Raw genomic sequence first — 72,089 nt, 5'->3', positions numbered from 1 at the left:
AAACTGAAGTCCTCGGCTGGAATGACTGAGCTTGTGGTATATTTCATGTATTTCTGACCTTAGCTCTGGCAATATAGCCTCTCGGTAACTTACTGAATATACCATTAATTGCCTTCAATCTTCGAGTTGAACTGAACCATGCTTCGGTCACTCGTCTGGTCTGTGCTACTTCTATATTAGCTACCAGTTTGTTTGGCTCTCTTGGCTTCCTTAAGAGGTTTCCCACCTCCAGCTCAGTCACTTCCTATACCGGGCTGATGAGTGCTAATCAGCACGAAACTGCAGTCCTCGGCGGGAATGACTAAGCTGGCGGTGTATTTCGTATAAATCATATGTTTAAAACTTACTTTATATTAAAGTATTAGTCTTTATGTTATACATTAGACATAATATTATGCAATTCTTTATATTATGTAATTCTTTATATTATGCATTATGTCTTAAATTATTATGTTATGCCACTTTAACTAAACATACGCAATATGCAAATATAACTATTTCTTATAGTTCTTACTTTAATTATTCATATCAGATAGTAATACGTGCAAAGCAAAAAAACTAGAGAAGTTGATTTGATCGCTTGGCAACGATTTTGCCCCACTTTTCCCTATCATTTCTTCTTTCATGTTTGATTAGCAAAATTCCGATAAAGCTATTAGAAACTTAGGCAGTGAACTCAAATTACTAACTATAGGATAATTTTCAACTTATTTGGGTCTAAAATTTTGTATACTTAATGCATCTACAAAATCCTCTTTTCAGTAATCATTTTGTCGTACATATTAGAATAAGAGATTTCGTCATTTGCGGGGGAAAAAACTTTATTTGGTGACATTAAAGATATTAACAGCTTAATTTTACACGCTTCATTGTTACAAAGTATAAATCTTACTTTAATGATACTGCATTAAAAGCTGCAATGCAGTTTCAAAATTTATACTTAAAAAAAAATAAATCTTGTCTCTTAACACTTCATGCTTTTAGTTTACATAAGCAACGAAATGTAATGTAATTAACTTAAAATGTATCACTCTCTCTTTCCTAATTAGAAAGTTTAATTGAGATTTAAGCATAGATTTTCCTTTTAATTCATTTTACTGTCTTAAGTTACTTATTAGCATGTGGCAGCTAGTAAAAACATTCGATTGATTTGTCTCCAGACATGTGCTTATGCATAAGAGTAGTTTAACAGTCTCATTAACTTGAAATCCAATTGCTTATTTTTATCGCTCGTTAAAGCGGAAATAATTTGGGTTAAATTATCCGATTTTTGCTTTTTACGATCCGTTGAATTTCTTAAGCAATGAAAAGAAATATCTAACTATATTATAAAAATGTAATGACGATGTCGTAAGAGCCAATGAAAATGTTGAAACGTTATGGCGTCAAAAAATTGGGCTGAATTCCATAATCGAAGATTAAAATTTCAAGCAAAGGCTGAAATAGACCAAATGCTATAGTTTGCAATAAATTAAAATAAAACTGGAGTTCCACTGTCAATAAAAAATATGTGGAACAATATTCTTTTGCATTTCATTAACATATAGATATATGAAGTTAGAGTAGGCACCAAATGGTGGGGAGGCATTTAACACGTGAGATTTTGTGCCTTTCCCCAAATTTTGGTTAATCGCATATCTTTATTCTGCCAATATCAAAAATTCAGAAAAAAGTTATTGTCCCGAATGTTTTGTTACTATGCGCATACTATTGAAATCGCTTGCGAGAAACGATAATGATAGTGAGCATGCGCCGCAACGATCAGGGTACGACAGCTTCCCAGTACTAAATAGAAGTAATACGAACCAAAATATCTAAAGTTGTTGTGTTTTTTCACTGGGAGTTTGATTCTTTAAAAAAGTACTACAAAAGACAGAAGTTTTAGAAATGTTAAGAGCTGTGTAAGAAAGTTTTTGCTAAACTGATACAGTATTTTTTCTGATACTGTAAATTTTGGAACATCAAAGAAAACGTACAGAAAAATAATGAATGTATGATGACTTAGCTTTGATTTATATGATCCATTTTTATTTGTTTTTTTAAACAAGAGAGATTTTATTCAAATAAAATACGATTTTCGTAATTTTATTATATTATTTAATTTTCAAGTTGATATTTCGTGTGTTTTATTTTAACACTTTTTTACACAGCATTTTTCTATAACATTTTCAAAAATATTTACACTTAACAGCTTTCTTAAAAGGAAGAAATGATATTTTCGGTGCATAGTTAATTGAAACAGGGGGTTTTGCAGTCAATTGTGGTTGCTCAATGTAAAAAGAAGTTTTGTTTGAAGGAAATGCTCATGTTTTCGACATGAATTTTAACGGTGAGGGTTTTTTTTTTTTTTTTTTTTTTTGAGCAATTACGATTGCTCAAAAAAAATTATTGTTCTCACTTGACTGTTTTGAATTCCTAAGATTTTATCCCCCCCCCCCCTCTTCCCTCTGCAGCACCACCGTTGACCGGCCGCCTCACGATGTTGCTCCTCTAGCGAAAACCGTCTCCAGGTTGCGTCGCTTACTTGCCTACACTTACACATACACCTACACACACACACATACGCTTACACATACACCTACACACAAACACATTCACACACGCATACATACAGACACACAAAAACATACACACTTACACATACACACAAATACCCACACATACACAACCCCCACACACATATACAAACACACATACACACAACTACCCACAGACACAAACATGCTACACACACACAACATACCCCCCACACACACAAACAAACATACCCCCCCCCCACACACACGTAAACACACACGCCTACATACACACACACACACACACACACACACACACACACATTCGTGATTGCGAAAAACATAATTTGAATTCAAGATGTCAAAGTTCAAATTAGTATTATTTTTTTAATAGTTGTGTGACAGATTTGTAATTTCATAATAATGTAATAAGTAGAAAGGGACCTCTAATAAATAATTTAATTTTCCAGAATGTGTTATTCAAAAATTATCCAAAAATGGCGGTTGTGACATTTGCCCAAAATAAGCCTGCTGTTAGGGAGAAAATATTCAGGAATTACACTTAGTTTACGTGCATTTTAATGTGAATGTGTAAGGAGCAACACGACAGTGTAGCTCTCCAATGTCTTTTAGTGTTCATAAACTGTGAATTATTAAATTATTATGGAACTAGTTCTTGCCCGCGGCTTCGCTCACGTTGATGTATTTTTTTTTTTTCACTTGATTCAAGTTAATGGTCATTACAGGCAGAGGTCAAATAGTTACCAAAACATTGTTTGTCTCTAGTTTCGCCAACATTTCAAATTGCCTGCCCCCTTAAATGTATCAAAAGGTATGATTAAAACTGAAAATTAGGGGGAAAGGGAGTAAATGAAATGTTGGCAAAACTGAAAAGAAACCCAAAAATCACAAAAAATAAATCACGAAAACGTTCAGGAGTTGTAAGGAAGTCAGTTTGGGTAATTCCCAAAAAATCCAATTCGAGTGAGGTCAACTATTCTTAAATAATGTGAAACAGTTCCCTTATAATCCCGATCTCCATCAAATACATAATCGACAGCGCTACACCGGCAATCTAAATTATTGTATAATGGGTAACTTCTTACCGTCAAAATCGTCCCAAAATAGGGTCAACAATGATGCTACCCGAAATGTTTCCAATAAACAGTAAAAATTTGGCAATTGTTTGAAATTGTGTGCAAAGACAAAGCAATGGAAGTTTTTGCGCTGTTTATGAATTTGCGAATTAGTTGGCGAATTATTTTACTTGTTAACAAATTTAAAAAAAGAAATGTCAAAGAAATGGCGATATTTGGTTACATGGTGAAAACCGAGAAACAGTATTGCGTAGTCTTAAGCTTCAAAAACAGCGACAGTTGAAAAAAAATGCCAAATGCCTTAGCTATTGAAATGATTCCACAAAAAAAGTTTGGCTAAATTCCAGCTGATCGATTCAATACCCAGTCAATACAAATAAATAAAAAAAAACATTAATTGCCTCAAAGTTGCATTAAAATGGAAAAAAATCAGCCAAATCCATGTATTATTTGTCAATCTTGTGCAAAAATCTTACTTCAAGATTTCACTTGAGAAAAGCTTTGAACAGTCACGAAAAGCAAAGATAGTCAACAATACAACAATAGTCGTTATCGACAGGGAGTTGAGATGATACACTAAATATTGTATTGAGTTAAGGAAAGCCTTCGAACATGGAACTAAAAAGCTCATAACTCGTTTTTTATTCTACTTAGAAATTTCGAACAGGTGCCATCTTCAGCAGAAAAATCAGAGCTTTCGATGGACATATAATGTTAATATGTGCAAGTATTTTTTCACCCCCATATTAGAGAATTTATACGAAAATTGTGTTTTATTGCCCCCTAAGGGGGTTTTGCCCCCCATAATGGGACGAAAACTACCCTATGTGTTATTCTGATGCATAAGCTATATTATTGTAAAGTTTCATCAAAATCCATTCAGTAGTTTTTGCGTGAAAGAGTAACAAACATCCATACATCCATACAGACAAACTTTCACATATATATAATAGTAGTAAGATATCAGAAAACGCCAAATCTGTTGAGCTATTGGTGTTAAAATCTAATTAAAAATAGCTCCTATCAATATATGTTTTATTATATATATATATTTCTTTTATATGTTTTATATGTTTCTTTTATTTTAATTTTAACTTTTTTTGGATATAGCAGTTACGCACTGTCTGCCCGCAGAAGACGTGGTATCCGGCAAGCGGCCAAGTTAGGACGATTCCATTTGAATGAATCTGGCGAAGGGAGAAGGGGAATAAGCGATGCTATTTTGATGTACACGTGTTATAATGTCACTAGGGCTTTATTACCTTATTGCATTCTCTAAGTTGAAAATTTATGGAAATAAAATAAGTTTCTATGGAAACAACAAAAGAGGGAAAAAAATGGTTTTTACTTGGACCGGAAACGTAAAAGCAAAATAAAAAGCTCAAAACCACGTTGTGAAAAAAATAAATCAATTAATTTTTGTGAGAGAATATAGATAGAATATAGTTTAGATTTAAAAAAAAATATTGCCTTGAACGAATTGTCGTTTTTACTAAACTAAATTTAAATAGTTTAGAAGTAAAACAGCACATTTTTCAAGTACAAGCTACCACTCCTTTAAACTAATAGATACGTCCATTTCCTCCTGTGAACCCAATAATTTTCCTTTCGGTCTCCATCGCTGGTCAGAAAACATACCGATTAAACTGCGTTACCTTCGGTAGAACGAATGGCACTAAAAACTGAAAGTACCAGTTCCCAACAGGGTTACATATTAATGTATACTGCGCAATTCGTGTCATAAAAAACTTATCCAAATGTTTGAGCTAATCTGAGGTGAACATTTTAATTTGATATGATTCAAATTGATATGATTTAGTTATGATATAATTTAGATTGTTTTTGAAATTATACATCTAACTTAGTTTCGGTTTAGTTTTCCATTTCAAAATTTAATTTGTATGGTCTAAGGCTCCTATATAAGGGGAGCTGACTTATCCGACATTTTGGTTCCAAAATTGTCGGGGAAAAAAATAAACATCTGTACAAAAGCCTCATTGCAGAAAACTGGTGTCAAAGCTTTAAGTATGTTGCCCGATTGATGTTTGATTATTTTATTCTGTAGATGAAGACAATTTAATTAATACAAATTAAAAACAAATAAGGTGTGAAAATGAGGTTTATTACCGTAAACATTTCTCGATACATTTTTGCTGAATTTGAGAACGAAGTTATCTTTCTAAATTTACCTTAAGGCACATTTTACTCAACTTATCATCAATTAATTTACGACTTAGCAACTAGCGAACATTATAACGTATTTATAAATACTAGAAACGAGGTTGGATCCAATTCTGCCTTGGAACCAAAATGTCGGATAAGTCAGCCTGTCTTTTTCAAGGAGCTCTAGTATGGTCGTTGTACTCTAAGTCACGTTTTTTTCCCCATTGTTTATTAAATACTTTTATTGTACATAATATTTCTTCACCACCAGTTCTGATACATGAATATTTTACACTAACACAAACTGAAATTGTTGCAAAAGCTCTGTAAACAATCTTCCACATCCAAGGCAATTTAATTTTTCACATTACCTGTGAAAATGACCTCATTATTTTGTTAGTGGAAACCAGATCGTTAGCCCCCACAGATTTCATCCGAATTACCAGTTAATAACCCTGAATCCACGAGCTTTAATTATCTCTACAGTGTTTTCAGTTTCCGATAACTAGACGGCTTGACATTCTGGGTAAACTCTCTGCAGCTTGAAAATAAACTTGCGCTATATTTCTGCCATGTGAAAAGTTTGTTTTGTGCACGGTGCCGTTGACCTCGGTCTGGGAAGGAAAATTTCGGATGAGTTTTCTACCATAAGGGTTTATTGCCTTTTCTTAAGAAATGAATTGCGATAATTTATCGTTTTCGTTTGACTTTGTTTATGTATTCATTATTATTATTTTATTTTTTGCTTATTTTTAGAGTTTGAGTTAACTTTTGTGATTATTAAGAGAAATAGCAAATCAAACAAGTAATATGAAAAAAAAATCAATTCCTACAACTAAAGTTTATTAAATTAATTTATGAATTAATATTCGAAAAAAGTTTTTTAAGATCAAGTTTCATCCACTGCAAATTTTCAAAAATGTATTTAAATTTGAGTGATTAAATAAAAAGAAGTTTATTAACGATTGAAAATTTACAAGAAATATAAATATATGTAGGGAGAGTGTGAACTAATAGTTGTAACACTCTATAGTTCCGTTACACAACCTAAGGCCCCTATATATACGAGCCGACGCATCAGCTTAAGATTAGCCATTTTGGATCGGAGCGCATGTTTGAGTGGTTCTCTTTCTGGCGAGTTATCGCGTACGTGATTGTTCCCTCTGAGCAATTATTAGCGACAATAAAATAAGTTTCTATGGAAACAACAAAAGAAGAAAAAAAATGGTTTTTACTTGGACCGGAAACGTAAAAGCAAAATAAAAAGCTCAAAACCACGTTGTGAAAAAAATAAATCAATTAATTTTTATGAGAGAATATAGATAGAATATAGTTTAGATTTAAAAAAAAATATTGCCTTGAACGAATTGTCATTTTTACTAAACTAAATTTAAATAATTTAGAAGTAAAACAGCACATTTTTCAAGCTACCACTCCTTTAAATTAATAGATACGTCCATTTCCTCCTGTGAACCCAATAATTTTCCTTTCGGTCTCCATCGCTGGTCAGATAACATACCGATTAAACTGCGTTACCTTCGGTGAATAGTTTATGAAATAAAATGTTATTTTCGGCAAATTTGTCGAAATCCAAAATTTGCTCTGGTAACCCTAACAGTGCAACAATGAAAAATCCGATCCAAAATGGCTAAACTTAAGCTGATGCGTCGGCCTATCTATATAGCGGCTCTAACGCAACTTATTTGTGAAACGGAAATTACGTAGGTTTTTTTTTTCCATTGTTGCCAACAATAATGCAAAATAATTTTTATTATAGAGTTAAAATACTTCCGTTTTTTAACTGTTGCCAATAACAATAAAAAAATAATAGTTATTCAGTTTGTTTTGTCAAGGCTTCACTTGATTCGCGTTTTATCAAACTCAGTCATTACTCAAAAGATCAAAGGCGTCGACTTGCCCGTAAGAGAGCGCTGTAGTATAACCAGAAAATCATTTGTTTACATTAGTTAACATATTATTTCTGCTGTAAAAAGTGATGCTTTTTCAATCTTTAACGTAAAATTTCATTGATACGGTTAACTGATGTGTAGTACAGGGTGAAATGCTGCCAGAACGGCGTATCACATCTGTTTTTCAGGGAAAATAAAATCCTTTTTCAGGTAAAGCTGGTCTCAATTCAGGATTCAACTATTTCTCATTGACGTTCACTTCTGGCAAAATGTACGAATTCATCCTTGAAGCACATCATGTCTTATTAAATAAATGAATAAATACTATTTGCACTTTTAGGGATTACGCATGGCCTGATTAACGCACCGTCCAACTAGTTTTATTTGGAGAATTATTTTATTTTGTTTTGATTAAAAATCCTAGAAAAGACAAAACAACATATTGTTTCGACAAATAAATAAATAATAAAATTAGATCATAAAAAAGCATTTAAAGTTTTATTACATATGGTTTTATTCCACATATATTTATTAAAAGTTAAAATAATCCTCCCAGTAAATGAATCGAGTCACTAAACGACATTAAAAGTTTTAGTAAAATGTAAAAAAAAAAAATCTACTAAACAAACTATGTTTGACAACAATAAAAGCCTTATTTTATTGAAACCAAAAAACCAAACAAGGGGACAACAAATAAAATGAAGAACAATCGCCAAGATTTAAAATTCATCGTGACTTTCGTGACGCACATATATGTAATCTTTTGGCGTCACAAAATTTGACAACTTGGCAGCATTATTTTTCATGCGATTTAATATTCACATTAAAATCGTGGGGGAATTATCTCGGCGCCGAACAAGCGAAATTGGCGAAAACTTTTTCTATTGCCAAAATAGCTGTCGTCAATGTTTGTTCCTCTAACAGTTTGATGAAACTTTTATTGTTTTTTTTTTATTAATTGATACATTTATTTGGCGAATTATTTTACACTTTAATTTAGATTTGGCGGATTATTTAGCTCTTAAACAGCTTAATTTAATTTTACAACAAATTTTATTTTTCATTTTAGTGTCACTTTTTATGTTACTAAGTGGCTTTTTTTTATTTATTTTTTAGCAAATAATTTAAACGTTTGTGGAGCCTTTCATGTTTTTTAGTAGCTTATACAGCGAAATTTTTCCCCATTAAATTTCCTCGTAATGTGTAAGCATTTGAATACCGTTTACATTTTTAACAGAATTATTATTTTTTTTTTTTTTTTTTTTTTTTGTGTGTGTGTGTGTGTGTGTTTTAATCCTTATATATTATTTCTGTAGCCGGTTTTTGGTTTCTACGCCAGATTTTCCTCAATTCTTGATCAATTTCTCTGATTTACACCTTATTTTAAAGCTTATCGTGCTGGCTACTGACGAAAAATAGACCCACGGTCTAAAAATTGTTTTTTTTTTCCTACCAAAAAACCCGTTTTAAAGACCCAGAATGAGGTTTTCGGTTAATCTTATAACTTTAACTTGCACTATGACCGACACAGCTGAATAGCTTGATCGGCAGAGCATTCTCCTGGTAACCAGGAGAATGAGTGTTCGGGCCCACGTCCGGACAATCTGCATCAAAAAATTAGAGAAATATGGCGCATTACAGGAACGCTTAATTAAGTGAATAACAATTATGAGGGAATAGAATAAATGAGAAGGAAACGCTTCTTGCTGTTATTAAAACTTGATGTAACATTGTGTTAAATTACTTCTGAATTGTAAGTTTTTTTTTTTTTTTTTTTCAAAAAAACTTTGGCTCTGGTAAGAAAATTAAAGCATAATGTAAGCGAAAATATAAGTATCAGGTTTAAGATTTCAGACTACAATAGAACTTTTTTTTTTTTTTTTGTTTAGAAAAAAATAATAAATCGTATATTGAAATATATATATTCTTCGAATGAGTTTTTGACTCTTTGTACAAATAGAAAAATTACTACCTCAATTTAAAGGATAAAATATATACTTTTTCTTCTTTTTGCAAAAAAAAAAGCTTAAAAGACCTTAGTTCAAATTATTTTGTATTTTAACCGTGCTGTTAAATGATGAACACGTACTGCCATCTAAGTTATAACGGTTCAAGCAGGCTGCGGTAACAAATTGTAAATATTTTCAAAAATAAAAACATTTCTCTTTAATATCTTATCTTATATATTATTCCCCTCTCATTTTAAAACTTGTTAGGCTGTCTAATGACGAAAAATAGACTTACGGTCGAAAAATCAAGTTTTCGGAAACGCCTCTTGGCTGTTTCAAAACCTTGATGCAGCTTGAAGTTCTTTGCAGATTTTTTTTTTAAAGCAAAGTTTTAATACAATTTTCCAATTTTTTACGTCGCTTTTGGCAAAAAAAATATAAAAAATAAATAAATAAATAAAATAATAATAACAATAGCCTGCGTGTGTGTGTGTGTTTATATTTTAATAAAGCTTGAAAGCACTGAACTTAGTTGTTAGGTTAAATTGATAAGTTTTTTTCGGTAGAGCGTTCGGCTATAAACAATTTGAACTTTGAGCAAGCTTGGGCAATCCGACATAATATCAAATTTACATTAATATTACGCATTATATATACTCATAACATACACACGTAATAAAATAAATGCAGTGGGAATGCTACGTGGTGTTTTGACTCCTTTATGCAACCTACAGTTATCATTCGGATAAGTTGACTGTTAATCGAAGGTGATCTTCCTTTTTTTTAAGCTTTAACTACATCCAGACCACTCAGCATAATGTAAACATAAAAAAAATATTAGATTTACCTCAAGGAAATCCTTTTTCTGCAGAAAAACATTTTCATTGTATGCTGAAATGTACATGTTTCTAATAGCAGTGTTCGACCTTTTGTACAAATGAAAAAATACTACGCCAAATTAAAACTACGAGTTTCACCCAGTAAACATTTCTTTTTTTTATTCGCGCGAATACGATATAAAACATTAAAATTATTATCAACTTCATTAGTAAGAAATCATTTTCTACTCCTCTGCTTTCTGCTGAAATAAAAAATAAAAAAAAAAAAAACCTTTCGTCTACGTTCGAAAAATTACACTTAAAAAACGGACTCAGTTCAACTGGTTTTGGTTTTGAATTTTAAGTGTTCGATTAAAAGAGAAACATGTGCGGGCATTTAAGCCGTAACGGTTAAAGCAACCTTCTATGTGAAATAGTTCAATATTCAAAGATAAAGGCACTTATTTTCAATCTAATTTATTACTTCTCTAGAGTGTTTTTTTTTTTTAATCGCTACGTGAGATCTTCCTCATTCTTTAATCAAACGCATGATCTTATTTTTTTCGGAAAAAAGCTTTTTTGCGGTTTTTTACTACGCATTCCTTCAATGAATAGCTTTTGAAAAAGAGGGCGCAGTTGCTAGGTTTGTTGGGGTGTCGGACTGCTAATCAGAATGGTGCCAATTCGAATCCGTGCCAATAAATATCTCTTTAATGTTCCTTTTTTTCCCGTCAGATGCTCACATGGGTAGGACTGTATTTGCCACAACCTGTTTTTTCACATGCACAATTATTGCTTTTTCACGAGTCACTACTCAGCAACGCTTTTAATGATATTTATGTTTGCATTGAAAATACGTACAACCAAAAGGTGAGCGATGATCAAATTATTATAACGTTGTATTTAACGAGGTTTTGTTGCTGATGTCTTTAAATTACATGCCTTCTCTTCTGTGCTTACTTTTTTCGGTTCTTCTTCATAATGTTCTTCCTTTGAAATTTTTAAAGAGCGAAATGCCTTATGAAACGATTCGAAGCACAGTGCGGAGTTGTCCGCACTTGGCGACTAGTTGTTATCATTATTTTATTTATTTTTAAACAAGCAAAAGTTTTGTTTCAAAAAAAATTTGGAGGGAATTTTTATAATTATTTTTCTAAGTGCTGGAAAGTAGGTTTATAAAAATCTTTATATGAAAAGCTGCCATCTTTTCATTTTTTGAAATTTATATTGGCATGTTTTTCCTGGTGAATTCATTATTGTTTCAATGTGCTTTTAAATGATTCAAATTCTTGTTCTTTAACATTCAACGTACTTCTTAATGATATAAATTGTAATGCATATTGATCAATACTAACGATCAGTTTCATGGCTAAAATTTTATTTGATATGTTTTCTTCGTATTTTTCTTTCAAATAATTGTATCTCAAAGCATTTTTTGAGCTTTCTATTAGTTCTTATTGTGAAAAACATAAAGATATTAAACTGAGTTAATCACCATTTTCGGAATATGGCTTTGAAAAAGTAACTAATTTTGAGTTCAACTTTAAAGTAAGAAAAAAATACTAAAAGATTTTTGAATGTTTCCATAAATATATTTATGAACTAGCAGAAATACCCGGCGTTGCCTGGGTCGGTAATAATTATGAGAAACAATCGCTACTTTCATTTGTTTTCTGTTGTAACTGATAAATATATTTATCAAGTGCTTGATGAAACATATGTAATTAATTCTTGTATAGTAAAACTAAAAAAAAAACTTTTCGTTGATACAATTTATTGAGCATAGTTCATATGAGGCAGTGAGAAGCAAAGGGATGTAAGTAGACATTTTCAAGTTTTGAGTAAAATGCAAAAATTAAAGATTACGTCCTAAGTACTTAAAGAAAAGCATCATTTTTTTTTTCTAAATCATGCTATACAGCAGCACCTACCAGGGCTCCTAGTATCCTATCTCTTACCCCAAGACAGTGGAGGGGTTCACCTACCATTTGTATTGATTATCTCCAAATTTTTAATTTTGCCACTTGCATCCCTTTGCTTATCAATACCTTAGATATTTAATAGATAGTATGGTTTCGTGCATATGATGTAATGCTTGATTTTATAACGTTACGCATAATTCAATTCAGAACCAAATTTTGAATGTTTTTTTCTATTAATTGAAAGCAGAAATTAAGTCAACACCCCCCTCCCCCCCCCCCCAAAAAAAAAAAAAAAACAGTATACCCAAAACATTTTCACATACGTTTTCAAACAACAAGCTTCTCTTAAAGCTCGTTTGAAATTGCTATTTAATGTATAAAATGCAACAAATAAGAAATGATCAGTATTCAATGTCACTAGCTCCTTTTTATATTTATTGAAGGTTTGGAGTTACAAAACTCAAATAATTTTGAAAATGCTTCATTGCAAAAAATTGGAATAGTTTATCACGAAATTTTTTTCATTAACAGAATTTCACATTGCTTTAATTAGTACTATATAAACATCTTCCTCGGCTTATATTCATGTGATTTCGTTTTAAAACTTAATATTTCCTGAAAAGAAAGTTTCGTATTTTTTCACTTTTTACCTAAAATATCTTTTCAAACACTTTTCAATGGGAAGAAAAAAAAAAACTGCTTTTAAATTAACTCGAACACTTTTGAACTGAATTTTGTTGAATATTCACTTTAAAAATAAACTTATCTGATGTTTATATAGTTAAAAGTTGCCACAATATCCAACAGATGTCGCTGGAGTCTGAGCGTGTTTTTTGTTTGATTAATTGATTTAATACTACATTTTTTGTTGAAATGACTGAGATTGATAAGACGCGTATCAAGTGAAGCCATGGTATTGTTAATAAATTTAATAAATTAATTTCAAGACTGAACTTAAACAAGCAATTGTGGATCTTGGGCATTTTGAACTTTTCAAATACTGCAGGTTTTCAATTATTCCCTGGATTCAAGTTTAGTCATAAGTTTAAAGTATAATCCACAAATCCACAATGATTAAGTTCAGCCTTGAAATGAGCTTGTTAACTTTAATAAACAAAATTGACTTTATAATAACTAATATTTTTCATTATTTTTGGAAAAAATTAAAAAGCGGATTTCAAGTACTGCAGTTCAGTTTTCTTGTTGTTTAAAATCTATTTTCTTTGTTAAAATGTGCAAATTTGTTGTGAATATGCCTGAGTCAAGAGCAGAAAGAACAACAGCGCGGCGAGAGAAGTACGTGCGAGTGAGGACACAGTTCAGAATGTAAAAAAAAAAGGTTTCGCCGCTATCGTGTCTCTTCACGACACACATTTTTTTCTTCTTTTTCTTTTTCTTTTGACGCAGACGTTCATTTGAATCAAATATGTCACCTAGGAAATTGCGTTCCCCGAATTCCTTTCTCCAAATCAACAACTACTTGGTGTTGGATTTCATTTTTTGTCCGTAATTTCAGGCTTTTATGAACCAAAACTCCATTTAATACATCAAATCGAGAACAATTGCGCCCTTGAAACGCACATCATCTGTCATGTTACTACAGCTTATTTAATTCATGAATTTCATGAGTGCTAGGTTGCAAGACATATTACTCGAACACTGAAAATAATAATCACTCATACTGAAGGTTAAAGAAAGAATACACGGAACAAGCCACATTCAATCGAATAACGCTGCTTATTCAAAATGGTTGCAGGTAGAAACTGAGTAAACGAAGCGATAAAAGAATGTTTAGCTATCGTTTGTCATTTTATCCTTTTAGGAACAATACCGAAGGAAGTAACTTTTATTACTGTAAGTTTTTGAATGAATATACATCCGTAAGTAAATACAAAAGTCCATGAATGATATTTGGAACATTATATACGCCAATTTTCCTAAATCATTCTCTCAGTCTCTTACTTAGTTTCCCGACTGGTTTAACAAATTTTAATCAAAATGTTAGAAACTTTAGCAGTAATATTCATAGTTTTCATCAGCACTCAAGCTAGAATGATTAGTCATAGTGAAAGTGAACTACAGCATTGTTACAAATTTTCTTCGAAATTTGCAGAAACTCATGTGTGCGGTAAGTCAAAATTTTTCAATCTTTTTCATATAATTGCAAATGATTAAAACGTTGGCATTTTCCCTGCATTCCCTTTGTTCTGAAACTCTTAGGGAAAATACGTCACGCTTCGTTTCGTAGCATTACTTATTACTTCTTTTTACAAAAAAGGAAGTATTGTATTTGCAAAAAAATTTTCACTCAAAAATCGATCTTAATTTCCATTTTGCTCAACCCCGAATGAATATTGAGGTTTTTTTTTTTTTTTTTTTTTTTTTTTTTTTTTTTTTTTTTTTCCCCGACTCGACCACACGCGGATAAGTGCCTAAGAACGTATAGAACGCGAAATAACCATTTTGACGATTTCCGAGTTAGTTACAACGAGTTTTCTCGTGACATCTGTATGTACGTAAGTATGTATGTGCGTACGTGGGTTTGTATGTCGCATAACTCAAGAACGGAATGTCCTAAAAAGTTGAAATTTGGTACGTGGACTCCTAGTGTGGTCTAGTTGTGCACCTCCTCTTTTGGTTGCATTCGGGTGTTTCTAAAGGGGTCTTTTGTCCCTTTTGGGGGGGAAATCATTGTTAATTTCGATGTAAACTCAGGTGATGTTATAATTTGGCGATATATCGAAAACCTTTTGGTCGCCAAGTCTTGTCGCCAACTTGACGACAACTTTGGCGATTTTTTTTTTTTTTAATCTGTTTCAAATTGGCCACTGTTGGTGATATTTAGAGAGTAAACTATTGAATCACATTAAAACTGTCAATAATGAGAAAATGACATTAAATTGGAGTAAAAGGAAGTCATGTGATGCACACATCAGCTCGTTTTTTATTGATTTTATTTATTTCTTTTGAACTTATAATAACGTTAGTCGTTTTTATCTCGCTCAATTTGGGATGTAAACAGCTGAACGAAAAAATATATATATGTTGTTGATAAATATTTTAAAGAAAATTTTGTATGAAGAATAATTACTTGGAAAAGAAAATTGTTAACCATGAATTGAACGGTGGAAATACTTAAAAACTAGAACAGAGGTACGTTAATAACCATTTTTTGTTGCTTCAGAAATATCAATATTGATTAAAACTACCTAACTTTTTTTTTTTTTGGTCAGCAAAGAAAACAAATTCACTTTATAAACTGTTATCATGGAACTCCCAAGACAGATAGTTACCGTTTAACGTAGCTTTATTCTAACAGCCCTCTAGGTCTAAGCTATTTGTTAGAAAAAGCTGCGGTATACTTTTTCAAGAAAACTTATTTCGCCTAGCTTAAAGTACCTAAAAATTTATTATCGATAAAGTATGAAATAACTTTTTACTACCTTTTTGTTTAGTCAGTTAAAAAGAACTCTTTCCAGAACTTTTGCTTGAATTATTATTATCGATCAAAGTGATATAAATTTACAGAGAAGCTTTTGGCAAAAGGTGTTAATTAATTGGTTGGTCAGCCAATATAGTGTCTAAATTTTTATAAAAGATGTCATAATAGATTTTTTTTCCAGGGTTGAAAACATTTTCCTATTTTTTGTATTTTTATTACAATAAAAATTACCAAATTGGGACCTTATTATCGTTTTGAATCTTGTTTTTGGATTTTAGTATGAAGCCTTAGGGTTGCATACAGCACGGGAAAACTGACTTTCCCATCATATTGATCTTTCAAAAAAAATGCTTTGTTTAAACCTTACTATTCCCTCAAAATTTATTTCGTGGAAATGACACACCAGTCATTAGCCTAAATTCAAATTTTTATTTTAAAATACATATTTACCATACTTTTATTTCTTTCCAGCTCTTTTTTTTTAACAGTAAAGTAGATGAAAATACTCATCAAAAATGCACTTTGATCTAGCATTCAAGACGTTTTAAAGGATTTTTTAAAAAATCGTTAAACATTTTAAACACAACTTCATGGGCAACGTCCCCCCCCCCTGTGTTTTCAGCACTAAATAAATGATGGTAATGTAAATCAATGTCAAATCTTGTAGTTGAAATAATTTGTAAGATTCTCAATTTCTTTTCACTCATGCACTATTTTTTTCTTTAACTTAAAAATTTGGATGGCAGAATTTAGTTTCGATTGTGCGGGTTTTTTTAAAGCCATTTTGGTTTAAATGAAAAAAAAGAATGCTTTTTTCGAAAATTTCCTACTACATTTGAAATTTGAGGGAATCGCTAGTTTAAATCTGCGGCTCCAAACAAATGCTAACGAATCTTGTGTCTTATCAATTTTCGTAACGGCCAAAGCGCAAGGTACTGCGGCAAAGGCGCATGTTACATTGTATGTTATTGACTCGGGTGAAATGTTGAAGTTAGAGACAAACAGATAAAATTTCAAAAATGCATTATGTTCTGGGAAATATGCATTTTTTCCTTCTTCTTCCTCTTCTTCTGACTCTTGGGAAAAAGTCACAAAAAAATGCCATTTTCAAGAGTGAGGAATTTATATAGGGTGTCCTGAAATGGAATGACTGTTTTCAAAAATTCATAACAGGAAAACGGTTTATCATAAAATAAAAGTTCTCGTAGAAAACTTTTCTCCGCGTTTTAAATTTTAGTTCAAAAACATTTCAGTAGATGGCGCAGCAGATAGTAAGCACATACGTCAAAGAATTTAAATTCACTTTTTTTTCCAATGTTTACATGAGATTGCGGCCAACGATAGACAGTTTGAAAATTTTGAAACTAATTTTGTTCATAAAAAACTTTTTTCACGAAAATTGTGTATTTTTCTCTTTTTCTGATTTCCGGGATCACTACCTGCAGCGTCATCTGTTGGAAAAACATTTAACTAAACTTTGCAATTCCGGGGGGGTGGGGGTTACGGCTCCGCTGCATGATTTTTCAGAAAGAATTTTTGTTTTACGATTAAGCGTTTTCTTGTTATGAATTTTTCAAAACAGTTCTTATCTGTTTCAGAACACCCTGTATGTTAAAAAATGAAAAATGATTTAGTGTAAAAATACGAGCATTTTTAAGGGTGGATTCAGAGTACTTTCTAACTATTTTAAACATTTTTATTTAATTCAGTTTGTCACTTATTTATATGTATGTACATAGGCGGAAATAAGGTAAGGTCGTGGGGATCATGAATCACCTCCCCCACCCCCTAAACCATCAATAATATCATAATTTATTAATTGAATACAAAATGAAAGGATGTAAATAAAACATGCTAGTATATTACTACATATTATGTTCAAATGCTTAATGAATGAAATGTAAGCATTTCACGTAATCTTTTTAATTTATTAATTGTTTCGTCGACACCATGCTAAACTAACAAATGTTAAAAATTGGCACTTTTCAGGAGAGTCAAAACAATATTTTTTTTTCAACTTTCGCGTTTAGTTATTTTCAATGTTTTAATTTTTTATTGACAACTATAAAAGTAAAACTATTGTTTGAAGTAGTTATCACCAGTACGTAGCCCTTTTTGAGTACTACGACAAACCATCAAATTTGAAAAACGCGATTTGCAATTTTTTTACATTCGTTAGTTCAGCTTGGTGCCGACGATTTGTTTAAGTAAATATTTGAATTAATATTTCTTTTTTTTTTTTTTTTTTTTGTCTCTGAAATTAATTATTAAAGTTTATGCCATGTTAAACGCCTAACTCCTGGTCGATTTGGTACTTTTTATTGACATCTAAACAGTTCCAGATTTTTTTTTTTTTTCACCCAAAGCTTTATCTTTTTCGGCATGACACCCCCCCCCCCAAATTCTAATCTGTATCTCTGTGTATGTAAAGATTCTATAATCATTGTTCTTGAATTGTTTATTGAGATTTCATCACATTTTACTTATCCATTTTTTTTTTTTCAGAACAAAGGGATCTAGCAGTTGAATGCATGCAAATTGAAACGCCAATTGTAAGTTGAGGTTAAATTTTTCCTGCAGTTATAGAAACGTGTGTGAATGGTATTTACTACAAATTTGACGGATAATTGCAGTAACTAGCCAAAAAATAGATAAATACATTTGTAATTTAACCTGCCCCTCCTGTAATTTAACCTGCCACAAAACACTTTTTTTTTTCAAATGAATTATTTTTCTGGAAAATCATATAAGTAAAATTTCTATGTAAGTGCCACTTAATTTTTTTGTTGCATTCAATACTGAGGGGATGAAGGTTTTCTTATCAATATATATGATATACTAGCAAAAATACCCGGCGTTGCCTTGGTCAGTAATAATTATGAGAAAAAATCGTTACTTGCTTTTGTTTTCTGGTTTAAGTGAAAGAATTTAAAACACATCTTTTTGACGTGATTAAAAACCGAGTTTCTTCCTTACCCATAAAAGTAAAATAGCAATAAGTATAAAGAACAAAATAGTATTGATATAGAAACGAAAGCACTATATTTAAGCATATACAAATTTCCAAAACATGAAATTATTCTTCTCATGTTTAAACAGATTTATTTGTTGATACTTTTTTTTTTAACATGGAGTAAAACCTTCTCTATATTGCTATTGAAGTTGCTCGTAATCCGCTTATACTTGCTTTAGTTATTTTGGGAAATTTCAATCATTGTGGGCTCTTGGTGCGATTTTACCGAATTTGCGGAAATCGTTTTGGGACACCTTCGATGATGCTTCCTCCTTCTTTCCTTACTTTGTAAAACGATATGATATTAATTTTCGTTACAAAGATATTATCGTCAGGTGCTGAGATACTTTTGGTCACCATAAAATGGCGCTAAAGAGTTTCATCCGAAATGTTTCCAAAATAAGTAGTAAAATTTGGCGATTGTTTGAAATTGTGCAAAAAGGAAAATTAATGGAAGTTTTTGTGCTGTTTATGGATTTGCCTAATTTAGTTGCTAGATTATTTATCACAGTAAAAAAAAAGTTTTTTTAAAGCTTCTTTGATTGGCGATATTTTGTTTACATGGTGAAAGCTGAGAAACATTATGACGTAGTCTTCGGCTTCAAAAACAGCGACGTTGAAAAAAACTGCCAAATGCATCAGCTACGGAAATCTTTCTGCAAAAATCTGGCGATCTGCTGGTTGATTGGATAATGAGTAAGTGTCAAATTAGCATAAATAATAAAAACCATTAATTACATTAAAGTTCCGTTTAAATGGAAAATGATCAGCCAAATCATATATTATTTGCCAATCTTGTGTAAAAATCTTACTTCAAGATTTGACTTGAGAAAAGCCTTGAACAGTCACGAAAAGCAAAGATAGTCAACAATAAAATTGTCGCTATCGACAGGGAGTTGAGATGATACACTAAATACTGTATTGAGTTTAGGAAAGCCTTCGAAGATGGAACTAAAAAGCTCATAACTCGTTTTTTATTCTACTTAGAAATTTCGAATAGTTGCCATCTTCAGCAGAAAAATCAGAGCTTTCGATGGACATATAATGTAAATATGTGCAAGTATTTTTTCATCCCTATATTAGAGAATTTATACGAAAATTGTATTTTATTGTTCCCCTAAGGGGGTTTTGCCCCCCATAACGGGACGAAAACTACCCTATGTGTTATTCTGATGCATAAGCTATATTATTGTAAAGTTTCATCAAAATCCGTTCAGTAGTTTTTGCGTGAAAGAGTAACAAACATCCATACATCCATACATCCATACAGACAAACTTTCGCATATAGTTACAAGTAGTAGTAAGATGTTGCGCTGTGAGTATACTATAAATTTATGCAATTAACCATGTGAGCGGTGACTAAATAAAATTATTCACTCTGAAGAATAACCATCCTCGACCAGCTTTGCTTTGTTCTTGGAAATTAATTACATGTGTCCTGATACTTTGGATTTCTTTTTTTTCTTAAAGGGGTCAAAATAACACATTCCCACGCATCTAGGTATAATCCTATAGTTCGTGTTTAGAAAAATACAATATCTTTTTTAAACCTTTATATTATTACACAGTACGATGATTTAGGAAAAGTTAAGGAAGGATTAAGGTTTTTACGAAAATACCAAGGAGCAGTTAGCAAAACAAGTGTGCTTGGTGTCTAAATGACCCCTCCCGTAATTCTAGTGCTAAAGTATTGCTAGATAGATGTCGCTGAAAATCTAAAATATTTTACCGTTTCAGTTTGGGATCGTCCACAAATCATGTCACGTTTGGAGGGCGAGGGGGCCGTGAAACTGAAAGTTTGTTATTAGAGGGAGGAGGTAACACGGAGTGTGAAACCTCACATTTGTTTTTTATAAAAATATGCTAATGAAACTCAGGTACGGCTATGACCAAGGAGGAGAGAAGATAGTGAAGAGATACTTTGAGACAAAGAGGGGGAGAGGGGTCAAATTTGTTGAAAAAAAAGTGTAAAGCTATTAATGGACAGCCAGCCTTATTCCCCGCTATTTCACCTTACCCCGTATTCCCTTACTTGTTCGCTATGAAATTGGTAATTGTAAGTGTGCGTAATTTCAAGAAACAAGTAAGGTACACAGAAAACTTAGCTTTCCCTTACCTCCATCATACTAAGTCATTCGTCTTTCATTATCTTCCGTCCTTATTAGTCTTCCATTTAAGTCATTATTTAAAAGTATCACATTCTATAGTTTTTTTGAGCAATCACGATTGCTTATTGTTCTCACTTGACTGTTTTGAATTCCTATGATTTTATTATCCCCCCGCCTTCCTCTGCAGCACCACCGTCGGCCGGCCTCACGATACTGCTCCTCTAGCGAAAATCTTCTCCACATTGCGTCCATATCCAACATGCATACATACACACACACACACACACACACACACACACACACACACACACATACGCACATACCCACACGCACATACCCACACACACATACCCACACACTCATGCCTGCACACAGACACAAACACACACGCCTACATACACACATACCCACCCACACACACACACACATGCCTGAACACACGCAAAAAAACACGTGATTGCGAAAAACATAATTTGAATTCAAGGTGTCAAAACTCAATTTTTTTTTCTTTTTTTTGAGCAATTACGATTGTTTATTGCTTTCATTTGACCGTCCTTGATGTCCGGTTCCTTTTTCAGAATGGACCAGTGGCCTCTGCAGCACCGCCGTCCACCGGAGGACGGAGCTGCTCCTCTGGTCCTAGCCTCCACTAGCAGCACTGTCCACCGGAATCCCCTCCTCCTAGGCGGTGGTGTCCATGTCCTGCATACACACACGCCTGCATACACACACGTCTACACACAAACAAGTCCTTACACACATACACACACGTAAACGCCCAGGAGGAGGGACAGACTTGGGAGCACATGAGCCGTTTCTAGAAAGAACAGCGTCCAATGAGTAGGGTCCTGTCGCAATTCATGACTCATGATTGCGAAAAACATAATTCGAATTCAAAGTGTCAGAATTCAAATTATATATAACTTTAATTATTTTCTACATGAGACTGTTAGCAAATTATTTTGCTTCACGAGTTTATAACGCTACATATTTCTTCCCTTTTAGTTCATTTTAACGATTAGCTGTGAAGGCTGCCTGACTAATGAAAATGTATCCTCTCTAGAAGATTTCTTTAAAAATCAATAAACTCTCCAGTGACGTAGAATGTTTTAGGTTGTGTAAAATAATCCAACCATCCCTTTTAAGGATATTGACGAGTAGCATAAATACAAATCTTAAAACTTCCTTCGTAATACAATCAAATTGCTTTTAAAGAACATCTAAGCACACTAACTGAAATTTTAAACAAATACGAATATATAGTTAACTTATCAAGTTTTTGACTTCTACCGATTTTCAACGATGAAGCTTTAAAAAGCTTTTGCTTTTAACTTTATTGGAATACTTTCGCATTGCTTTGAGGTTCTAATTTCCAAACTACTTCAAAAATAGATAATAGTCTAGTTCAGAGAAAATAGGAATTCAATAAAAAAAATTGGTCTTGATCATATCGAGCGGGGGAAAAAAAAGAAAAGAAAGAAACTGAAATACAATTAAGGGGACTAAATTAAAAGAAATTCTCTACTGACTTTCGAGTTAAGTGCTCATCTTTCTTCAGTCAAGTTGTTGGCACTCTCGATCATTAATACTTGTTACCATAGGATACTCTTGACTGTTTTCTTTTAAGGGGGTCCGGGACACAAAAATCCTCAAATTTTGCAAATTTTTTTTATAATTTGAAAAATTGCTCCGTTTTTTTCTGCTTAAGAGGACGTTTGAATCTTGTTTCTACCTTAAATAGAACGAAAGTTATAGTTATTTTTGTTGCATGCATCTAACGAATGTGTACATAACTTTAAAACTTTAAGCGCGTTTTTCTCCATGATGCAATTTTTCCCGATTTCCTGCATTCAAACTCTTATAAGTCAGGAACCGATAGAGATAAAGTAATGAAACTTGGAGCATATCTTTTTCAAGCAATTTACTTTAATTTTTATTCGGCGAATTTGAAAGAAACGTTTACTGCAAAAATTATGATTTTTTTAAAAAAAAGTATCTTCGAATTTTTCGAAATTTTTCTTCAAATATTTTTTATTTTTTATTGAATCAATATTTTTAAAATCGCCGAATAAAAATTAAAGCTTAGATATTTGTGCATACTTTTTTGAAAAAAAATTGAAAATTGACCAACAATATTTTGAGTTATAGCAATTTAAAGCAACCCCATTTTTTTGAAAAAAACTAATTAAATTTAAATAAGAAAATAATTTTTTTTCATATTTATGTTATGATTTTGCTTATTAAATAAATGATGAATCAGTTCAAAAAATTTCAAAACTCTAAAGTACATAATAAAAATTTTTTCAAAATGTGTCCCGGACCCCCTTAAACTAATCCATTTTTGAAGAACAGTAGGAATGGTATTTGTTTTATCGAACTGTCCTGTTGAAGTTTTTAAAAAAGACTGTGGCTATTCACGACGTTTATATAGTTTTGCACTAATAAAGGAAATTCATTTTTAGAAAAATTTCTCCAGATTTAAACATAATGCTTGCTTTCATTGTTTACGCATCTGCCGATGACATCACAAATGACGAAATGCCATTCACTGTTGCCATTAACCGAGCAAAATATTTAATTCGCATTTTTACTCACGTGTATTGGCTACGAAATGGTTGATAGCAAGCGTAGAGAGCAGTACTGAATTCGCTTCTTGACTATCATAACGTGGAAACGCGGTAAAAAGATGCGTCGAAGTGCATCATTTGTGACGTCATAAAGATCGCGCCTTTTCTGAAAAATCGGTGATTTAAAAAAATTAATAAAAAAATAACTCTTGGGAAAATAAAAGTATTTTCTGGGTCCATGTTTTTTTTTATGAATTTTAGGGACTAAAAGTAGTACTTTTGACTGAAGGAAACAACCCCATTCTATCTTGCACTATGTGTTAGACCCGTGTTGGACGTGAGTTCATAAACGGGTCTTACGTGACCAAGTACACGAACTCGAAATGTATACACAAAATAAGAAATTTAAAAAAAAAATAGCCTTCACACACATACACGCACGCCTACGAGCGTACACACTGGTCTACACACACACAAAACTGTACACACGTACCCGTCCAGGAGAAGGGGCAGGCTTGGGGGTACAGAAGCCGTTTCTAGAAACAATAACTCCAATGGCTAGGTTCCTGTCGCTACTCGTGATTGCGAAACGCATAATATGAATTCAAGATTTCAGAATTCAAATTAATTTCTTTTTATACCTTATTTGCTCAATTATTCTGAACTATGTTATTTGTTTTATGTACGTAACAGGGCCAATTTTTTCTTTATTCCGTTTCGTTAGCATAAATTGTTAATTCTCATACTTTTCTTTTGGTCTACATACATTTATGTTACATTCAGAATTACGTAGAAAGTAGTTAAATACTCTTCGGTGTTATTTTGCTGTTCGAACGTGAGAATCAAAGGCACCATCCCTACTAAGTGTCATGAAGTACTTGGAGAAGTTTTAGCGCCAAATTTGGTGCCAAAAAAGATTCAAACTTGGCGATACCTCTTACATTTCTCGCCAATCCCACAAGTGCTAAGTTAAACGGTGCAAAGCTGGTAAAATCAACGTAGAGATGAAATTTCAAAAACTACGGTCTTTTGAGTAAACATTGTTGGACTACACTCCAAATTTAGCAAGATTGCAGCAAATTAAGCACATGAAACAGAAAACAAGAACTATTTGCAAAATTTGTAGCACTATTTTCTCATTATATTTATACTTCAATTACAGGTAACAGATTCTCTCTATGATTGTTATAAGCAGCTGAACATAGATCCATTTGACTTAAAGAAAGGCTTAGATGATATTTGCTCCTCTGAAGAATTAATAAAAGAAGTAAGTAAAAAAAATTGAAACAGTAAAACTAGACTAATGTTCCGCGTGTCAGCACTGTGAAAAAAAAATCCGAAACCTCACTGATTATTTCCGTGGAACGTTTCGGGATTTAGCAGGTTTTCACCAATTTCCTACGAAAATGAAGTATATTTGTCAAAAGTTTTCCTGAATTACTACAAGTTGCACGAAGCAGACTGCACGAAGCACTGTTGTAAAAAAGATTTTCAGCTACCAGTTTGAAGATTAACTGAGCATATTTATTAAGTGTACCGACTATCGATCGATGTTCGTCCATATTTTCATAACTCACGATAAGAGCGAATAAGTCTCTGGATTCCGCCACTTTTAAGAATTGCATGCAAATGAGATGCTTAGTACTTGCTAGCAACTCTGCCCTAAAGTAGGCCCTGTAGCAATAATGCATTCGGAGCTTTCTTGGTAAATCAGGAAAACATCAAGCTATTACTTTATACAAGGTGTTCCAAAAATGACTGATACATTTGAAAAGTCGATAAAAACTAAATGGGCAGCGACAGAAATATACTGTTTGTTGCATTATGATTGGAACAACAGTAAATTTTCAGACTGACAAACTTTCAATATTATTTACAATACTTCTCAACAGATGGCACTGCAGGTATTTAGAGGAGGCTGCAGGTGTGTCTACCTGAAAAATTACTGTTTTTCCAAGCATATTGAAAAGAAACAGTGTATTTCTGTCGCTGCCCGTTTAGTTTTTATTGATTTTTCAAATATACCGGTCATTTTGGCGATCTTACAGACTTTATTTCTTTTATACCTTTTAAAATACTTGCAGCGCCAACTGTTGAGGAACATTGAAACTAATTGTGAAAGTTTGTCTGTCTGTACATTTACTATTGTCCCAAGCATAATGCAATAAACAGTATATTTCTATCGCTGCCCGTTTAGCTTAGTTTTTTCAAATGTATCAGTCATTTTTGGAACACCCTGTATCTTCTTAAGTGTTCTCCGGAGGTTCCAGAAGCATTACCGGCCTTAAGAGGCCATTCATTAATTAAGGGCGATTTGAGCAATATTTAACCCCCCCCCCCCCCTCTATCTTACGTGAGATTCCATTTCGTTTTTCAAAATAATAAAAAAATGGAAAATATTACGTAAGAATGGGCCTGTGCCCCCCCCCCTAACAAGAGTATGTAGAGATTTTTCCACCCCCTCTTCCCCTCGGAACCCGTACGTAATTAATGAATGACCCCTAACGGGAGAGATATCTGTAATATTTAGAGAACTGCACTAATGATTTCAGGGAGGATGCTTGCTTTTAGCGGAAAATATTCCAGTTTTTTGCGAGATATGTTACTGACAGAAATTGGGCACATTAGTTGAACATTATTCTCCAGGATCATTTCTGAATTTTTTTACTATGTATACTAGGGTGGTCCTTATTTTTGAAGTTGCAGATATTTTACGCGACGCCCCCTCAACTTGTTCCATTATGCAAATAAATGATCCCTGCAAAATTTTAAATCAATCCATGAATATTAACACGTGCCCCTAGGGCCCCCTTTTTAGAGTTTCGAAGAAAAAATTGCGGATTTTCTCATTTTTATGTAAATATAATTCTAACGTTTTATATTTAAAGTAATTTTGAACCTCAATAGGTGCTGCTACTTCCAGACCAACCATTCTCTCACTTCATTCTGTAAAATTTAATATGTTACAGACGGTACATGTACACCAATGGCCTTGGGTCAAGCATACCACTCTTCTACGCTTGTTCGAACCAAGCAGCAGGGGAACGTTCCTTCCCACCAAGATGGACACAAGGGATTCTATAGGCCATTAATGAATGATTTTTGACAGCAACAAATTGCCTCCTCCAGGCTTCGGGGGTGTTGATTTACAAAATTCCCTGTGTATGTAATAGGTGAGCAAATAGAGTCGCAAGGTTTCAATGCTATAAATATAAGTAATTGCAATTATATTTTAATTCGCTGTTCTTTAGTTATAAACATACCTAATGCTTATACAATTTTTAATTTTTAAAATATAAATTTCGAAAAATCCTCGATTACACCTAACATAAAAATATACTGTATTTTCCATAGCTAAAATATAAATTTTTAAAAAATATTTAGATCAGAACAATGTAGAAATCAATACTTTAAATTAATTTTCTTCTACTTCAGTACATAGTCCTTTATTATCATAAAATTCTTACGATTCACAAAATTTAGAAACCGAAATGAATATCTATCCTAAACTGTTGAACTTTTCTGCTCGCCTTTCATCATCGTTAGACAAATGCCATATTAGGGATAAAGATGTTGTTCGTATATTTACAGCCTATATAGATGCAGTAAATTTGAATCCAAATGACCTAGTGATCAATGGTACATTCCTTAAGAGAGCAAGAGAAAACCTTCGAGTGGTAAAATTAAATTTCATGAATTTAAATTTAGATTTTGTAGTTATTCACTGGGATACAAAGGTACATCCAGATGTAACTGGAAAAAGAACGCCGACAGGATTACCGTGATAGCTTCCTTGTCCTAATATTGAACAGCTACACGGAATTCCTTAGATATTTCTTCAGTTGCTTTTGATATCTTATATGATAGCTCTTTATTACTAACTGTTCTAGCTCTAGTGTTTGGTACAACGACTTGCAATACCAATGAATTGTGCATGCAATTTTTTAGAGCAAAAACTGAACGGCGATATATTACATTTGGATTGCCAGCATCATGCACTTGAAATCGTACTGCAGAGTGTGTCCTTAAAGAAGTTCTTGCCTTTCTTAGTTCTAGATCAGATATTCAATTATTTAAGCGCTTCAAAATTTTGTGGAAAGATCTCCATCATTCAGAACTTATAACATTTCAATCAAGTACACATACCATTTAAATTCTAAGAAAGACGAAGTTGATGACGTATGATTTATTGTTCGTAAAAAGCGGAATTGAGAAAGATTACAGATAATTCTCATAACTCGTAATAATATTTCCTGGTAAATTTCCTCCTACAGGGAAATGTATTCGGCAACCTGGAGCATATCCCTGAGCCACATAGATGGCAAAAAGAATTTTTGTTTAAAGATTTTATATTTAGGAAACAATTTAAATTGACCTTACATGAAAAGAAAGCCCTTCAATGTTGTTTTACAAAGCTGTTTTACAATTAAATGCCGTATGAAGATATGGTTTTTCGCAGCAACCCAATCGAGGCTTTTTTGAAGAATATAATATGTCTAAAAAACTAGCAGCGTACAAAATGACGACAAACATGCAACAGAAGCAGTGATTGTAAAATTTATAAATCACTTATAGTATTTAGGGGATAAACTAGTAGCTTTGTCCGTATTGGATGAAGGAATTAACTTTGAAGATAGGAAAACACTAGTCCAAAAAATGCTTGTGATAAGGAAGACGTGTCTGATGACTGTTTAACAAATTTCAGATAACTGTAGATGATTTGGAATACTTTCTTGGTAAAGATCTTCCTCTTCATAGAATCAATTACGAGTCAATAAAACTGTTTGATAAGTTAAAAATACTAAAAGATTTTTTCAATTTGATCCTGATTCACGGCAAAATGAAGGAAACTCTTTAAAGGGAAGAAAGATCGTTAAAATACTGAAAATTGTGAATGATACAACTGAAAGAGGAGCACAATATTAATCGAAGAATTTCGCAGCTAATTTACCGAATATGAGTCACAAAAACAATTTATTTTACAGACCGTCCAAGACTATCGGAAAAAAAAATACACACTATCGAGATACATTGGGAAAAGCGTACGATTAAGGAAAGTTTCTAAAGCATTATTTCATTCTTATTCAACGTAAAATTTTTAGATGATGTAAAGTAATTATAAAGATTATTTTTAGTGCTACCTCACTGTAAAAATATTTTGCAAACCTAGGAGAAACGATGTACTGAGTACGAAGTAAAATTTCGAAGATTTGTGGGAAAATTATCAAAAGTGTTAAAGGTCAACGGCCTAGGGGCACGTGTTATTATTGACCGATCGAGTTCAAATTTTGCACACGTTACTTTTTATTATAGTGTCACAAAACTAGGGGGCGTCACTTGTTGAATTCCGAATTTTTTTTTCCCATATAAATAAGGACCACCCTAATGTATACTTAAGGCATGTATATTCTGTATGTCATGTAAGGGATGTAAAGCTTTTTCCATCCGTTCCACGAGGCCCTTTTGATCTACATAAGATTTGGAAATTTAATTTGAACTCGTTCTTTTGGAAGAGGTACAAAAAACCGCTTTGTGTAAGAAAATTCCAAAACGTCGCAGCTTATTTTGTAGCAACATTTCAAGATTTATGTAGGGAATATCCCTTTGAATCTCCCAACTTGCTCCAAATGTTCATGTTTTTGAACTTTGCTCCTCATAAGCCCCTCAGAAGAGAATAAATGACTAATACAATGCTCCCTTTTCTCCAAATAAAAATAATGGACATGAAACTGTCGGAAACTAAAAAAGAATTTAAGGGCGGGGGCTTTCCTAAACGTGGGACGTGTAGGGAGAAAAAAATGGTCATATTTGGATTCACAAACGTAAGAATTACCACGAATTATATCAGACGCATTTTAAAGTGTTTTTTTTTTTTTTTTTTTTTTTTTTTTTTTTGCCGCGCAGTGTTATTTATAAAATAAACCTTTAAAAAACGGGGTTCGCCGTCCGATCGGAATTCTAAAACTTCCTTTCATACCAAAAACATTGGGGACCCCTGGAGTTGACCAATAGTGACACTGACGAAAGGAAAAATCATACATCTTTTCACTTACCATTGGTTCTGCATAATTTAATCTATACGCCCTTGTGTGATCAATCACATTCGCTAGCGTATTTATTTCAACCGTAAACATTTGAATGGTTCTGACTAAATACTGAATCTAGACTATACTTTTCATCAGAAATGAGATGTATTAATTGTTGCATTTCTGCTAATGCTCGTTCATCGTGAGGCTTAGTTAAAAGTTTAAAGGGTTCTAAATCAGATAGAACTATTACTTCAAGTCTCGACTACGCTGAGAGCTACGTATACTCGTTCTTTCGCAAAGTTCTATTTTCCTAAATCTATCGCAGTTCTATCGACTATCGAGGGTTGTGTGATACGTATTGTTGTGAAATATAATTTACAATTTACAATGTTACAATTTTAAAATTTACAATTTACGATTGTACAATTTTAAACTTAAAGCAATTTCTGTTGTTTTTTTAGTGACTCGTGCATTTGCTTTCGGAAAGCAAACTTTGATCAAGTCAAACTAATAATGAAGACAAAAAATTTTTTACATAGTTGCGCATTTGAAAAAGCCTTTCTTCGCAGTCGTCGGAAGTCTCTTGAGACGCTATGGTCTATTTCTTTTTCTATCGTTTTCATATTTTAGTTGTTTTCAGACTCATGTTCTCGACGTTTTGTTATTCGACATGCGCGCAAGAAAGGCCTCAACGTCATGTACCACATATTCTATCCCACGAATTTATTTAATATTTACAGCACTAAAAATCAAAAAATAAATTACTTTTAAATAAAATAACCGCCTTCAAAAAACACCAAGGAACTAAAAAGCAAAAAATAGCCGCTTACACTTACATACTATTTCCTACCCAAAACTAGAAATGTAATTTATTTTACAATTCCAGTACAAAAATCAACTAAACTAAACACCCAATTATAAAATAAACACTGATTTCAATTACCATACGATGAATTATTTTAAATATCTAACTAATTATATACGATCTCTTAATTTTTAGTAACATTTTTAAGTCGTGGCCTCATATAAACTACTACCTAACGTAACTGAGTAGCTTTAGTTTAAAAGACTAATTTCGTGTTAGTTACATTAGTGTTTAATTCAGGATTCGGTGGGTTTTCAGTTACGTTAGGCAGTAGTTTATAGGAGACACCGACTTCAAAAGGTTATTAAAAATTACAAGATCGTATATAATTAGTTAGGTATTTAAAATAATTCGTCGTATAGTAATTAAAATCAGTGTTTATTTTATAATTGGGTGTTAGGTTTAGTTGATTTTTGTACTGGAATTGTAAAATAAATTTCATTTCTAGTTTTGAGTAGGAAATAGTATGTAAGTGTAATCGGTTATTTCTTTGCTTTTTAGTTCCTGGGTGTTTTTTGAAGGTGGTTTTTTTCTTTTTTCATTTATTTATAATTTCGAGAAAACGTTTCTACGTCTATTCATTTATCTCTTTTATCTATCTGCCATCGTATCCGTCATCGACGAGAGTTAGTTTTGCTTTAAAAAGTGCAGTTACATATTGTGTGGTGTTATGTACTTTATTGTATGTTTACATATAGTCTAATCACTTTGGTTTCATGACATACTATTTCCTAAACGGTGTTTTCTCTCTTTTTTTTTTTTTTTTTTTTTGAAAATCCGAATAATCTGGAAAGTCGCCTGCAATTCTTGCAAAGCAATGTAGTCCATACTTATTCGCTCCATTTGGGGGCTTAGTCAGCATAGACACACCGTGACTGAACTCATGCCGATATGCTTTATAAATCCGCTCAGTTAATTTTTAAACTGGGAGCTAAAAATATTTTTCACACCAGTGAGATGTCAGCATTCGTGCAACTTGGAGCAATTCAGAAAACCTTTTGATAGTGATACTTGATTTTTACAGAAAGTGGATAAAAAGCATTGAAATCCCGAAACGTTACACGGAAATACTCAATAACTTTCGGGATTTTCTTACACTGCATTTATTTAATGAAATGTATGTTTTTTAGCAACTGTGGTGCAGTTTATTGAAACTTCATGGGAGTATAGGAGTGCTTTCAGATTTTTGTCGATCTACTCTACTTTCTTCTGCTTACTTACTTTGATTATAGAAGAAATAAAAATTGCTTTCCGGCAAAGAGCACTCTAAAAACCATTCAGAAACGGTCCTGGAAAATAATAGGCAGCTGATGTGCCCAATTTCAACCTGTAACATATCTTACAAAAACCAGGAACGTTTTCCGATAAAAGACAGTAACCTTCCTGAAATACTGGGAAATCTGCCCTGTTAAAGCTAGTCGTGAACCTTCTACAAAAATTGAATAGGTTTAATGTATTTGTTATACCCTTCCTGGTTTACCAAGAAATCTCCAGAGGCATTAGTGCAACTATGGCCAAAGCTACGCGAGTAATTGCAAGCAAGAACCAAACATATCCCTTGTCTGCAAGTCCTGACTCGCAAAGCTGCAGCTATCCAGTGACTTAATTGCTCCCATTGGGAGCTTAGCCAATCCAAGTAGACCGTAATTGAATCGTTTATTTCAGAAACCACCTAAGTGCGCTTTATTCAACTTTCGGAAAACTAAAAAAAACTGTTTTGCAGCTTAAGTATAGGTCTATTCTCATTCATATATTTTTTTACGAAATCAAAAACGTTCTATTGGGATAATCTATTTTTAATTTTTTTTTTTTTTCATTAAAGTTTTTGAGTTATAATTTTTTGAAAAAATTGCACTTAGGTGGTTTCTGCAATAAATGAGTTTATCCAAAGTGATTTTTTAAAATTTATTATTGAAATTAAGTCAAACCATTAATTTTTATTTGTTTTGGTATTAAAGGTAAGTAACAGACACACTTAAGTATAAAAAAGAGTTTTTTTACTAGGCCTAAATCGAAAGATACAAGTAGACTACACGCTACAATATGTTTATATACAAAGATCTGGCCTTATTCACTTATTCAGCTTCTGGCAAGTCTTCTGGTAACTCCTTGTCAGTTGTTGGCCATTGGATGATAGTGTCATAGAAGGCTTCATATCCAACAGTGTATTCCATCAACTTTTTTATATCGTCTATCTTTTTTTTTTGTTGATTGGGACCTAAATCCAAAAATATCACTTTGCAAAACCCGATAAATTTTAAAATTTGTTATAGCCTACAAAAACGTTTAGCTAAAAGTAAAATATAAACGTTTAAAATAACCTTGGTAAAATAAAAGTAAACATACCTTCCCCAAAGGATAAGCTTTCTCTGTTTGTAGTTCCGGAGGGCTGGCAGTTTTTAGCAATGTAAAGGTAGATGTTGTTATTCCTCCAATGAATTCGCTTGCGACCACTTTTCCCGGAGTATCCTTGTTGTAGAAAAACTGCTTGTACTTGGACACTTTGAATGGCTGCTTATTTTCTTTGGGTACTTTCCTGCCTGATGTTTCGTCTGAATTTGGCATTTTCTTATATGATTTGGGCCACCACTTTTTGAAACTGAGAACATCGTCTGATTTAAGGTGATATACACTAAATCGGCCAGACTTACTAGCTTTTAACATTAGCTCTGCATATTCATCAAGCGTATAAATCCTGTCCATCTTTCTCAAAAGACGCTTTATACTTCCAAAATCTCGGTCACATGGGGAAAATGAGTGGCCTCGTACAGGGTAGTAGTGAGTTATGGTTTTAAACCGACCTGAGTCACAGAGGTTTAGTAAAAAACGCACAACTGTGTGATTCTTATTTTGGCCTGATGGTCCATCACAAAACAGTGTGAGATGCTTCACATTAACTGGAATGTCATTGAAATAGTTCAGTAGCATTGAACATACTTCGTCTGGGCCTTTGTTTGCTTCGCCCTCATGATAAACATACAGTTTGGAAGAATTAGTTTTCAAATCGTGTAACGAAAACACATTTACAGAGAGCTGCCTCATATAAAAAACCTCCTGTACAGGTATGTGCGGCAAGGGTAAGTTTTGCATATAGTCGAAGGCTAGTGCAACCGTGTTGTCATCTTTGTTTTTGCTTGCCTCATCCATAGCTTTGTAAAACTTTTTTGCTCGCCTTAAGTGTAACATTTTCTCAGCAGCTACATTTCTTTTAGCATTGTCACTCAAACCCTTGTCTTTCAGTTTGGCCGACAGTCTTTCGCAAGTTGAACACACATCAACTTGGGGTCTTCCAAAACAGTAAGCAAAGTTCTCTTTAAAGTATTTGTTGTAGAAACTATATTTTACTTTATTTTTTAGATCAGGGTTGTCTAAAATAAACATTGCATGCATTTTTGTGACATCAAGCCTAGCGTCAAGATAGTTTTTAGGTTTTCCCCCATAATGGGTTTCCTTGACATCAAACTTCTCAATGTGCTGCTGTATTCTCACACAAACGTTACCTGGAAGAGCGTTTCCACTTCTAGATTTTCCCCTCATATCTACAGGGTTTTTGTGAAGGGCAGAACATTTATTTATTCTTTTGATTCTATTGTCAGAAATTCCAAACACTTTCAAGAAAACACCTCTACAAACTTGAGTAAGAACACCATTTATTTTCAAGTTATACTTGTATGAATGGGATTTTTTGTTTGGGAAGTCATCAGTAGTCACGTCAGGGTTTTCTTGAGCTTGCTCATTATTTACATTAGACCTGCGGTTTTTGCGTCTACGTTTCACAGGCATAACCTCTACTAAAGCTTGGAGGTACGTGTCTTGGGTGTTTTTATTTTCCAAAGAGTAAAATGTTTCCCATAGTTCTCTATTTATTTCATCCGTAAGTTTCAAATAACATTTCAAATTGCACTTACAGTTAACATCATTCAGCGGGGCTTTGCTGGGAACTTCTTTTCCTTTGTACGAGACGTACTGCAGTCCTTTGAGCCTAGCATTCCGAATAATGTTCCGTTTGTATTTTTCTTCTTGCACAACTCCACGCCTACGCTTGAGATTAGGTTCATCATCTGAACTATCCGACATGGCTTAAGAACTATATAATGTAATGATAAACAACAAAATAACACCTATATTTCACCGAAAACTAAACTAACTACTCAGTGTTAGGTAACCAATGAATCATACAAAACAGCGAGACACAACAATGCTGACGTCAACAAGGCCGCCAACCGTCACGAGTGAAATTTACCGCAGAAAGAACCTAAGCGACGGCGCTTGGGTTCTTTCTGGAATAAACGGATTATTTTCAAGGCTGCCAAATAGCATTGCTGACATGGAACATAGGTTATTTCTGCACTAAAAGATGTAATTACCTTTAAATTGTACAGTACCATCAAAAACACATTTTTTAATCTTTTGTCGCTTAGGTGGTTTCTGAAATAAACGATTCAATTAAACTGAAGACGATACACTTAATAAGCACGCTCAGTCAACCTTTAAACTGGTAGCAAAAAAAACATTTTTCACACCAGTGAAAAGTCTGCATTCGTGTCTCTTTTAGCGATTCAGAAAACCTTTTTGTGAAGATACTTGATTTTGCGGGGAAATAGGTGAAAACCTCTGAAATCCCGAAACGTTCCACGGAAATAACCAGTTACGTTACGGATTTTTTTTTTTCTGTGAATGCATAATAATGGGATTTGTTGAATGCATAATAATGTATATTTGGAAACAGACAAATCCCTGCTATTAATTTGACACGCATAGCAACAGTCTACTGCGATATGCGTATTTTGCTTCAATTGCAGTGTGTTAAGTTCAGCATTAAATCAGAAAAATATACGAAACCAAGTTTTATGCATCAACATAATTATGTATAATTACGAGAATTAAGTGTTATGGAAATTCATTGTTTGTAAAACAACTTCTTCGCTTAGCATATGAGAAAACTGTTACGGTAGTTCATTGCTCATGAATCATTCATGACTCTATTGTTCATTATTGTAAAATGTGGTTCATATTTTATTTAGATAATTACTTTATTTCATTTCAGGCCTCAGAATGTTTATGTAACAGCCTTTCAAAGGGAGTGGTATGTTCAATTATCATGAATATTACTGCATTTTAAACAGTTTTTCTTCAAATTATTCAAATTATTTTAAAATAATTTCATTAGATGTTTAAGTAAATTCTGAACCTCAGAGCTAGATTAGCATTCGTACAAAAATGGCAATTTTTGGTTACTACTGCATTGTACATAGTAAATTATTCCGCAATGAGGACAGAACAACATGTTTCTTTTTTTAAAAAAAATCCTTCATAATTATTACGCAGTGTTTTAACACTGCGAGGAAAACCATTGCATTTACCCGAAAAATGGTTTTACGCTCTCCTGCAAAGTGGAAATAATGTGACTTGTGTTCGTCTGGCTTTATTATGAATAAATGAGGATTTCTTTTCACGCAAAAATAATTTGAAGATTTTTTATATAGCGTCTGTAAAGGGACACACGAAAAACTTTAGGTAATATCGAGGGATCACACTAGTTGTGCAAAAAGAAAGCCTCGATGGCCTCCTACACACTGGTTAGTTGAACCCACTATCCGAAAAAGTTGTCTGCTAGTTAGTTGGCTGCCGTTTTTCGTTGTCTTCGCACGAGGCAGCTTCGTTGAATCAGCTTTTCTTCGAATAAACCGAATTGCAGCTGCTCTACCGCACTGTCAAAACAGAACCGATTTGACTCAACTACGCGGGACGTTTCTCAAGTAAGGTCCGTTTTGAAATTAAAAAAACGAACGAGTACAGATAGAACAAAGAAATTTATTGCACAAAAATCTACCACCCTTACGCTATATTCCGACATCACTCCCGTGATTTTCCAAGTATTTGTCATAGCGTGGTACAGGTTTTTGTATACCTATTCGTAGAAAATTGCAGCCTGTGTAGTCAACTATGGGGTAACATGTTCTCTGAGCTCATTATTGCTGTTGTGCCGCAGACCACCTAGGAAAGACTTTACATACCGAAACAAATGAAAGTTGCTGCGAGCAAGGTGGGGCAGACCAGAGGACGTCCAAAAACGTCCCAGCCAAAGTCCTGTACCAAAACAAAGTCCATCATGGTTGACTACACAGGCGCAACTTCGTACGAATACGTATACGAAAACCTGTACCACGCTATGACAAATTTTTGGAAAAATCACGGGACCAATGTCGAAAAATAGCGTAAGGGTAGTAAATTTTCGTGCAATAAATGTCTTTGCTCTATCTGTACTCGTTTTTTTTTCATTTCAAAATGGACCATACTTTAAAAACACCTCCTAGTTTACTTTCATGTAGAGCGAATGCTTGGCAATATCCGGATGAGTTGAATCAACTAAAAAGTTGATTCAACTCATTTGGATGAGAAGGGTAGCGGCCGAAGACGGATACAAGGGAAGGACGATGGGGACGATTGCCTCTCCCTTGAGGGACCTTGCACCGGCAACGCTTCGGAATTGAATTCCTAAAAACGCAAGTGTAGGCCATCTAAGAAAATGACAGGGGAAAGGACAGGGAACAGGGACTTTCCAAGCTGAAGTTCCAAAAAACGAAATTTTTGGCGACCTTCGATGATGTTAAAGTGTGATCAAAACATTCCACTGGAATTATTACGAAGTTGAAGTTTTAAAAGCAAATTTTCTGACCACCTTTATTAATGGAAAAGGAGTACTTTCGGGGAACACTTGTCCCGAACCATAAGTGACACAGATAAGTAGCAAGAGAAGTAAAAAAATCAATCGCACCCTCCTTGAAAAATTTCTGTATTCGCCCTTGGTAGCGGCGCATGTGCCTGGTGAGTTGATTGTCATGGGTAAAGGATGCCGGGCGATTCCTTCACTTTTCTACCTGGTTGCACATCCTTATAAACGCCCGTTTAAAAGTTGATTCAACTAAATTGCTGCGTGTGAAGGTGGCCTAACGCAGCCTCAGTGGAAAGAAAGCAAATATTTACATAATAATAAGCTGCATAAAATATAATTTATAGAATTAATTGCTCATTGGTAGATGATTTTAAAGAAAATTGATCTCATATGTGTTCTCTCTATGGGATTTGGCATTTGGGAGTATTTGAAAAATAAATTTTTTGAGCAATCACATTGCTTATTGTTCTCACTTGACGATTTTGATGTTCCTATGATTTTATTTTCTCCCCGCCTCCCTCTGCAGCACCAACGTCGACCGGCCTCACGATGCTGCTCCTCTAGCTAAAACCGTCTCCAGGTTGCATCTCTTTCCTACACGCACACGCATACATACGCACACCTGCACACAGACACAAACATACACGCAGCACACACCTGCACACACATACACACGCATACATACACATACCTATGCACACACATACCCACACACTCATGCCTGGTTAAAACACACACGCCTACCTACACACGCACTCACTCGTGATTGTGAAAATCATAATTTGAATTCAAGATGCCAAAATTCAAATAAATTTATCTTTTTTTTTTCTTAAGTACTAAACTGTCTTCAATGGAAACGTATTAACTAGTGAAAAAAAGTAAAATCATATTGTTATAAACTAAATTTTCAAAAACCACAGTTAGAAAAACCTCAAGAAGGGGTTAAATTCTAGTACTGAACTAGATAGTAATTATAACAGATACATAATCTGTTCTAAATGAAATTTGTAAAATTGTAGTTATGTTTTTGTGTGAGTTATGTTTTTGATTTTCGAAGTAAAATTTTTGTTATTTTTATTTCAGGGAGATTATGAAGCTGACCTTGAAGTAAGTTTCAAATGTGGAATTTAAATGGTTGCACACATTTTTTTTTTTTTTTTTTCTTTTTGAGCATCGTTAAAAAATATGAAGTACACCATATATGTCTCCTAACTTCCAAAAAATATTAAGTGCACTATTTAAAAGTACCCAGTGGCGTAGCTAGGGAGGGGTGGAGGGGGCGGTCCGCCCCGGGCGGCACTTTTTGGGGGGCGGCAATTTCACACTTTTGATGCGAAAAAATTTAACGCGTTTTCCCAATAAGTAAATCGCGCTTTTGATCTTTTTTTGGAGTCAAAAAAAAAAATTCTTTTAATTCTAAGGTTGTGGTACGACTATGATAATAAAACTACTTAAATACAAAACATGTGTTGTTCTTGTGGATATCTCAGCATTATATTGTTTGTTTTTTCTCTTCCTTCGTCTAAAGCTACAAACTGAGGACGGTGTCACATTTTTCGGGAAGAGCCTTCCTATTCCTTAACGTCACCAAACAGCCTAAAAGTGCAGTTTTAGGCCTTGAGTCTCGAAACATTTCTAAAGAATAACGCCCACTCCATCCCTTTACATCTCATCTTTTAGTCTTTTTTGAGTTTTTAAAGTTTTAATACCAACAAATTCCTGAGGGCGGTCAAGCCCTGACCCTTCCTTTAACGTGGTTAACGATAGTCTAATATGGTGTATTAAGGACATCAACTTCTCCAATGTCTCCAAAAATAGCTTAACGTTGGGTTTTTGAAACTTAAATTTCAGAAACATTCTAAGGTGAATGTTTCTGAAATGTTGCTCGCCCCCCCCCCCCCCCAACATTGACTTGTCCCCAAATATTGCTCGAACTTAACGTCATCACAGTTGACTCCAAATTTCGTTTTTAGAAATTTCTTAGGAAAGACCGCAAAACCTTCTTTTCTCAGCGATGAAGAGCTTCAAATGAGCAACAGTTTCGAAAAAGATTTCGGGTGGGAAAATTTCCTCCGAACTCTTTCAAATGACGTTGTCCGTCAAACAACGGCTAAAGTCGCGTTTTTAGGACGTCATTTTCAAAACGTTTCATAGGGAGATGGGAAAACCACCCGACTTCCTAACATTTTTGGAAATAGTTGGGAACTTATGCAATGAAAGATAGCCTACAATTCCGTTTTTGAAACTTCGGCATCGGAAAATTTCTCGAGAGCTCGTATACGACGCACAGACGGGTATTTGAGACAAAAAGCTGGCCAAAACTCGAAATTGTCAACTTTGCTGGTTATTGTAGGTCCTGATTACCAAAACAGGTAAATAAACATAACAGTATGTTAAAGCGTTCTTTTTTTCATTGAAACTAAAGTTTTCTTATAATTTACCAGCAGTCGGAATTTAACACTTTCATGATTCGGTTGTCCTTGTTTGGCAGATTTAAGGTTTTTCAACAAACCGTCATTGTCTTATTTTTCGCTTTAAAAGTGATATTAGTAGAAACATTTACTATGGAAGGGCTCGTGTAAGGTTTGTACTCCATTATTCATCAATTTATGTGTATATATTTTCATTATTTATTTTAATGCCCTTCTTCAAGCCTCACAAAGACACATCCCCTCTTTTTTTTTCTATTTTGTAAGTGAATGTTTTTAAATATTCTGTTCTCATTCATACTACGTCCAAGATTTCCAATCATACTGTCTATTTTGACAATCTGCAGCAAAAAATTGCACGAGTTTGCACAGAAAAATAATAAAGCTATAAATAGAGCAGACTATTAATTTCATAATTTTTAATTTTTTCGGTTATTTTTGGGTTCACAAGTTTCAGTCAGGTGCATAAATTGAAAACAATTACAGGATATTATAAATTAGACTATAGGAAGACAATTTGATGCTAAGGACTTTCAAAGTCAGACCCAGAAATAAAACGGGGTGATATTTTTCAATTTCGATATTTTCTTATAAGAGAAATATATAATTTCAGCTAGTTTCACTTCTATTTGCTTGAGCTTTGGATCAAACAGCCTTTCTCTGTTGTCTTTTATTATATTTTGTAGTTGCTTTTGAGTCGTACTCATGACTGAAGCCATAGAACCTAAAAGTAATCGAAAAAGCTCAAAATTATGAAAATAATAATGTGCTCTATTTATAGCTTTATTATTTTTTCGGGCAAATTCGGGCAAAGTTTGGCTGCCGACTATCAAAGTAGATGTTCTAAAGTAACATAGTGTATAATTCAGAAGTAGTACAAATGAGTACAAAGTGTTTAAAACCCTTCATTTACATAAAAATTTCAGAAAAATGGATGGCAGTTTTGTGAGTTTGGACTACAAACCTTCCCCGAGTCAAACCATAATAATTTTTTCTTGTAACACAATTTTGACGCGAAAAATCAGACGGTGAAGATTTATTGAAAATCTCAGAATGTCGTAAACAAAGACAAACGAATCATCAAAGTGCTAAGTTCAAACTGCTGGCAAATTTTTATGGATAGTTTCAATGGAAAAAGAACACTTCCACATAATGGCATGTTTATTCACCTGTTTTGAGACTTAAGGTCGATACCAATCGGTAAAGTTGGTATTTCGACTTTTGGTCAGCTTTTCGACTCAAATACCCCTCTGTGCGACCTTCCCTATTCTCTTTGACGTCATCAAAGATAGACTAAAAATTATTTCAAGTTTGAAAACATTTCGGGATTCAGATCCAGTCTTTGTGGAGTTAGGGGAGGCCCTTACACCACTAGATACAGCCTGCATTTACGTGTTTTTCAGTTTAGTTGAAAAGCTTTCCTGGCAGAGCCTCCGAACCTCCCCCAATAACTTCACGTATCCAAAGATAGCCTAAAATCGGTTTTTTAACTCTTAAAATTCTGAAAAATTTCTTAAGAACTCCTGATCTCCTAACGTCCCCCGAAAATAACATAAAACTGATTTTAATTTTGAAAAAAAAAAGAAAGAAAAATCTGGAGGGAGCTCCAAGTCTCATTTTTATAAGCGTTACTAAAAATTGCTTAAAATTCCGATTTTTGACTGGATTTGCTTTGGATGGTTTTTTGGTGGATCTCTGAATTCCTTTTTTTTTCTTCTGTAAGAAAAATAAGAAGGAAAAAAAAATATTTATTGTTTTTCTTTATTAAAATTTTGTTAAAACACTTTTGACTCCTTAATGTATTGACTATTTCCCATCAAAAGAGCGGAAAATTGAGGAACCGCCCCGGGCGGCAGAAAGCTTAGCTACGCCACTGAGAGTACCATCCATTTTCAACAAATTTCTCTAGATCTTTAGTAATCACCAATTCTAACTTTTTCGCTCTGCATAGCAACTATAAAATGAAAATTTCGCTTTCTTTTCAGGCCCGTATTAATCAGGCAAAACTGAATTATCCATGCTGTTTCTTAAACAGGAAGTTGATCTTCAAAACTAATGTTATACTAACGTCATAACAGATCGTTTAAAATTGAAAAAATGTGTTCGAAAACTTACAAAAAAAAATTTGCATTTTTTGTTAATATCATCAAATTTGGGAAATCTAAAGTTGGTCTGTGAACAGAGAAATTAATTTTATTTCTTATATAGTACCCGTTGCAAATTTTTGGTCTTTTTGCAATAAAAAAGCATTAAAGCAAATTGTTCAAAAATCACAAAGAAACAATAAAATATTCCTTTTTTTTCTCTTGAAACTTCAGGACTCTTGTGGCTTCATAAAATGTTATCTATTATTATAAATATATCATAAATATTACCATTCGCAACTTTTCCGTGCTATAACGAACCGAAAATAAAGATTTTGATTTTTTTTTTTTTTTTTTATAAAACAATAATAATTTCATGCGGTAAATAGGCACTAGTGAATTCACTAAGCGTTTTAATTAGACTTCATGGAAAAAAGACCATCCTCATATATATAATAGCCAATGATCGAGTAACGCTCTGACGTTACTCGATCAATGAAACTCGCGCTATGGCATGATAATTTGAAAATATGCTTTGGTAATGTTTAACAAGCAGGAAAAGGATTAATTGTGACAAGACTGAACTCGATCCGGCAACTTAACAGCTTTACTGGTAAGACTGTGTCATTTCAGAGGAATGAGGAAACAAAAAAGTGGTCAACAATGGACGCTGTCTACTGGACTTTAGGGTTAATCCACTGCAGTTAAGGTTAAAATTTCAACTATCAAAATATCATCATACAGGCAATTGCTGCGTTCAAATGTAGAAGCAATTTTCACCCGTCATATCTTGACGGGCGATTTTCTACTCATTAATAAAACCCGTAGACACCTTTTCAACTTCGTTCGTTTTACTCAATTAGTTTTTTTAAATGAAATCTAATTCTCATTTTTTGTCTCATTTGACGGAAAATCGATGGAACACAGACGTTTCTTTAAAAATATTTAAGAATAAGTCAAAGAATTGCTTCGTAGTTAGCTCAAAAATTTCACTTTGCCATTAGTGGCATAATAAATTTAATTAAACTTTCCAATCGTAAGAAATTAACCATTATTAATAAACAACGCGGCTAAAAATCCACTTTTGCTGGTTTGTTTACGACAAACCTAATGAATCATTTTACTTGATTTTAGCTTTGATAAAATATATTCAACAAGTTAAAAGAATTTGAATTTTGCTAATGGAAAAATCTAACCGTTATTAAAAGAATTTTTCCTTCTGTTTAAGCGATAAATTCAATCCCGCATTTGATTATTATCAAAAGCAATTTCACTGGCAGACGATGTATTGAGTTCCAAAACTAATTGAAATGTTATCTGCCGTGGGATATTAATATTGAAATCAGCAGTCAATGGAAGAATGCTTACTGTACACTAAGCTCAATATATATAGTTTCCAAATCAAATACATATAATATTGCCTACCGTGCATTAGTTCAATTTTCATTGAAAAGTCGAAGTTCAAAATTTTTTTAACTGCAGCTGATCACGATGAGATCATACAAAGGGGTCACCACAAATCAAGCAGTAAGAAGCAAAGGGATGTAAGTGGACATTTTCAAGTTTTGAGTAAAAAGCGTTGTCCGGTCTTAGGTAGACTTTCATTGAATTTTTTTCTAAATCATGCTGTATAGCAGCACCTACCAGGGCTACTAGAACTATCTCTTGCCCCAAGACAGAGGAGAGGTTCACCTTCCATTTTGTAATGGTTATCTCAAAATTTTTAATTTTGGCATTTACATCCCTTTGCTTCTCACTGCCTCAATTTATGTTTCAAAATACGTTTGTTGAATATCAATAAAAAAAAAGATGTTTAGAACTGGAAGAATTATTGGGTAAAGCTTGATTTTATAATCGCTTTTTTTTTTTTTTTTTGAGCAATCACGATTGCTTATTGTTCCCATTTGACCGTCCTTGGCGTTTGGTTCCTTTTTCAGCTTGGACCAGGGGCCTCTGCAGCACCACCGTCCACCGGCGCGGCTCCTGTGCACTGTCCCCCGGCATCCGCTTCTCCTGGTCGGTGCCGTCCATGTCCTACACGCACGCTCATACGCATGCACACTCACATTCATACAAACTCACACACACGCCTACGTGCGCACACACAGGTCTATACGCAACACACGCAAGCCTACACATGTACGCATGCCCGCCTACACAAACACACCACTGCACGCACGTAATTGCCAAGGAGAAGGGGTAAGTTTGCGGGGACATTAGCTCTTTCTAGAAACAATAACTCCAATGAGTAGGGTCCTGTCGCAGCTCGCGATGGCGAAAACATAATTTGAATTAAAAATTACAGAATTCAAATTAATTCTTCTTTTTCTTCTTTTTTTTTTAAGAAAGGAAAAAAAAATATGTACTTTCTTTAGGTGAAAAACTTTCTTATTGCATTATTTAAGTAATTTAGTCGCTATTTAGATGCTATCTTTAATTTTACCTATATAGGAATAAGATAGAATTAATTGGTTTTCGAGCGCAGAAAACATTTCAGAGATAAAATTTGCTATTCCCTTTATAACTTTACTATATGCCAGAATAAGAGAGCTTTTTCGTTCGTTTAAACGGATGGTGAGGGAAGAATCTGTAAGAAGATTAAAACATAACTCATTAAAGTTTTAACCCTCCGTAAGAAGATTAAAATATTAATCAGTTAATATTATAATCTTCTTCTGGGAAGAAAACCGAATGAAAATCAACTCACATTTTGAAAGCTAATAAATTGTCCTGAATATTAACAGTATACAAATTATTTTCAACCTATCTATTTGCAGGTTAACTGAATAAGAATATAGTCTCTATATTCCTGAATCCATTTGCACTGGTGGGACATTTTTACGTATATATTTGCATTTTATTCGAAGAATTTTACAACTTTAACTTTTTTACGCATGGTTACTACGAATGATTCATTCGTTTTCGAAACGCTATATACTCAAAAGTTTTGCACGTACAACGATGAGGAACATATAATAATAACCACAAACTCGTCAAGATTTAGAATCGTGCTAACCAGGTGGTAATATGAGTGTAATCTTCTTTACTAATAATAAAGCAGTAAGTCTCTCTGTCCGGAGGATGTCTGTAGGATGTCCGTAGGATGTCCGTAGGATGTCCGTAGGATGTCTGTGACGCGCATAGCGCTTAAACCGTTCGGCCGATTTTCATGAAATTTGGCACAAAGTTAGTATGTAGCATGGGGGTGTGCACCTCGAAGCGATTTTTCGAAAATTCCATGTGGTTCTTTTTTTATTCAAATTTTAAGAAAAAAAAAACTATCATAAATTACGAAATTATCATAACGTGGAATCGTAACATGGGCACAAGCCAATTGGCGAGATACGAAATTATCATAACGTGGAACTGTAACGTCGGTACAAGCCAATTGGCGAGAAAATTCACCATACATCATTTGTAAATATACAAGCGAGCCAAAAGACCTTTAATTTTTCTATTACGGGCGAAGCCGTGCGGGTGCCACTAGTTACTAATAATAAAGCAGAAAGTCTCTCTGTCCGGAGGATGTCTGGATGTCTGTGACGCGCATAGCGCCTAAACCGTTCGGCCGATTTTCATGAAATTTGGCACAAAGTTAGTATGTAGCATGGGGGTGTGCACCTCGAAGCGATTTTTCGAAAATTCGATGTGGTTCTTTTTCTATTCCAATTTTAAGAAAAAAAAACTATCATAAATTACGAAATTATCATAACGTGAAACCGTAACATGGGCACAAGCCAATTGGCGAGATACGAAATTATCATAACGTGGAACTGTAACGTCGGTACAAGCCAATTGGCGAGAAAATGCACCATACATTATTTGTAAATATACAAGCGAACCAAAAGACCTTTAATTTTTCTATTACGGGCGAAGCCGTGCGGGTGCCACTAGTATCTTTATAAAATGGCAACAAAACAAAAAAAAAATAATTTGAATTTTGACATTTTGAATTTAAATTATGTATTTCGCAATCACGAGTTGAAACAGGGCCTTACTCATTGGAGTTATTGTTTTTAGAAACGGCTCCTGTCCCCCCAAGCTTGCCCCTCCTCCTAGACGGTTAGGTGTGCATAGTTGTGTATGTGTGTGTGTAGGTTTGTGTGTGTTTGTAGGGTTTGTTTGTGTGCGTAGACCTGTGTGCATGCACGTAGGCGTGTGTGAGTGTATGTGTGTGAAGTTGTGTGCTTGTATGTGTGTGAGCGTGCGTGTGTGTAGGACATGGACGCTTCCGACCAGGAGAAGCGGATAGCTCAGGACCGGGGGACAGCCGCCGCGCCTGCAGAGGACGGCGGGCTATGGTGCTGCAGCAGGCCCCTGGTCCAAGCTGAAAAAGGAACCACAACGTCAAGGACGGTCAAGTGAGAACAATAAGCAATCGTGATTGCTCAAAAAAGCGGGATTTTCTTCGCGTTACAGTATGGCGGGATCTTCATTCGTCGCCTCAGAGCAACAGTAAGACATCGAATCTCAGAAATAACACTAAGATATCCTACTGTTTCTCTGACTTGACTATATTTTTCTATTAATGCTTTGGGATTGCATTAATGACCTGACTTCTGTACCTCCACAACCATAAACGTAGAAGAACTCAAGGATGGCATCCATGCTGCAGGTGGACTTAACCAGGACGACGCTTGGAGCTACACTGTAAAAACGATTCAGAAACGCTCCTGGAAAAAAAATGGACAGCTGATGTGCCCAATTTCTGCCAAAATTAAGTAACCTTCCTGATATTATCTTGGAAGACTCCTGTAAAATTCAGTAATCTTGCCGCTAAAAGCCAGTCGTGTCTCTGAAAAATTAGTGTAAACTTAGGAAGGTGTAATATAATAGCTTGGCATCTTCCTGATTTACCAAGGAAGTTCCAAGAGCATTATTGCAAACATGGACAAAGCTAAGACATGATTGCAGGTTAGTAACGAGAATTTTACTCGTCTGCAATTCTTGCAAAGCAATGTAGTCCATACTTATTCGCTCCCTCTGGGAGCTTAATTAGCATGGACAGGCCGTAATTGATCGGAAGCCGATACACTTAATAAATACGCTCAGTTAATCTTTAAGCTGGGAGCTAAAAATATTTTTCACAACAGTGAAAGGTCTGCGATCGTGCAACTTGTAGCGATTCAGGAAACTTTTCGACAACGATACTTGATTTTTCCAGGAAGTGGATAAAAACCATTAAAGTCCCGAAACGTAACACGGAAATACCCAGTAACGTTTCGGAAATTTTTTTACAGTGTAGCAGGACGTAACACACACACACAAAACGCTTTTCCTGTTTCGTCGCTGTTTTAAAAACACTGCACCCGTACTACCGCCACAATTACAAATCTTGATGAGTTTGTGGTAATACATTCCTCATCGTTGTACGTTCAATACTTTTGGATACGTAGCGTTTCGAAAACGAATGAATCTTTTGAAGTAATATTTTTAGTAGTATTTGAATATAAGGAAACATATATTATGAAGTAGCTTTCGAAAACGAACGAATCTTTTGTAGTAATATCTTTAGTAGTATTTGAATAAAAGGAACTATTATGAATCACGATATAAAGTAGCAGCTTCTTTCTTTTTCTTTTTTTTTTTTAATGATGGTTTATACGTGTCGTCACAGTGCGAGTAGGACCGTACGGTCAGCTCTGCCGTATGTACAAATCAGTGTACATTTTTTTTAGTAAGTTAATACTTCATGTAAAGATACATAATGGTTCTCTCATATTCAAATATATGTAAAGTTAAAAGTCGAAGTTTAAAATTCTCGGAATGAAATACGAAAATAGTAAAATGTCACACCCCAAGCAAACGGATAGAGCACTATGATAATAAAAAAAAATGTTTTCTTGAGATTAAACTGAAACTTTTAACCATACTTAAAGTGAATTACTTTTAACTATACTTCAAATCTTTAGTTTAAAACTTTTAACTATACTTTAAGTCTTTAGCTTTAAACTTTAAACTTAAAATACTGCTTAAAATATTTATAGCTAAAAACTTTTGATTTAAAATTGTACGTAAAATCTTGAGCAGAAAGTTGTAGTTAAAATTTCAACAAAGTTTTTAGAACATGAATAGGAAAGTTTTTTAGGAAATAGATAAGTCGATATGAGACGTACTGACGGAAACCATTAAAAATATGATTGAATATTTAACAAAAATATTTAAATAGGTATTCATGTAGGGTTTGTCTTAGGAAAAATTTGTTATATCATGCATATCGGAACTTAGAAAGAAAAAAAGGCATAGAAACAAAAATAGATGCACTTTTCTTAATTAGCTCACTAATTAGTAAAATTATTTTAATTTCAAAATTCTTACGTATTTATATTTCAAGCTACAATAAATAGCTTCTACAATGAAATTTAGTTGCATGTTTTAGAAAACTTTGTTTCAGCCAACAAAAAAGAAAAAATACCTGGAAAAGCTATTTTCCAAACGTCTTTACGATAGTTTAGCCACCAACTTTATTTTTTCCTCCTTAATTCACCCACTGCAATTCAAACGCAAGAGTCAAATTAGCTAATTAGATTTTTCGGCTTAATACCCTTTTTATGTCATTCTGCTTCTTTTCAGTTGCTAATTCTCATTTATGTTCTAAATTTTCCTTGAGAAGTGCCTTATATATAACAGTTTCTTGCTCATAATATCGCAAAAAGACTAATCCGTAATAAAAAGATTTTTTCAATAAAAAATGTTTAATTTTATTAAAGACACAACATAAATTATAGCTTGATATTCATGTAGGTAGGAAAACTCTGGTAAATGTTTTTACGCATCCTTTTCTGATTTAACAATTTTTTTATGCTCGTATTTCTATTTTAGGATTCAGAATCTAAGGAATACAACAATGAAGAAGTAAGTAACTTTCTTTATATTTATCTAAAACTCTTTTGCCATTAAAATAATAAAAATGTTTTATTATCTGCAAACAAGCAGCCAAGCCGCCCAATACAGAGAACACTACAAAAAAATAAGACAAAGAGCCATATACCAAAGATAAATACCAAAGACAAGGCACATAAAAAAGTTTAATTCATTGAAAATTTAAAAGTTTTTTACATTATCTTTGAGTTTTTTTCACGTTGAAGATATCAATATTAAAGGAATATGTGTGGTGTTGTAAAATTTTAAGAGGGTATCGTTATCAACAGTTTGTATATGAGGCAGTGAAAATTAAAGGGTGAGTGACATTTTCAAGTTTTGAGTAAAACGCGTTTAAAGATAAAGTCCTTGGTCAAAAAAGTTATATATTTCAGAAATATTACTTCTAACTCGCGTGCATGATACATGGACAATTTTTTCGACTTGCTGAAAAACACCCAGTATGAATAGTTGTATAAGGAAGTAAAGCCCTCGATCCGTCTCTTAAGTGGCGACACGCTCCAGCGTCCGCCATTTTGTGTCGTTCCGCAACTTTCTCCCTTTCTCAATAGTAGAAAAATGCAGAGTTTCGCTCATTGAAAAGTATCTTTTTATCAACGAATGTTTGCAGATTTTTGATCGTAACTTATGTAACTGATAATATACATACAAAAATGTTGAATTTTACCTAAGTAAAATATTTTTTTTTTATTATTAAACCGAATATCAGTAAAAAGGTGTTTTGAAGAAATTTTCGACTATTTTTAAGAGTAACTTCTTTTTTTCCCCCATATAGACCTTCTGAGTTAAATTACTTGAAGTGTTTTAAATATGCGTTTTATTATTAGAAAGTTGGTGTAGTAGAACCAGGGGCGGATACAGAAAAATCTCTCGGATGGGACCCGGGAAATTGAATAGCACCTCCTCCTTCCCCCTGCCACATACGGTGTTTCATAACAAAGTTTTCATTACTTTATTTTAAAATGTCTTTCTTTAAATTTTTTCAGGATCCCTTAAGCTAATGATCCACTTCTAAGAACATACATATTATGTACCAATATACTTTGAATGTGGACGTACAACATCTTTAACGTTTCAAGCCAATTAAATACTAAACCATAATAATGTTACCGAAATGCTATATAATTAGCGGTTTTAATTTTAGGAACAATGTCGTAATGATTATAACACGAGGGCAAGGTTATTCAATAAAAAAATATACCCATACCTCATTTGAGGTTTTAATATTATTTTATAGTATTTTAACTATAAAATATTATTTAATTAAGAAAATCATAGCTATTAAACATATAAGTTTTACTGAAAAATTCAGGACAATTTCTGTGTGGATTTTGAAGCAGTTGCTGATTGTTCTTGAAGCCATGATACAGTTGAGATAACATATTCATATTACATACCGCCTCCATTAATATCATGGTTTTCTCAAGAAACTACGATATGATTTCTTTCATTTTGCATTTTTTATAAGCTGAAAAAGAAAAAGCTATTATTTCGCAAATAGCTTCCTGGATCAAAATAATTCTTTTAGGCACGCCTGCACATTTTTTGAAGAATGATAGTTATTGATTCCATCAAAGAAAAATTAATGGACGAATCGCGATATAACGTTCCCTTGAATTCAAAACCAGCGATTAAATGTATAAATGTATTCTGCCACTCTAGGACTCCAGTATGACTTCTTTAGCAAACAAAAATGCTATTATTCAAAATATGCTCCATGTGTGTTTTGTGTTCTGTTTAATTAACTATATAAAAAAACGCTATGGAGCAGTCAATTAAAAAATTGTGAATAATATATTTAAACAAATTCATCCTTTTGGGGGGGGCACGGACCTCCTCCCCCCTTAAATCCACTACTGAGTAGAATAGTAGTGAGCTAAATTAATTGTGTCATAAATTATTTGTGGGCAACAGTTTGAAATTATTCATGCAAAGCAGTATCATTTATATTACTAATGTGTGTAGTTTTTTTTTTTTTTTACCTACACTTTCTTGTTTCTCATGACGATTTTACTTTAAAAAATGCCTTTCATTTAAACCTGATTTTTAAGGATACTACTAGTTCTTAAAAATTCAACGAACTGATAATAAAATGTAACCAGTTTTAAATCAATATTTAAAAAAAATAATAATAATTGAAATATTTGATACCAATAGGAATTCAAATAAAAGAGTGCAGATTACATCTGTGATGAACTGTTATAAATAGTAATAATGAATTTGTAAATTAACAGATACTGGGATAAATCATATATATATATATATATATATATATATATATATATATATATATATATATATATATATATATATATATATATATATATATATATATATATATATATATATATATATTTTTTTTTTTTTTTTTTTATTTAAAAAGTTTCCACATCAAAATAAAAATTAAACGAAAACAGATTTTTTTCAGGCAAAAAAAAAAAAAAAAAGCTTCACGTAATTATATAACTTGGCTTGAGGTACATGTTACTGTAATCTCAAAGAAGCTTAATTTTTTTAATGAATATTTTCATACTTTCAATATCTTAATTTTTACGCGCAAAATAGATAAATAATTAACTTGGCAACACACTGAAACTCATGGCTATGACACAATTAAAAGCAAAACGACGTGTTCTTAAAATAATTTTGCTACAGTTATTGAGACATTTTGAAACTAACTAAACAATAGAAAATTTACATTAAAAATAAATAAAATAACTAGTATATTTAAATTTCGGCGGTTTTGTTATCTTAAACTCAGAAAAATCAGTTTTGAAAACAGGGCAAATATTTTACTATTGCTAGCAATTTATTAGGTGCCGTTACATAATTGAGCTTTACAATATTTGAAGGAACTATTTATGATGATTTTAGTGAATGTCCTTATTATCCCATGAAAATTAACAAACCATCAGACAGTTTCATGAAAAGTAAAAAATATTACAATTTCAACAAGAGTTTCATAAAGTATCTGAAATTGAGCAGCAGTATTGATGAAAACATTTAAAATACATGAATAATCTTTCAATGTACTTCGATATAGTAATTTTGAACTGTTAGAACATCTTAATGCACTACACCAAGGCATCTTCACATTAAAGATAGCGTTTGGTGAAAAATACGAATAGCAAAGAGAAAATATCTAGTATTCCGCACAGTGAAATCACACAGGCAACGACACAAAATGGCGGACTGAACCCACGTGACTGCCCGCCTCCAATCGCAGTCGAAAGCGGCGCGCAGTGCATGGATCAAAGTGTGTCGCCACTTAAGAGACGGATCCAGGGCTTTATAAGGAAGTAGTGATGCCCGCAATGAGTTTAAAAAAGAATTTTCTTATTACGGTTTTTAAGTATCTGCGAGCATACAGCTTTTTGGTCAATCGACTCTTTCATCTGTCACAAGCACTAGTGTAAAATGCTGTCTCCCAAGGCCCATTATTTGTGATAGGGGAAGGGGGGGGGCAGAGCAGAAATTCCTTCCTCCCTTGCTTCGAGAAGTCAAAGCGCAATGTCTATGTATGTGAGCCAGGTTTTTCTTGATTTAACAATGTAGTAACGATGTTTGGTTGAGAGAGAACAAACAAAAAGAGAAGAAAAGAAAATAGCGTTATTCTATTTCACGCTTCAGTTTTTTTTTTTTTTTTTTTTTTTTTTTTTTTTTTTTTTTTTTTTTAGCAATCACGATTGCTAATTGTTTTCATTTGACCGTCCTTGATGTTTCGTTCCTTTTTCAACTCCACCGTCCTCTACAGACGCAACTCCTCTTGTCTTGAGCACTGTCCCCCGGAATCCGCTTCTCCTGGTCGATGGCACACACACAAGCCTACTGATACACAACTATACACACGTAACCGCCCAAGAGGAGGGGAAGCTTGGGGGGGGGGGGGACAGGAACCGTTTCTAGAAAATTAACTCCAATGGGTAGGGTCCTGTCGCAACTCGTGATTGCGAAAAACATAATTTGAATTCAAAATTTTAGAATTCAAATTATTTTTCCTTTTTTTATCGTATGAATTTAACAATCGTTACATCCGTGAAATTTTCTTCTAAGTACACAGCTAAAATTTTTCCTTTGTGTTTCCATTTTTTTTTTAAATGTTCATTATTTCTCTAATGGGTAGTGGCAACAGTTTAAATTCCTTACTTTCGTTCGCGTTCTAATTCATTTTTTGATGTAGTGTTATTTTCTTCACTCCAAGAAACTATTTCCTGAGTTTGTGTGCGAATTCTTATGAATACTATTCATACAGTCTAATAATAAATCAAAGCTTTTGTGAACTATGAACGGTGTGAAGTTTTTGTGAAAGATTGTGCCTTATTTATTCTATTTAGCAATATACTACGACGGCGGGTAAGTGTTCCGAGAATGTAAACAACTACCGCTCAAAATGAGGTTGTTTCCTTCAGTCAAAAGTACTAGTTTTAGTCTCTGAAATTCATATAATAAGCAAAAAAATAAAAAACATGGACCCAGAAAACACTTTCATTTTCCCAACAGTTATTTTTAATTAATTTTTTTAAATGTCCAATTTTTCAAACAAGGAGTGGTCTTTATGACGTCACAAATGATGCAATTTGGCGCATCTTTCTACCACGTTTCCACATTATAATAATCAAGAAGCGAATTAAATACTGCGCTCTACGCTTGCTATAAACCATATCGTTGCTAATACACGTGAGTAAAGATGCGAATTAAATACAGGGTGGCGACAGATCAGGGAAATCATGGAGATCAGGGAAAAGTCAGGGAACTTTATTAATCAGGGAAAAGTCAGGGAAATATCAGGGAATTTCGAAAAAATAACAAAAATCAGGGAAAATTGGTTTTATGAAGAATTTTTTTTTTTTTTATTTTGCTTTACAAAATTAAGTATCTTAATTCCCTACGCATTTTCCGCCAATTATCTGTTCAAAAAAAAAAAAGTAAAATTAATGAGGTGCGATTATACACTGCCGCATATTTTTGCATCTTACTTATTAATTACAGGATGAACTTCCTAAGATTGCTTTTGTGTCTGTTAGATTGTTTATTTTACCTAGCTTGAAATTTCCTTTCAGGCTTTCAATGAGACGTAAAATAAACAAACATACAGGCTAAGAGGAAGCCTTCATTAACGCCTTAGCTTCTTTGCCTTTATTCCATTGTCTCGAAGTGATTAGCGTACTGCAATCACGATTTCAAGAAGAAATCTGGTTTTTGAATTAATACTGATAAAAGCTTAAAAGTTATTACTTCTTCGCGTTTTAAATTTAATTGCTAAAATTGAACTTTCAATTTAAAAAAAAAAAACATTTTTGTCGTTATACTATTTGCTGTCGCCGCAGATTATAGAGGCTTTCTTTTCTTCAGACTTAAATGATTCTTTTATTTTATAACCAAGTTGTATTCTTCTTTTATATATTTTGAAATTAACTAATTGCTTTTTTTTCTTGCATTTCAAAGTTATTTGTTACAAAAGCAATCCAAGATTTTTTTTCTTTACATGCTTAAATCATTTGAGATAGAGTTAACTTGTGTACTTAAGTAAATATATTTATTTTTTATTGTTAAAATGCTATACTCATGTATTAAAACCTATGTTCTTGATTAGAGAAAAGTTCCCTATGAATGAATGTCAAAAGGTTTCATCTGTGTTGCATAAATACGTCAATTAGTTATACAAGAATAACTACATTACTTCTATTCTTTCACTATTACTTGTTATTCTTGCAACAATCATTATACGGTTTGAAAATTTAGTTCAAAATAATTTCAATTACTTTTCAGTTCTACCATAAATACACATATGTTTTAAGAGTGAGTTTAATAGTTTCTTAAAATTCTTATGCTAAGGATTATTCTGGAAGTAAAGTTTTTTTTTTTTTAATTTTCTATAATTTTTCCATGTAGAAAAAATTAATATACTGTTTTGTAGTTTTTTTTCCCCCAAAAAAATTGACTTGATATGTTTTTTTTTACCATTTTGTTAAAAAAGTAGCATCTTTTAAAAATATATCTCTAGTTCAACAACTTTAAACAACTTAAAATGTTTAAAATACTGCAATTTATAGAAACATACAATGGATTTCAAGTAGAGCAAAGAAAGGAAACCATTATCATTGGTAACGTAAATCAGGGAAATTTGGTGAACTTGATCAGGGAAATCAGGGAAAAGTCAGGGAACTTTTTTTCACAGTTCCTATCGCCACCCTGAAATACTTTGCTCTGCGAATGGCAACACAAAATGGCATTTCATCATTTGTGATGTCATCGGCAAGAAATGTAAACAATGAAAGCGCACCGATTTAAGTAATTTTTTAAAACTATTCAACTTAAACAAATTATTTAAAAGATGGTTAGATCCTATGTTTTTCAGCATGTTCTTTCAGAAAAAAATACTTTTAAAATTTTGGAAACGACCACATTGGGAAACCATGCAAAAAATATCAATCACCACAACATCTCCGGTAATCATTATGTTAAATTTTTGCTTTATTATCTTAAAATTTATTTAAATTCAAAAAAAGAGATGTGGCTTTTGAAAAATATTCATCATGCCATAACATTTTGCAATAATTACATTTTAAAACAGTATTAAACTATTAACATCAAGTTTTTTAACATCGTAATATAGACTTTTTAAAATTGTTTTTACAATATTACCATCAAACTATTTTTTTAATAACACCATCAATATACTAAGTCTACACATTTATTTTCTTTTTAGAATGAAAATATTGATCAACAACCATACAACTCTACAATAGTGGTAAGCATTCTATTACATTTTTTATGTGTATTCTATACTACAGTGCTGGCCAAATTATTAGACTAAGACTTTTAAAAGCAAATTCTTTATTGATTACATAACTACAGCCACATTAACGAACAGTGAAATAATTATCTAATGTTTAGTATGCATTCCCTTGTTCTTGATGAGCATTTTAAGTCTTTTTGGCATACTTTTCACAAGGTTTACACCATTTCTTAACTTTTTAAAAAAGGAGGTAAAAAATTGTTTATACTCACATACACATACTCAATAATTATCTAAAACTAACCTTAAAAAAACAGAACACACTAATAAAAAGAACTAGTGAACTGTTTAAGCTGATTGAGGTTATGTTCCTGGTAGGTAGATAAACAAAGAACATAAGCAAAGCAGACAGTGCTGCCACCTGCAAACATTAAGTTATGCTAAAATAACGTAATAATCAGTGTACAGTATGTACTGTACTTTAACAGTAAAATAAATAGTACTTTAGTACAAATAGTGTACAAAAAACAAAAAAAACTCTTTAGTCTAATAATTTGGCCAGCACTGTAATATTACTTTTTCATTCTATTTGCCTTGCCATTGCTTCTAAAATTAAGCCTTCAGTTTACGCTTCCCTTCTTGATTGCATTATAATGGTGAAAATATTGGTAAAGTAATCTGTTACGCTGCAAATCGGAATTGAACTTGACAGAAGGTAATATCGCGATTGATTGTGAATCATTCCTATATTAGGATGCAGATTCCAAACATAATCTTGACTAGCTTCTGTGATTTTAATGGCAATTTCCGTTGACTTATGGCAACCATTTCCTTGGAATCCTTTTAATTGCTATGAGGCATTCTCTTACGCTACCTGCCATTAGATTTAATCCACTGGGAAATTCAAAATTTCATTTTGTTTTATGTCACTAACCGAGCGTGGAAAGTTACAATTGCATGAATAGAAAATGCAAAGCTATTGCGTGTTTTTTTTTTTTTTTTAACTGAACAGACATGATAAAAACAAATATCGTAATTTGAAACTAGTACATTCAACGCATTTAAATAATTGTTTAAAAAAATCAAAAATTTGTTCTAAGGGGGATGTGTTTTAAATCAGATATTTTTCATAGTACGGAAGTGACAAGCCCAGATCTGCGTATCCGCAGACCCCGCAGTGTGGGGAGGGGGCACGTTCTTAAGGGGCCCAATGGTCCAAGAAATTCAAAGAAAAAAAATTTCAATAAGACATATGAACACTGCTAGCCTCTGGGAAGAGGCCCTACAGATTTTGCTGCAGGGGACCCAAAATGTATAGATCCAGCAGGCCTGGGAAGTGATTAACCATGTTAGGGTAACGTAAAAAAAGGTTCCCTTAACCAAATCCTTTGCACAATTATTTTAACGATAAGGTAAGGATTTAATGGAATTTTTTGTAAAAACTTTTATTTTAACCATCTTACAATGATGGTTGAAACCGTTTCACTATTAATTATCTAATACCCTTAAAATGAAAACCCCTCTCTTCAAAATTAAGGAATCGACAAACCACGATAAGGTCAGTAAAAAAATAGTAAGTTAGCGCAGAATAATGATATTAGGTTGATAATGCAAAAATCGTTTGTCTAATAATTGCAGCATTAAATTAAAAAATATATATATAAGCAAAAGCTTTACAAACATCTTCGATTTTATCATCCAGTAATAGAATGTAATAATTAGAGTAGAATAACAGCTTTAGGTCCCTAAACTTCTTTGAGGAAATGATGCGGTCCAAAATGTGTAAACATGGCACACGTACCCGAGCGACAAACCTACCACTTCTAGCTCGTTGTGGCGAGTTTAAACGCTACGGAGGTCACTGAAGCCTCTACAATTTCGACATTGTACTGAAGAGGAGGGAGAGTCTCCAGGTCACTTCACCAGTTTGTTTGGCACTCTTGGCTTCCTTAAGAGGTTTTCCATCTCCAGCTCAGTCACTTTCCTATGCTGGGCTGATGAGTGCTAATAAGCACGAAACTGCAGTCCTCGGCTGGAAATGACTGAGCTGGCGGTGTATTTAGCGTATACTTCAATTTTCAAATAATTTACGGTAAGGTAATATAAATATCGATGCCGTTATTAAATCGGTGTGACAGTGCTGCTCTTAAAATTTATCTCATTAAAATAAACAAAGCATTTTATAACTACAATTTATAATTTTCAAAGTTTGAAAGGAATAAACATAAGTTGTCCTTCACTTAAAGAATTAGGGGAAAAAAGAAAAAGAAGAAACATTCATTTTTTGTGAGACACTTGGGGAGTAAAAAAAAAAGTGTTCAAACATTAATTAACATTTTAATTAAAATATTAATACTGTCACGATAAACAGTAATTGCTGTTTATTATGGGAGAAAATATATTTCTGCTTTTCCCTACGTAAGAGAAGTATCACATTTCAGTCAAGTTTGCACCTTCCCCTAAAATATGCTGAAATTTGTTTTAAGAAATTCCGTGTGCGTAAAAAATACAGAAAAAAAAATCACATTTTATCAGAGCACTATGTTACATACACTGTATTTAAAAAATGTATAATAACTTTTCCCGAATTGACGGATGCTGCTGCATAAAATAATAATAGTATTTGTACAGAAAATACAGGGTGATTATAATTAAAGTTCCATTTTCAAAACGCTGTAAAAATAAAACCAATGGTCAGAATGACGTCAGATTTCAACAGCATATTATCGAAGAAGGGGGAAAACATATGGCAAATGAAAATTAAATAGTTGAAATTTTTAGCAATAGATGGCGCTGTAAGCATCGTAATTTAATAGCGGTCGTTCATTCTTTCATCAAATTGCTCTTTACTTGTCGTGAGACTGGCACAAAAGATGTTCAATATGCTGTCCACCGTTTTCTGAAACAAGTTGAAATCGAGAAACAGCATGTTCCACAACTGATCGAAGTGTTTCCGGGCTAAACGTTTAAAATGTGTTGCGCGATGCGTGCCTTCAGCTCAGCTAAGTTTGCAATTGGAGCACCGAACACAACAGCTTTCAGATAGCTCCATAGCCAGAAGTCACACGGGTTAAGATCAGGTGATCTGGACGGACAGGCTGTATGGAAATGGGCAACAGAAAATCCACACGCAAATAATAAAGTACCGCTTCATCCTGCAAAGGTCACAGTGTGGTGCGAGTTTACGGCATCATTTATCATAGGGCCATATTTTTTCGAAGAGACTGGTGCCTCCGGTCCTGTTACTTGTACCGTAACTGGTAAGCGCTATGATTGCCTTTTGCGCAACCACGTCATTCCAGCTCTACAGCAGCGCGGATGCGTGGATGAAGTCATTTTTATGCAAAATGGCTCATATCCGCACATCGCGAATCCAGTGAAGCAGCTGCTGAAGCGCCATTTCGGAAATGCTAGAATTATCAGCCGTCATTTCCATACAGCCTGGCCGTCCAGATCACCTGATCTTAACCCGTGTGACTTCTGGCTATGGGGCTATCTGAAAGCTGTTGTGTTCGGTGCTCCAATTGCAAACTTAGCTGAGCTGAAGGCACGCATTGCGCAACACATTTTAAACGTTTAGCCCGGAAACACTTCGATCAGTTGTGGAACATGCTGTTTCTCGATTTCAACTTGTTTCAGAAAACGGTGGACAGCATATTGAACATCTTTTGTGCCAGTCTCACGACAGTTAAAGACCAATTTGATGAAAGAATGAACGACCGCTATTAAATTATGATGCTAAAAGCGCCATCTATTGCTAAAAATTTCAACTATTTAATTTTTATTTGCCATACGTTTTCCTCTTCCTCGATAATACCCTTCCAAATTGAGCTAGTATTTTTTTATTATTATTTGTACAAAGAGTCAAAAACTCATTAGAAGAATGTGTATTTCAATAAACGATTTATTATTTTTTTATGAACAAAAAACAATTCCATTGCAGTCTGAAATCTTAAACCTGATACTTATTTTCGCTTACATTATGCTTTAATTTTCTTACCGGAGCCAAAGCTTTAAAAAAAAATCCTTACAATTAAGAATCAATTTAACTCCAAGTTGCATTAATTTTTCATAACAGCAAGGAGCTTTTCCATCTTATCTATTCTATTCCCGCATAATTGTTATTCATTGTTATTACGTGTTCATGTAATGCGCGATGTTTCTCAAATTTTTTGATGCAGATTGTCCGGACATGGGCCCGAACACTCATTCTCCTGGTCACCAGGCGGACGTTCTGCCGAGCAAGCTATTCAGCTCTGCCGGTCGCAGTGCAAGTTTAAATTATAAATTTAACCGAAAACCTCATTCTGGTTCTTTAAAACTGGTTTTTTTAACAGAAAAAAAAAAACAATTTTTAGACCGTGGGTCTATTTTTCGTCAGTAGCCTGCACGATAAGCTTTAAAATAAGGTGTAAATCAAAGAAATCGATCAAGAATTGTGGAAAATCTCGCGTAGAAACGAAAAACATGCTACAGAAATTATATATAAGGATCGTAACAATAAAATTATCGAAATTGGTCCAACGGGCCTCAACTTCCCGAATCAAGTTAAGTGGCAGAAAATTTCAGCTACTATAGAACTCCAATTATCCGAATCAATTGTGACCGGGCCCCATTTGGATAATCGAAAATTCGGATAATAGGAATTTTCTGAAAAGAGGTCTATATTAATCAATTACTGTATGTATGTTGATAATAAGAGAAAAAAAAATATTTTTTTAAGAAAAAATAGCTTTTAATTTATTAAACAGAAAGGTAACGCATTTTATGCTAAGCGCGTACTTACACACTTACAGGGTGTTCCAAAAATGACCGATACATTTGAAAAATCAATAAAAACTAAACAGGCAGCGACAGAAATATACCGTTGTTGCATTATGCTTGGGAAAACAGTAAATTTTCAGACAGACAAATTGTAAATTAAACTGTATATTTGAAAAATCAATGCTGCTCGTTTAGTTTTTATTGATTTTTCAAATATATCGGTCATTTTTGCAATCTTAAAGACTGCGTTTTCTTTTATACCTTTTAAAATACCGCCAGCGCCATCTGTTGAGGAACATTGTAACTAATTTTTACAGTTTGTCTTTATGAAAATTGACTGTTGTCCAAAGCAAAATGCAACAAACGGTGTGGCTGCCCGTTTAATTTTTATTGATTTTTCAAACGTATCTGTTATTTTTGCATCATCCTGTACAAATGCTGTACAATAGTACAGTATACACTATGTGCTATCCGTATTGTAAATAAAAGTCATTGCTTGCTGAACGTGAACATCTCGGGCAAAGTAGGCTATTTGACTAGTTTCGCGGATGGAAGGATAATAGTTTGCGTCGACAGGATCATTTTTTTTGCGAATCGCAGCAAGTGAAATAGACGTAATTTTTTTTGCTCAAACTCTGAAAGCGATTCGGATAATCAGCAATTCGAATTGTTGAAGTTCGTATAATTAAAGTTTAGCCTGAAATTTTTAATTTTTGTAAACTTCTTAATAAAATGTAATAAACGTAAGTGAAAGCAACAAATCATCAAACACTGCAGCAAAAAAAGCTGCATTACTCCAAAAGCTCCATTACTCTATAGCAAAGAACTCTTAAAATGAACTAGGATAAGGGCACCAGTAACAGACAGTCATAAGTTTGAATTTAAAGTATAAGAATTTTAGGCGGGAAAAACTGATGCTGCTGTGGCTAATGAATACGGTGCAACCATCTAGTGTTATCAGAGTGAATTTTATGAAGCAGTTGGTATTTACAAAATCGAACCTTTTTTTCAAAATTGAGCAAATAAAAATAGAGTTAAATAATTCAGAGGATCCAGAAGCAGCCAAACTCAGATGAGATGTTGTTGCATGAGAGAAAAATGGTTTAAAAAGTTTTAAAACATTAAAAGGCTCAGAAAATTGAGTTAACCTAAGAACGATGTCTTAAGCATGTCTGTTACTGGTGCCGTTACCCTAAATAACATTTGAAATAAACTTAAAATAACACTTACACTGTTAAAAATTTTCCGGAAAATTTACGGTAATTGTTACTGGCATCCATGTTACCAGTAACTGTTACCGTAAAAATCAAATGTTACTGTAAAATTTTACGGTTTCCTCGGTTGGCCATAGCAACCAATTGGCGCTGGGATCGCTTATTTCTCCGGTATAAATTACCGTAAACATCAGCGATGCGTTAGCCCGCCATTTTACAGTAACAATTACCAGAAAATCTTCCTGAATTTTTAACAGTGTATCTGCTGAAGTTACTTTGATGATTTGTTTTTTTCTTCTTTTGTTGATATTTCATTATGTTCATATTCCCAACAAAGTCAGTAGTGTTTTTTTTTAATTGCATGCCTTCACAGTATTTGTAATTCATTGTTATTTTAATTTATTTTTTACAGCATTGTTTGAACTACATGGACTACATTTCAAGAAAGCTTCCTTACATATATTAAAAAATAAAAACCTTCAATGTGTTACAGAAGTTGCAATTTTTGTGTTAGAGAAAGTCTCATAAATATTTTAATAATGCATTAAAGTTTTTTAAAATTTGTCTTGCAATTCATTTTTCAAATATTTTTTCTTCCGTTTTTTAAAAACGAATGAAATGCAAACATTCCTCGGATAGCGTAAATAAATCGTTCCAAGACTTTAAGGCAAATGGAATTTTCTTACACACACACATGAGTAAGTAATAAAAATGGAGCAAAAAGAAAAAAGAAACATTACGTTTATTTATTTTGCGTTGAAATTCCTGTTCCAGCTATCTATTTTTTTTTTAATGAATAAAAAGATAGCGTTACTCGACTTCCAAAAATAAACGGTATAAAAACTCTTTGTTAAAGTCGAACGCATGATTACAAAATACATTGTAAAGAATTCGAAATTTTAAAAATTACTGAAATTTAATCTATACTAATCTTTACAAATATTATAAAGAGAGAGGACGAATTTTTGTGTGTTTATATGTTCAAGGTAATCTCCGGAACCACTGCACCTATTTGAAAAATTCTTTCACTATACGAAAGGTGCCTTCTCAGTGAGTAACATAGGCTATAATTCGAAAACAATCCGATAAATGGTTCTTTTTTTATTCCAATTTAGGCCCAAATTTCACGTAAATTGCCTATTATTGGCTATTAAAGGAGTGAAAAATTACGTGCACATATTAATATTATATATCGTTGAAAAGGGTAGAATTTTCCGCGTTCTAAGCAATTTGTATCGATGCTCTAACTTCATTACGACGGGAGTAATTTGCGTTTTTAGCTCGAACTTTTTTAGGCTTAGCTGAAATTTAGGCACTACTTTCTTCATTAAATCTATCAATAAAAAGTGAAGGAATTGTCCCAAAAAATTCTTTTTGACACCATTGAAAAAAGCGACATTTTTTACTTCAGAAATATCTCGACCAATGGTCGAAAAAATTATCTTTAAATATTTATTATTTTTTTCCTATCTTCAAAGGAAAAAAAGTTACAAGCGTTTTTAAATCAATTTCAAAATATGTCATTTTGATTCAGGTTGTCAACTATTTTATTTTCACGTTTCCACGGTTACGCTTTTTGAATCCATTGTTTATTTCCTTAAACTTATTTTATTTCATGTTTCCATGGTTACGCTTTCAAAATCCATCTTTCGCATTTTAATTTCTTAAAAGAATTTTAATATCTGTCGTCAATGTTTGGAAGGTTAATTTTGCATGTTTTTTTTTTCTTTTTTATTTAAGCCTGATTGTTGAATATATGTCACTCGACATAGTTTTTATTCTCAAGGTAGCCCGGACAAAACCGGGAATCTCAGCTCTTGATATATAAAGATGTGAAAGCTACTGTTAATGTGATCATATACCTTTTTGTTTGTTTGGCGAAACATTTATTATTGCCAAAGAAAAAACATCCGCTTCACTCGCAAAAGGACTGGCTTCCGGTAGCGTGGTCGCTTAGCGCAATAAGCCCTGAGCAGTTCAGTCTAGGATTATTGTTTTAAGGCAACCGTTAATGAAATTCATTGTTTTGGCGATTTGTTTTGAAATAAAAGAAATTTTTTATTTGTTTTTATCCGAGTGAAATGTACGACATTTTCTTTTTTTCTGACGATGATTTTTGAATAGTCCACGGCATGTTTTTCTTTTTTTTCGTTAGACGGATGGATTATGATAGCGTGGTTGCTGGGCAAGTTTGGCGATAAACAATAGTTATGGAATTATTTTTAGATTTCAAAGATATTATTTGATGTCTTCTTTTGTTTATTTGGCGAAATACTTTATATTGCAGTAAAAATCGCTTCACTCGCTAAATCTATATATATAAAAATGGATGTATGTTTGTGGGTGTGTGGGTATGTGTGTATTATCCTTATACAAATCCAGTTTTCGTTGGATTTCTTCCAAATTGGGCACAAAGGTAAATTGTTGCTCAGGAATTCATATCAGCGTGTTTTTGGAATTTTAAAAACACCCAAAGAGGTCTAATTTCATATTATGAGTCATAAAATTGCTCTTTTCTGCACGAACTAATTTTTGTATAGTTATGAATTTAGTCTAAATGAAAAGCCCGTAAAAAACAGCCCTAGATGAAGTTTCTTCAAAGATTGACTTTAATCGTTAAATTTGTGAACCTTGTTTCAAAGCAAATGAAAACGGTTATCAACATATAACCACCAGGAGCTATTTTAAATGCAATCAACACAAAACGTATCCTAAACGATGGCCGTCAATGCTGTTTAGCGATGAGCGTTGAAGCATGTTTGGCGAGAAAGCCGTAGATATAATAAATGATGCTGTCCATCGTTTCTTAAACTGCGACCTACGAGGCCTCAGGGGTCCATTGATGCTACTCATGATGCTGCTTAATTTGTATGCTACCGTTTAATTATAATTTTTAAATATTGTTTAATTATAAAATCCACAACAGTAACGCTTCGTGTAATTACTTTCTTCTATATCTAATATATAGAATAAAGTATTGGATTCGTGCAAATTTTTCGAATTTTGACGGATTCGAATGTTTTGAAGTGTGCTGAGTCCATTTCGACTATTTTTGGAAAATGTCTGTCTGTCTGTGTGTATGTGTGTGTGACCAGTTTTTTGTGGCCGCTCTACAGCAAAAACTACCGCATGAAATCGAACGAAATTCGGTACACGTATGTGCCCCTATGTGAACTTGTGCCCATTGGTTTTTGGCGCGAATTCCTCCAAGGGGGGTGGAGCAATGGAACGTTTTTTGAGTTACGCGTGCTTGCTATTCCTCAGGAAGTAACTGGAAGAACCAAACAAAATTTGGTCCATATGTTGCCATTAACAAGTACAGGTGTTGATTCAATTTTGGTGTCAATAACTCAAACGGGGGTTGAGCTGTAGAACGTTTTTTGTCGCCAATTGTGACTGCTGTATCTCAAGAAATAATGAACGGAATGAAGGAAAAATTTATCGGCAAGTATCCCTTAGTGGGTATAAGAGCTGATTTTATTTTGGTGTCAACTGCTAAAAAGAGGGTAGCGCAATCGCCCGTTCTTTTTTTCCTTTGTGAGTGCCCTATCTCAAGAAGTATTGCTACGTTCTGGTTAAAATTTGGAACATATGTGAATCCATATGGTAAACAGACTTTGGTTCAATTTTGACGCCAATCGCTCCAAGAGGTTTTTTTTTTTTTTTTTTTTTTTTTTTTTTTGCGAATAAAAATAGCTTTATTAATGCAACAATAAGAAAGCGAAATCGTAATAGATTGTCGACTGCGTATTTCTCGTGATTTTAATTGTATGGAAAGGATCGGAAATATTATCTCAATGATTTAAAATTTTTAACTGTTGCCATCTTATGTTTGTTAACAAATAAAATATTTGTAATTAATTCAAGCAAGGCTTTAAAAATAACTTTCAATTTTCGCTCTTTGCTTTGCTTTTGCAATAAATCAGACATTGGGATGGTCGTCAAGTTTTTGCATGTGTAATTTTGTTTTTGTTTGGAATATTGCTTCCTCGTCAAGCATGGGGAGGGATCAGAAAAAAAAAAAGAAAAATATAGAAGAAAGTTTCGTGTTGGCCACAACATACTAGTTTTTGATCAGTGTTTATCCCGTTAATAGCAGGAAAATACAAACATGAGTAAGGTAATAGTATTGCATTCAATATTGATGTACAATCTTCGACTGTTTCAACATTAGACAACTTTTATTAAAACCACATCTATTTCATCCTTGCAACAGAAATTTTATTTAATGTTCTATGATCCTTATCAAACCAATTTGCAATTTGTGAATTTTCTTTATACTACTGCTTGATTTACGTCGAATCTTTAAGTAATTCGGTTCAACTATATCGGTATTTGTGAACCTTGGTTCAAAGCAAATGAAAATGGTTAACAACATATAACCACCAGGAGATATTTTAAATGCAATCAACACAAAAAGTATCCTTAACATTGGCTGTTAATGTCGATTATCGACAAACGTATAGCATGTTCGCCAAGAAAGCCGAACGAAAAAGAAATACTGTCTTCCAGTAGTTCTTAAATTGCACCCTGCAAAGACACAGGGATGCATTGAAATCACCATCAGTGTTTCTTCTTCAATTTGATTTCGCTAATAAGTTTTCAAGAAATAATACGGTAACAGTAAACGAAATTTTGATCTGTATTTTCTATACATAAACAGCACAGAAAATACCAAAATGAGATAGATATTATCGAAGTACAATCTTCAACAGTTTCACAATTAGAATACAAAATTTATTGTTACAAATCCTGTAAATAGTAATTATTGTAGTAAGGTAACCTGTAAATAGTTTCCCGTAATGAATATACAACCCCTTTTCATATGGCTAAAGTATACGATCCCCCTATTTCCTTTTTGTTCATTGATAAAATTTGATAACGGTCTACTATGTTCCAGAAGCGTGTGGAATATTTGAGAGATTTCTTTTCGGTGTGTATATAAACCGTTAGCGATGGATAAAAAGGAGAGTTTCGATTGAGATTTCGAACTGAGAGCGTATTTGCTCTGTTTATTGCGAGGCATTTCGCTGTGTTGTTTTCGTATTTGGAAGTAAATACGTGTGTAAACGTTGAGTTTACGGTGTTGTGTGATAATTGCTTAATTGCTGATGAATAATTTAGCAAGTGTTGACGATCTTTCCTGTACATAGTGTAAATAAATTTCCTGTGTTTTTATCAAGAACTGTGTCTTCATTTCAAGAAAGTGGAAGTCGCACCGAATCCGTTACAATTTGGCGCCCAACGTGGGCTACTTCTGGACTTTCTTGGAGTAAGTGTGACTTTGGACATTTTTTTCATAAAGACTTTTTAAATTTGGACTTCGTTTTTATGGTGATTACTCGCGCAATGGATGAACAATTAAAACAACTTCTTGACGCAATCACCTCTGTGAAAAGTGATTTGACTGCAAGTTTTACTGCAAATCAAGAACAATTGAAAAATGAATTAGCGACTAACCAAGAACTGTTAAATAGTGATTTAACTGCTAAAATTACTACAAGTCACGATGAAATGAAAAGTGACCTAACGTCGATGAAAACCATGATGGAGAATCAACTAACCGCCATGGAAGATAAAGTCGATTCTCTGGAAGAAAAATTTGATACTGTGGAAGAGCGCATCGCCAATATGGAAAATAAGTTTAAAGAAGAAGACAAGAAATTGACTTCATTTAAGGAAGAAATAATTAAGGACGTGGAAAGGAGATTGGCGACCGCGGAAAGCAGCTCAGTACAGTTTGGCGCTCCCACATCTGTTGCTCGACCGTCCATTAAACTGGCCACATTTGATGGGAAAAGTTCGTGACAGGTGGTCAAGACCCAATTCATGATAGTGGCGGAAGCGAACGGATGGGACTCTGCTACCAAGGCCTGCCATCTTGCAGCATCCCTGAGAGGTGACGCAGCGGACATTCTTCAGACCCTTCCGGACAGCCAGCGCCTGGATTTCGCCGCCCTCACATCTGCGTTGGAGCTTCGCTTCGGTGAGAAGTGCCAGAAAGATTTCAGCCGACTCCAGTTGAAGTCCCGTTTCCAGAAAACCGGGGAAACCCTGCAAGAGCTAGCGGCGGACGTCGAGAGACTGTCTCATCTTGCTTTTTGCGACTGTCCTGCGGATGTTCGAGACAACCTGGCACTCAACTACTACATCGACGAGGTTCGAGATCCGGAAATCCAGAAAGCTCTACGGATGGCGGATGTCAAAGACCTGAATTCTGCTGTTGTGTATGCGATGAGATACGAGGCCGCCCAAGAAGCAACCCGTGTGGATCGCCATTCCATCCAAACTCTGGAAGCTGATGAGTCGATTCCAGGTCGTCCCATCTCGCTGAACTTGAGAGACAACTCGGTGACTTGGCAAGACATCTGAACAGCATAACAGCCCAAAAGAAACAAGAGCAGAAGTGCTGGAAATGCGGTAGTGAAGGGCACCTGCGAAGGAGTTGTCCGACTCGCCAAGCTACGCGAGGGAAGGAAATTACCACCACCAGAGCTCTACAGATTTCCTCTTCTAGTAGAGGCAGTAATGGACTTTTCATTTACGCACATGTAAATGGGAACCCCTGCAGACTGATTGTCGACACTGGAGCCAATGTGACAATCGTTAGGACAGATGTGGCTCGTGAATTTGGATTGAAACTGCTGTGGACATCGCCACGCGTAAGTCTCCAGACTGTGAGAGGTGACAAAATTGAGATTGAGGGTAAAGTGGACTTGGAAATAGTGTTTGGGAATGCCACCTACCATCATACGGCATTCGTTGCTGATATCACGGACCCCTTCATTCTCGGATTGGACTTTTTAAAGAAATACGACTTCTTTCTTAAAAAACACCCTTCAAGACTAATGAACTGCACTCGATGAGAGATGGCTCCACCAGATTTTGTGTCGATTACCGACGGCTGAATGAAATCACCAAGAAAGACAGCTACCCTCTTCCACGGATAGACGACACCTTGGACACTCTTTCCGGATACAAGTGGTTTTCGACCCTGGACTTGAAGAGCGGCTACTGGCAGGTTGAGATACACCCTGATGACCGAGAGAAGACAGCGTTTACAACTGGACAAGGCTTATGGCAGTTTAAAGTGATGCCCTTCGGCCTCTGCAATGCACCAGCTACGTTCGAGCGTCTTATGGAGACAGTGTTAAGAGGACTTTCCTACGAATCCTGTCTGGTCTACTTAGACGATATCATCATCGTGGGACGCAGTTTCGAAGAACATCTGGCAAACCTTAGGAAGGTGCTGCAAAAGCTTAAGGAGGCCAATCTGAAGTTAAGCCCGTCCAAATGTAATTTGTTCCGCCGGGAAATGAACTACCTTGGTCACATCATCTCTTCTGAAGGTGTACAAACCGATCCAGAAAAGGTATCTTCGGTCTAGAGTTGGAGTCGTCCCGAAAACATCCATCAGCTGCGAAGTTTCCTGGGGCTCTGCACGTACTACAGGAAGTTTGTAAAGGGTTTTTCCAACATTTCACGACCTTTGCATAAGCTGACGGAGAGCAAGCAAAAGTTTGAATAGTCCAAGGAATGCGAAGATGCATTTCTACGACTGAAGGAGGCTTTAACATCAACGCCTATCCTCGCCTATCCTCAGCCTGAAAAATCCTTCATCCTGGACACTGATGCGAGCAACGAGGGCATCGGAGCTGTTTTATCCCAAGAAATTGACGGAAATGAACATGTCATCGCTTACTGGAGCAAATGCTTATCAAAGTCGGAGCGAAATTACAGCGTCACCAGAAAGGAGTTACTGGCCATAGTGAAAGCTGTAGAACACTTCCATCATTACCTCTACGGCCGAAAATTTCTGCTTCGGACAGATCATGCCTCGTTAACTTGGCTTTTGAACTTCAGGAATCCAGAAGGCCAGATAGCCAGGTGGATACAGCGGCTCCAGGAATATGATATGGAGATCAAGCACCGAAAAGGGTTGTCTCACGGTAATGCAGACGCTTTATCAAGGAGACCCTGTCCTGAGAAATGCAATTATTGTTCCCGAATCGAGAAACAGTATGGAACGACTAGCCCTACTGCCTATCAGGTGACAGTGACTCCAACATCTTCAGAACCTGATCCATGGAGTGACGACCAAGTTCGAAAAGATCAACTTGAAGACCCCGACATAAAACCAATTTTGGAGTTCATGGAGAGTGACAGTCGGCGACCTAGCTGGCAGGACGTTTCCATCTTTAGTCCTGCAACAAAAAGATACTGGGCTTTATGGAATTCACTCCATTTACGGAACGGCGTACTGTACCGAAAATGGGAATCTGATGACGGCAAAACGTCTAGGTGGCAGTTACTACTTCCCCGATCAAGGATTTCAGATGTTCTGAAAGAAATACATAGTAGTGCGACTGGAGGACATTTTGGTGTGTTGAAAACCCTCAATAAAGTTCGGGAGCGCTTCTTCTGGAGCAAGGCGGAGGATGACGTGGAGAAGTAGTGCCATTCTTGTGACGCCTGTTCTGCTCGTAAAGGACCGAAGAAAAGAAGCAGAGGGAAGCTACATCTGTACAACGTTGGAGCTCCTTTCGAACGAATTGGGATCGACATCCTGGGTCCTCTACCAAGAACTGCTGATGGGAACAAATACATTCTTGTTTCCATCGACTACTTCACCAAATGGCCGGAAGCATATCCCATTCCAGATCAAGAGGCTACCACCGTAGCAGAGACTCTAGTCCAACATTGGATCTCGAGATACGGAACACCTGTGCAGATCCATTCCGATCAAGGGAGGAATTTCATCTCTGCTGTGTTTAAGGGCCTATGTCAAATTCTCGGAATTGAGAAAACTAGGACAACACCACTACACCCACAATCGGACGGCATGGTGGAGAGATTTAACCGCACAATCCTGAATAATCTCTCACTTATGGTCTCCAGAAATCAACAGGATTGGGACAAGAAGCTACCTTTGTTCCTGCTGGCCTACCGCAGTGCTGTCCACGAGACTACCGGATATGCCCCATCTCAGATGCTCTTCGGACGAGAGCTTCGGCTACCTTGTGATCTCGTCTTCGGTCGTCCTCTGGATGCGCCTGCATCGCCTGAGGAGTACATCCAAGATCTCCAGGCCCGGTTGGAAGACGTTCATAACTTCGCACGAGAGCGAATCAACATCGCGGCGAAGAAGATGAAGACCCGATACGACACAAGGTCTACTGGACATGAATTCAACGAAGGCGACAAGGTTTGGTTATGGAATCCCATCCGACGGAAAGGTCTGTCACCCAAATTGCAGTCGCATTGGGATGGACACTACAAAGTCCTTAACCGACTAAATGACATCGTAGTGAGGATCCAAAAATCACCTTATGCAAAACCTAGGGTTGTACATTATGATCGGTTAGCCCCATACTATGGCCATAGTTCATGAGTATTACGTAAACAACCATGGTTGATAACATAAAAGTTGTAGATAATTTTTGCTTTTAATGTTCAGTAATATTTCTTGTTATTATTGTGTTTTCTGTATCTGTTAGTTATTATTTAATGTGTGTAATTGTGAACTTGTGATAGAAGTTTGGCACCCTTTCTGGGGATTGTACTGCCCGGGACGTGCAAGCCTTAGGAAGGGGGCAATGTTACAAATCCTGTAAATAGTAATTATTGTAGTAACGTAACCTGTAAATAGTTCCCCGTAATGAATATACAACCCCTTTTCATATGGCTAAAGTATACAACCCCCCTATTTCCTTTTTGTTCATTGATAAAATTTGATAACGGTCTACTATGTTCTAGAAGCGTGTGGAATATTTGAGAGATTTCTTTTCGGTGTGTATATAAACCGTTAGCGATGGATAAAAAGGAGAGTTTCGATTGAGATTTCGAACTGAGAGCGTATTTGCTCTGTTTATTGCGAGGCATTTCGCTGTGTTGTTTTCGTATTTGTAAGTAAATACGTGTGTAAAGGTTGAGTTTACGGTGTTGTGTGATAATTGCTTAATTGCTGATGAATAATTTAGCAAGTGTTGACGATCTTTCCTGTACATAGTGTAAATAAATTTCCTGTGTTTTTATCAAGAACTGTGTCTTCATTTCAAGAAAGTGGAAGTCGCACCGAATCCGTTACATTATATTAAAACGACATCATTGCATCGGAAATATAATTTAGTATTGTATTATCCTTAAACAAATTAATATGTATATGTTATTTATACTATTCCATGATTTACCTAATTCAGTTCACCTAAGTTTCACAGAAACCTCTCCAGGTTATCAGAGACCAGAGGTAAAATTACTAATATGGCTAATGAATTGCAAAATAATCATTTTTGCGCATAGTAGCGTAGATCGAATTTATCTTTCAAGGGGGAAAGGGATAGTCATGGGGTTTATTACATGTACTGTGCACCTTTAGACTCGAAACCACACGAAAATTTAGTACGGCGGAATTCATAGTTTTAGAAGGGTAAAAGTTTAAAGTTTGAAAAATGTAAAGAAATATTAATTTACATTTAAACTTTTAAAATGCATAAAATGTCTCCATTTTTTACGTGAACAAATTTCTTAATCGTTTAAAATTTTATATTACTTTAACGCTCGAAGCAATAGTACACCTGAAGGAGCATCTTCGCTGACTAGCAATAATTTTAAACCAGTTAGCGGGTATGAGGCAACTTTTGACACCAAGAGATTGCTACTGAAATGGGCATGATGAAATATTACGCCACATTATAAAGTTTTTTTCGTTTTAGTCTTCATTGTGAAATTAGTTGAGCAAACCTCCATTTCCAGTTACAAGACTCTCAGTTCGATAACTTTTATTGTAAACAATCGAAAAATATTACTGTTTGTAACTACCATTAAGTAATTCAACCGTCATTGAAAAAATGCTGTAAGATAAAAATGGATACTTATCAGTGTTATAGAAGCAACTCTGTTTAC

At 34.1% G+C, this 72,089-nt stretch overlaps 1 protein-coding gene across 1 annotated transcript; it reads left to right on the top strand.

Annotated features, from left to right (window-relative positions):
• The first annotated feature begins 14,124 nt into the window (after positions 1-14,124).
• LOC129227760 (uncharacterized) lies at positions 14,125-61,759 on the top strand. The gene is made up of 8 exons (XM_054862364.1): positions 14,125-14,503; positions 18,323-18,369; positions 24,668-24,772; positions 35,447-35,485; positions 38,159-38,182; positions 48,411-48,443; positions 55,180-55,221; positions 61,600-61,759. The coding sequence occupies exons 1-8, from the start codon at positions 14,374-14,376 to the stop codon at positions 61,651-61,653; spliced, it is 474 nt and encodes a 157-aa protein (XP_054718339.1). The 5' UTR covers positions 14,125-14,373; the 3' UTR covers positions 61,654-61,759.
• Positions 61,760-72,089: the final 10,330 nt, after the last annotated feature.

Source organism: Uloborus diversus, chromosome 8 (assembly GCF_026930045.1).
Source record: "Uloborus diversus isolate 005 chromosome 8, Udiv.v.3.1, whole genome shotgun sequence".
In the NCBI taxonomy this organism is placed as follows: Eukaryota; Metazoa; Arthropoda; class Arachnida; order Araneae; family Uloboridae; genus Uloborus; species Uloborus diversus.
This window is presented reverse-complemented; position numbering and strand designations above follow the sequence as displayed.

Bases quoted from the DNA above. Each gene is read 5' to 3' on its own strand.
- LOC129227760 (XM_054862364.1), top strand. From the start codon at position 14,374: ATGTTAGAAACTTTAGCAGTAATATTCATAGTTTTCATCAGCACTCAA. The intron at 24,773-35,446 runs GTAAGTAAAAAA...ATTTCATTTCAG, and splicing joins CTGAAGAATTAATAAAAGAA to GCCTCAGAATGTTTATGTAA. The intron at 35,486-38,158 runs GTATGTTCAATT...TTTTTATTTCAG, and splicing joins ACAGCCTTTCAAAGGGAGTG to GGAGATTATGAAGCTGACCT.